Source organism: Salvia hispanica, chromosome 6 (genome assembly GCF_023119035.1).
Source record: "Salvia hispanica cultivar TCC Black 2014 chromosome 6, UniMelb_Shisp_WGS_1.0, whole genome shotgun sequence".
Lineage (NCBI taxonomy): Eukaryota > Viridiplantae > Streptophyta > Magnoliopsida > Lamiales > Lamiaceae > Salvia > Salvia hispanica.
The window spans coordinates 16,317,431-16,388,630 of record NC_062970.1 but is presented as its reverse complement, the minus strand read 5'-3'; the positions used below and the strand labels follow the sequence as shown (position 1 = coordinate 16,388,630).

The 71,200-nt window shown below is 35.7% G+C and overlaps 9 protein-coding genes and 1 long non-coding RNA gene across 10 annotated transcripts; 8 read left to right on the top strand and 2 right to left on the bottom strand.

Moving 5' to 3' along the window:
* The first annotated feature begins 4,206 nt into the window (after window positions 1–4,206).
* On the top strand, window positions 4,207–6,367 carry LOC125192170 (probable indole-3-acetic acid-amido synthetase GH3.1). Its single transcript, XM_048089674.1, has 2 exons — window positions 4,207–4,695; window positions 4,785–6,367. Exons 1-2 carry the CDS (start codon window positions 4,274–4,276, stop codon window positions 6,133–6,135), a joined length of 1,773 nt encoding a protein of 590 aa, XP_047945631.1. The 5' UTR covers window positions 4,207–4,273; the 3' UTR covers window positions 6,136–6,367.
* Window positions 6,368–9,188: 2,821 nt separating this feature from the next.
* On the top strand, window positions 9,189–12,252 carry LOC125194800 (uncharacterized protein At2g29880-like). The gene is made up of 4 exons (XM_048093022.1): window positions 9,189–9,233; window positions 11,250–11,421; window positions 11,515–11,591; window positions 11,677–12,252. The coding sequence occupies exons 2-4, from the start codon at window positions 11,250–11,252 to the stop codon at window positions 12,250–12,252; spliced, it is 825 nt and encodes a 274-aa protein (XP_047948979.1). The 5' UTR covers window positions 9,189–9,233.
* A 3,812-nt stretch (window positions 12,253–16,064) lies between these two features.
* LOC125196650 lies at window positions 16,065–17,728 on the bottom strand. The gene is made up of 2 exons (XR_007171915.1): window positions 17,618–17,728; window positions 16,065–16,897 (listed from the first exon to the last, which is right to left on the bottom strand). It is a non-coding gene; the product is annotated as an uncharacterized LOC125196650 (long non-coding RNA).
* A 655-nt stretch (window positions 17,729–18,383) lies between these two features.
* On the top strand, window positions 18,384–18,783 carry LOC125192536 (FCS-Like Zinc finger 3-like). The gene is made up of 2 exons (XM_048090140.1): window positions 18,384–18,526; window positions 18,603–18,783. The coding sequence occupies exons 1-2, from the start codon at window positions 18,399–18,401 to the stop codon at window positions 18,781–18,783; spliced, it is 309 nt and encodes a 102-aa protein (XP_047946097.1). The 5' UTR covers window positions 18,384–18,398.
* A 1,258-nt stretch (window positions 18,784–20,041) lies between these two features.
* Window positions 20,042–20,662, top strand: LOC125194799 (transcription factor TCP24-like). The gene is made up of 2 exons (XM_048093021.1): window positions 20,042–20,056; window positions 20,276–20,662. The coding sequence occupies exons 1-2, from the start codon at window positions 20,042–20,044 to the stop codon at window positions 20,660–20,662; spliced, it is 402 nt and encodes a 133-aa protein (XP_047948978.1).
* A 2,016-nt stretch (window positions 20,663–22,678) lies between these two features.
* LOC125196175 lies at window positions 22,679–27,796 on the top strand. The gene is made up of 6 exons (XM_048094582.1): window positions 22,679–22,973; window positions 23,272–23,477; window positions 23,923–24,199; window positions 26,197–26,304; window positions 26,880–27,127; window positions 27,434–27,796. Exons 1-6 carry the CDS (start codon window positions 22,755–22,757, stop codon window positions 27,537–27,539), a joined length of 1,164 nt encoding a protein of 387 aa, XP_047950539.1. The 5' UTR covers window positions 22,679–22,754; the 3' UTR covers window positions 27,540–27,796.
* A 753-nt stretch (window positions 27,797–28,549) lies between these two features.
* LOC125194798 (pentatricopeptide repeat-containing protein At3g12770-like) lies at window positions 28,550–30,706 on the top strand. The gene has a single exon (XM_048093020.1). The coding sequence runs from the start codon at window positions 28,550–28,552 to the stop codon at window positions 30,410–30,412; it is 1,863 nt and encodes a 620-aa protein (XP_047948977.1). The 3' UTR covers window positions 30,413–30,706.
* A 15,946-nt stretch (window positions 30,707–46,652) lies between these two features.
* On the top strand, window positions 46,653–50,090 carry LOC125194797 (pumilio homolog 12-like). The gene is made up of 5 exons (XM_048093018.1): window positions 46,653–47,515; window positions 47,606–47,768; window positions 49,240–49,403; window positions 49,488–49,755; window positions 49,835–50,090. The coding sequence occupies exons 1-5, from the start codon at window positions 46,653–46,655 to the stop codon at window positions 49,949–49,951; spliced, it is 1,575 nt and encodes a 524-aa protein (XP_047948975.1). The 3' UTR covers window positions 49,952–50,090.
* A 4,538-nt stretch (window positions 50,091–54,628) lies between these two features.
* On the bottom strand, window positions 54,629–58,587 carry LOC125192374 (WD repeat-containing protein 55-like). The gene is made up of 15 exons (XM_048089911.1): window positions 58,330–58,587; window positions 58,221–58,253; window positions 58,073–58,137; window positions 57,898–57,985; window positions 57,723–57,795; window positions 56,963–57,069; window positions 56,415–56,457; window positions 56,245–56,301; window positions 56,017–56,093; window positions 55,817–55,865; window positions 55,682–55,728; window positions 55,527–55,600; window positions 55,337–55,392; window positions 55,065–55,185; window positions 54,629–54,762 (listed from the first exon to the last, which is right to left on the bottom strand). Exons 1-15 carry the CDS (start codon window positions 58,422–58,424, stop codon window positions 54,692–54,694), a joined length of 1,056 nt encoding a protein of 351 aa, XP_047945868.1. The 5' UTR covers window positions 58,425–58,587; the 3' UTR covers window positions 54,629–54,691.
* A 7,752-nt stretch (window positions 58,588–66,339) lies between these two features.
* On the top strand, window positions 66,340–68,621 carry LOC125192147. Its single transcript, XM_048089621.1, has 3 exons — window positions 66,340–67,049; window positions 67,187–67,534; window positions 67,606–68,621. The coding sequence occupies exons 1-3, from the start codon at window positions 66,597–66,599 to the stop codon at window positions 68,215–68,217; spliced, it is 1,413 nt and encodes a 470-aa protein (XP_047945578.1). The 5' UTR covers window positions 66,340–66,596; the 3' UTR covers window positions 68,218–68,621.
* Window positions 68,622–71,200: the final 2,579 nt, after the last annotated feature.

Genomic DNA, 71,200 nt, shown 5'->3' with positions numbered 1-71,200 from the left:
AATTACAAAACCAACGTATTTTAACTTTTTTGTACGGTAAAAACTAATTACTGTAGAAGTATTTTATTGATCATTAAGACGAACACATTCTTTAATTTGTGTACTACGTAGTTTTTTGATCTACCCATAACGACTAAATTTTTTGAATTTCCCTCTACTTTTATGGACTAATAAGAATTATAAAATAATACTGGTTACTAATTCAGAGTTATTAAAATTTAAATTGAAGATTGGATTATCAATATTTAAAAAAAGTAGTAGTACTAAATTTATTTATTTTAATTACATATGATACATGAATTATCACTCAATAATAAAATTTGTACCCCGCAGTTTTTAAGCCCCATGAACTAAATTATAGCTCGTAAAAACTAAGATAGATTAGGATAGATAAATTAACAAAAACCAACTAATCAAAATGTACATATTCCCGAGCCCTAATCTTCCATCAATGTTCTTTTTCCCCCCCTTCCAAAACTACTTCCCCCTTTGAAAGAGTGTACTTTAATCGAATTTTATTTGAATTATGATTTTGTCAATGATCTTATCGAAGAGTCACCTATATTTCATTCTGGTATAGGTTTACGGCACAACTTCATTTGATATATCCCTTGTATACCATTTATGATTTTTACCTTTTTATTATTTATATAGTGATAAATAAAAATTAAAGACAAAAAGCTTGTAATTGAATCCCAATTTCTAAATGCATTAATTGAGTATATTTGGCTCTTTTTTCCCTTTTTAAATTTTTTACTACTATTTTTCATCTAGATTTAACAATCAGGGCATTAAAGCACAGCCCGGAAAAAGGGATATATATTTTTTGGCCAACCCAAAAGATTATGCTCAATTACATGTTGTTTTTTATTTTGTGCTTAGTCGGTTGCATTCAATTTTTTAAAAAATGGATCGGGGGCCTAAGACAAAGGGTTCGGTTAAACCCCGGTCCCCCGGGGTTCCCCCTAAGTTTTCCCTCAAATAAAAAATTTAAAAAGATCTTACAAAATATATTAAATTTAGTAGAAAATTTACAATTTATTAACAAAAACAAAAATATATATTAAACATTTTAAGTAAATTAAATATTAAAGTATTTAAAGTAAGTGAATGGTAAAATTTAAATATTTATTAAATATATAAAATTTTGATTAATGTAGCCAAAAAGTACATATTTTAAAATAATAAATAGATAAAATTCATATTATCTCAAAAAATTTATGGTGAAATAATATTATAGACAATATATAAAACAAATATATTTTTTTGTTAATTTGGGTAAATATATACTTAAAAGTATTATTTGTTATTTTTATAAAATTAAACTTGAATTATTAGTAAATATGGAGTAATAAACTATATTAATAATATATACTCCATATTACATCAATAAAAATAAAATTTAGTGGCTTAAAATTAAAATTAAACATATCATAACTAAAAATTTTTTTAAAAGTATAAACCTAAACACAAATTATTAAGGGGGGCAAAAAATTATCAGTTAAAAAAAAAATAATTAAGTAAATATTTATTCCCTGGGGATGGTGGGGTGTTGGTTTTTTTATTTTGGGCCTGGTTCAATTCCTCTGCCTCATTTCGTTTTAAGCCACTAAGGGTTTTTGGGGATCAACCCCGGAGGGACCACTGTTTCGGTCCGCCCGATTGAACCCTCCGGCCCCGGTTTAAAACCGGTTGCATTATTAGGGCGGTTATTAAATAATCTACACATAATTGCAGTTGTTAAATATTTATAATTAGTTTTTTCTATATAAGTTATTTTTAGAGAGTAGTTGTAAAATGACCCACTTTTTTTAATAATCATCGCCTTTTCACTTGTTTACCCTTTTTATTTCCATTTTTTTTTTTTTAATTATAAAGAAAAAATATATTAAGTCGTGTGATAAACTCGAATCTCTATTTATTCAAGCAACAATTACTCCTGAGATAGAGTAAAATAAATGAAATTTATTCGAACCAGGGATCTCTGCTAGAAATTCACCCCAAGTAGTTATTTTTTTAATTATTATTATTATTATTAAAAAATATTTATCTATATTTATATACTCCTACTACAGTATTTTCTAAACAGCACTATCGTCAATGGTTGTTTAAATTTTTATTTTGCAGGTTTCAAGATTTTGGATTATACAAGTGGTTTTAATTAGTTTGGGTTAAGACTGTATTAATTTTTAAGCTGGTTGATAGCGCCCCCTAATTAAAGGAACGCCAAATGATCCCCAATAGACGGCCACCTGCTTTTATAATCTATGTATGCATGAATGCATTTATCACGCTCTAATTTTTTATTTAATTTTTTTTTCCCCATCAGTATAAAGTTAGAGAAACTACTCGTAAAATTTATTTATTACCCCTTTTTCAGGAAAATAACCTATAGTTATTAACTAATCAAAATTTTCCCCTAGCTCGGTTCCTGCGCAATGGCATTCAATTAAAGGTTGGGAGCCAGATTGAAGTACTAACAATTTAGATAAGATAAAACTGCAAAAGGTTAACCAAAATACCCATAAAGAGAATTACTTTTAGAATTATACTCATTTTCACTAATAAATGTTTTTTTTTTTTCCCTTTTTTTGTAAACAAATTCCATTTGTTTTTAAAAATTTTTTTTAACAATTTTTATCACATTTCACTATAAAACTATACCCTATTTTTTTTACATTGCACAACCATGACGGCAAACTTGGCTTTCATTATGGGCAGGGGGATATAATTATATACCGCAAGAAAACAAAAGGGATAGCAAAAAAAACCTTTCCAATAAAAAAAAAAAAAAAAATTACATAAAATGGAACACAACAAAATTGTATAAAAAATCCAAATCACATGTATAACCAAAGTCAATAGCTATACACGAATAATCAAGAGAACATTAAAATAATCAAGCTCAATGTGATTGGATAACTAAAGGAAAAACTGAAACTACTAAAGTTTTTTAAACAAATGTTTGATAATTTTAAGGTGAAAATGATTTAGTCAATTTATAGGGCTATTCCATCCATTGGTTGCAGGATATATAGTTAATCCAACGAGTGATGACCGGGGCATAAAGCAATTTCGGTTGCTTAAGCTGTGGACTCTGTTAACAAACGCATTAGTTGTCACATCTCATCTGTCTAAGATATGCATTAATGCGTGACTCTAACTAGTTAGCTAGAGAGAGTAACATAAAATGTGATGAACATGACTCTGCCCCATTGATATTTCTGACCTTTACCTATACAAATGGGTAGATATAAGATATGTATCCCCACACTGCCATTTTAGGCTGTGCATCAATGTATTCTATTCCATACCAATAGCTGCACCAACTCTTAATGTAACCAAATAAAACATATTATAACCCACTCATTATTACTTTGTCTATTTCATATAAAAATATATAGATGTGTGACAAGTTGGTAACTCTGTTAACTAATCAACGCAGTATATAACAAATGTCAATATAAACTTAGTTGATAGAGTATATTTTAATACATGTGTTGACATTGATATTTAAAATGTCAACACAATATATTAAAATGTTAACACACATTTATATTAACATTTTAATGTGTCTGTGATATTTTTAATACAATGTGTTGATTAGTAAGTGAGTTAACTATTAAAGAAAAAGTAAGCATTACATATCTATCCATCTCCAGTCACATACATAATTATATGTGCAAATATTCAATTGTGCTAGTGAATCAATCACTTACTAACTGACTTTAGTAAGACAGGGGTAGTAGTTTAAATATGTAAGCAAGATAGGGGTAGTAGTTTAATGGGAGGCAATGTCGTGCCCTCTATGATGCAGTAAATAAACAAATGGATTAGCAATATATATAATTAGTTAATGTTAATATAAATTAGGTTGATTAATTAAAGAAACATGCATATGTGACGAAGGCTGTCTGCAACAGTGGGAGTTGCCGAGGCCGCCGGCAGACCGTCGCTGTCGCGGACCAACATCTTTACCGGAAAAGGGCCGCTTGGTTGGATGCCTGACGTGGCCCCCCTGGGCCCCACTGTCACCCCAGCATTGCAGCCGAGACTACGTGTCGGGCCCCCACCTTGTCCCCTCCCCGTTTTTTACATTTCAATCCGCCCGCGTCCTCTTTCAATGCACGTTTATTTGCTGCGCTGACGTGTCATCCTTGCTCCCCTATATATATCCGCAATCCTGGGTACACCACCACCACCACCACCATCTCTCCTTGACAAATTAAAGAAATAGCTCTCTCTCTAGAAATAAAGATTGTGTTAGTAAGTAATGGCGGTTGAGTCGATTTTGTCGTCTCCCTTGGGCCCTCCGGCATGCGAAAAGGACGCAAAGGCCCTTCAGTTCATCGAGGAGATGACACGCAACGCCGACTCCGTTCAGGAGAATGTGCTGGCGCAGATCCTTGCCCGCAATGCCGACACCGAGTATCTGAAGAGCTTCAATCTCGACGGAGCCACCGATCGTCACACCTTCAAATCCAAAATCCCCATGGTCACCTACGAAGATCTCCACCCCCTGATCCAGAGAATCGCGGACGGCGATCGCTCCCCCATTCTATCTTCTCACCCCGTCTCCGAATTCCTCACCAGCTCTGGAACTTCAGCTGGTGAGCGAAAACTCATGCCGACTATCAAAGAGGAATTGGACCGTCGCCAGCTTCTCTACAGCCTTCTCATGCCCGTTATGAACCTGTGAGTATTTTCCACAATTTCAACCATCTCCTATTTTTTCAAATATATTTTGGGTGATGAATAAGAAAATGCATGTGTTAATGAAACAGATACGTGAGCGGACTAGACAAAGGCAAGGGGCTCTACTTCTTGTTCATCAAGTCGGAGACAAAGACACCGAGCGGGCTGGTGGCCCGACCCGTCCTCACCAGCTACTACAAGAGCGACCACTTCAAAACCCGACCCCACGACCCCTACAACGTCTACACCAGCCCCAACGAGGCCATCCTCTGCCCCGACTCCTTCCAAAGCATGTACACCCAGATGCTCTGCGGCCTCTACGACCGCCACCACGTCCTCCGCGTCGGCGCCGTCTTCGCCTCCGGCCTCCTCCGCGCCATCCGCTTCCTCCAGCTCAACTGGAACCAGCTCGCCCAAGACATCCGGGCCGGGTCACTCAACCCCAAGGTCACCGACCCGTCCATCCGCCACTGCATGACCCGGATTCTCCGACCCGACCCGGAACTCGCCGATTTCATCGTCTCGGAGTGCTCCGAGGACAACTGGGAGCGGATCATCACGAGAATCTGGCCCAACACAAAATACCTGGATGTGATCGTGACCGGCGCCATGGCGCAGTACATTCCGACGCTGGATTACTACAGCGGCGGGCTGCCGAAGGCGTGCACGATGTACGCCTCGTCGGAGTGCTACTTCGGGCTGAACCTGAACCCGATGTGCAACCCGTCGGAGGTATCCTACACCATCATGCCAAACATGGCCTACTTCGAGTTCCTGCCCCACGACAACAACAAAAGCAAAAACAACTCGGCGGCGCGGCTGGTGGACCTGGCTGACGTGGAGGTGGGGAGGGAGTACGAGCTGGTGATCACGACGTACGCGGGGCTGTCGAGGTACCGCGTGGGCGACATCCTGCGGGTGACGGGGTTCCACAACGCGGCGCCGCAGTTCCAGTTCGTGCGGAGGAAGAACGTGCTGCTGAGCATCGACGCGGACAAGACGGACGAGGCGGAGCTGCAGGCCGCGGTGGAAAGGGCGTCGAGGCTGCTGAGCACGACGAGCGTGGTGGAGTACACGAGCTACGCAGACACGGCCACCATCCCGGGGCACTACGTGGTGTATTGGGAGCTGCTGGGTGGGGCCCCCGAAGGAGGCGTGCTGGAGAGGTGCTGTTTGGAGATGGAGGAGGCGATGAACTCGGTGTACCGCCAGTGCAGGGTGGCGGACGGGTCCATCGGGCCGCTGGAGATAAGAGTGGTGCGGAACGGCACGTTTGAGGAGCTCATGGACTACGCAATCTCGAGGGGCGCGTCGATCAACCAGTACAAGGTGCCGAGGTGCGTGAGCTTCACGCCCATCATGGAGCTTCTCGACTCGCGAGTCGTCTCCACGCACTTCAGCCCTTCCCTGCCGCACTGGGGACCACACCGACGCCGGTAGGGCGGCCATCACAAGTCAATTAATGCTCATTTTTCTCTTTGGGGATTTTTGTACTAATTGTGATTACGTTTGTAAAGTAGAAAGCGATGGTAGGTTCAGTTAACATGTGAAAGAGATGTAATCTGGGTTTCTTCAATGCACTCAACTGTTTCTTCCGTCCAAGCAACGATTATGGTGACACCCAGATACTCCTTTTTCAAAAGACGAATAATAATGTTCTTCATTTATCTTATCATTATTGTTACTCAAATCTTGATTAAAAATGGAACATGTTATTAACTAAATTGCGTTTCATGAATGAAATTGTATAGCTGGATTTCTTAGTTTTCCCCAAAATGGGGGTTTTATTTTCACTACGGAGTATATCATTATCATTTATCAAAAATCAAATGTTCAAATGCATTTTTATTGTGCATCACTATAGCCACTCACATGTTGTATCTATTTTCTTCTTCACTTGCATTTTATTTATATAACACCAACTTTGTGCATCGCTTAAAACATATTACTTTTCTCCAAATGAAATATTACTTTTCACTTAAGAACATATTAAAACAAAAAATTTATAATATAAATTTATATTTATAAAATAAAGAGCGCGATCGCTTCCGCAACAGGAACCACTGCACATCTCACGGCGTTCTCCCCGCCTGGAACGATCCTCTCGCCCATCTTGATTCCTAGTGCCCCCTCCCCACTGCTAGCAAATGACTACTCCCTCCGTCCCAATTCACTTTTTACCATTTTGGATAATGAACCTCATATTCCACTAACTCACATTTTATTATAAAACTAGGACCCACATTTCATTAACTTTTTTAACTCACTTTTCATTATATTTCTTAAAACTCGTGTCCGGTCAAAGTGATACTAAACTATCTAGGATGCAGGGAGTATTAAATTATAGCATATGCATTTTAAGGATGAAATGAAATAAATTTTTTGTGAGCTGATAAAATTGGCTTTGTGCATGCCATGCTTTAAACATAGTACCATATAAAGTTTTTCATTTACATTACATTTAAATCGTCGCATAACTTTACATATTTAAGCATGAAACTTCTGCAGAACAGACCCAAATTAAACCTTCTAATTGAACTTATAGTAGTATTAAATTTCCAACATATTTGCGAGTACTGCATACTAGGCTACTAGCATGAGTACTAGACTACTAGTGCACCCAACATGGGTTGTTATTGAAATTGAAATTGAAATTAAAAATTGATTTGTTAATAAAATTGAGTAGAACTCTACTAGTATTATTTCCTAGTCGTCTTTAGGTCACCTACTACTCCATAGTTTAGACTTTCACATCTAACTTTAAATTTTTTTTATTTCTCGACTTGACATGATGTTGGACATTCATAGTAATTAGTAGGAATTATGCCACTATAATAAGTCTCCTCATATGTAATGATATTCCAAAAACTATGGATAAATTTATGAAGTGCAAGGTAAAACATATCTCGTAAGTAAGCACATATAAAATGTGATTCACCTTGCCACTGACTTACCAATGAATTGCAGACAAAGCAAAATAAATTAAAGGTTTATGTCAATGACTGCTGGGTAAAATTAAAACTAATTACAGTTAAGAAATATTTAGTCGAAACAAATTAATTAATTGTTCTTGCCGACTTTTGATAAAAGACAATATTATTACTCCTTCCGTCCCATAAAATTTGTCACTTATTTTAATTTTCGTTCGTACTTAAAAATTTGTCACCTTTCATTTTTTCCATTTTTGATAGTAGATTCCACATTCCACTATTTCGTTCTCACTCACATTTTATTATAAATTTATATATATAATTAGGACTCACATATGCCACTAATTTTTTCAACCTCTTTCTATTACATTTCTTAAAATTTTGTCAAGTCAAATGGTGACAAATTATAATGGACGGAGGATGTACTAGGGTTCCATTTTCATCCCATTCAGTATTCAACCAAAATTTTCTCGTGTATTAATATTTTGGTGTATGTATATAAAAATAGAAACATTCAATAATTGTACACCATATGCAACTAGTTATATTAGTTTCATAGGCAATTGATTTGTACACTATATCAGTAATAGTAATATAAGATAATTGGTAAATGCATTTTTCCTCTTCAGCATGGATATATAATAAATTGAAATTATATACTTGTAGTGCCTTTGTTATTTATTCATTAAAGTATAAGCTTTCAAATGCATTAGATCTTGGCAGACAAGAGTATTAGAAAGAGCATGTGAATGCAATTAATACACATTTTCTGAAAGAACAAGCTGCTTCATGACTAGCTAGAAAATTAAAAGGCCCTTCGTTTCAGTGAAAAATCCGAGCAATATTAGTAATCATATCCAATAATGAAATTAATTTTGTTTTCTTTTTTATAACAGTTCTTCGGCATTTTCTGGATTATTGATATACGACCGTCTAAGCTGCCCATTATTGGAACAAAACAATCTGAACCCACAGATTGATAAATTATGTCCTCTTTCTCTCTCTCGTTATATTTTATTTCAAATTTGATTCAAACGTGGAGCAATATAATCTACCTTGTTGATGCTCAATAATTAATCGAGTAGTTTATTTGATTTAAAAACAGTAGTATCACATCCATGCGATGCATGCACAACCCATTTATACTAATAAAATAATTTTATGAAATAATAAATATATACTCCGTCCGTCCCATTAGAAATGAAACATTTGTTTTTCGGCACATGATTGTATGTAGTGATTAATTTGTGAATTAATGAGGAAAGAATAAAGTACTAAGGCCACGTTTGGTTGCCCGGATTCTGGCAGGGAAAGTAATTTGATTCCTCAATTTTTAAATTCCAATGTTTGTTTGATTTTTAAAGAAATTAGGAAAGTAATCAGAATCCTAAAAATGTGGAAAGTTGGGCAAAATACGCGGATTATGATTCCCTAGCCTAACCCAATTATTCTTTTTCCAAACCTGAGGATTTTAAAAGATAGCAAAAAATATACGCAAAAAAAATCCTCTCTTCTCTTCTATTTATTTGCGGTTCTTTTCTATTCTCCACACTTTCACTTTTGATTTGCAGTCAGTCAAATTTCTGCCCAAATTCTCTTCAATAACAAGTAAGATTTTTGCTTCTTATCAAGAAATTTATGATTTATATTCTAGGTTTCTACAATTTTTTGTGCACTGAGTCGTATATATGCATATGACTGCTTCTGTTTTGTATTTTCATATATACACGTATATTTGTATTGTACTATGTATATAAAATGTGTTATGTCCGTGAGATCTTATGGTGTATAGCTTTTAAATGTCACAAATTTTCAATTCAGATTATTTTTTGTGAATATGTGCAAGCTATTGTTGTAGTTCTAATTATTTATTCTTATCAGCTTTATATTAGGCTTGTTTAGAAATAATTTTGTTTTAGTTTTTAAAAATTGTTATGTCTAGTTTAATTTCTCAGGGTCTCTTGGGAAGGATGATGAAAGTAAAATCAAATTTGGGAAAACATCTTTTCCTTCTAATTAGTACGCATATGAAGAGAATGGATACATTGAAGCTAATGATGCTTATGATTAGAGCTATTGTTGCACATCACTATCGAAAATATTATTTAAAGACCCCATATTCCGTAAGTGAGATTGACCGATCACGTTACATTCACAGACTGATCTATGAGAGTGATACCACATGTCATGAACAATTACGTATGGATAGATATACATTTAGGCGCCTAGTTCACATGCTTGGAACTATTGGACGACTAAGACCTACGAATAACCTGACAGTTGATGAGCAAGTTGCTATATTTTTGTACATCCTAGCCCATCATCAAAAGAATCGTACAATGAAAACTAATTTCATGCGGTCAGGTGAAACAATTAGTAGGTATTTCAATAGGGTACTCAATGCGGTTCTTAGGCTTCAAGGTCATTTACTAAAAGCTCCCTCCTCTATACCTGAGGATTCAATTGATGCGAAATGGAAATGGTTTAAGGTATCCTAAAAACACCTTCTTTTTCATTATATAAACAAATATCTTTAATATTGATTGAGTTAAAATTGTAGAATTGCATAGGAGCTCTTGATGGTATCCACATTGAAGTGAAAGTATCCGAGGTTGATAAACCTAGATATCGCAATAGAAAAGGTCATACTTCTACAAATGTTTTAGGAGTATGTTCATAAGACATGCAATTTATATATGTACTTGCGGGTTGGGAAGGCTCAGCGGCAGATGGTAGAGTGCTTCGAGATGCTTTAAGTAGAAGAAATGGGTTACCAATACAAGATGGTACGTAGCTAGACACTTTTAAAATTTTAATTCAATATATATGAATAATCTAATCAATAAATTTTTAAAATTAGGTTACTACTATTTAGTGGATGCGGGTTACACAAATGGCAAAGGCTTTCTTGCTCCTTTTAGAGGGCAAAGATATCATCTTAGTGAATGGAGGAATGGGCGTCAACCAACAACTCCAGAAGAATTTTTTAATATGAAGCACGCATCAGCTAGAAATGTTATTGAGAGGTGCTTTGGTATGCTAAAGATGCGCTGGGGCATTATTAGGAATCCAAATTTTTATCCAATCAAGCAACAAGGAAGAATTATAATGGCATGTTGTCTTCTTCAAAATCACATTAGAGAACATATGCCAGTTGATCCTATTGAAAATGATTATGGTGACAATTTGCGAAATGAAGAAGAGGCTATTGGACTAGATGGAGAATCAATTACTTCTGTTGAACCAACTCAAGAGTGGACAAATTGGAGATATAATTTAGCTAATGAAATGTTTAGTCAGTGGATGGAAAGTAGACATGTTGCTTGATATTAGTATTTTATTTTTTTCTTTCATAATATCTGAATTTACAAGTGGCAATCTGACATTTTGTGTTGATTGAGGTTATTAATATCTTTTTGTTGATTTATCCGATAAATTCTTTTAGCTTTCAGTTTGATTTTTTTTTATCTTTTATATCATAACATGTATGTTAGTTTCTAGTATATTTGCTCATGTTTGATATCAAGAATCTCAGTATCTTGCTTCTTTGGTGTTTTTTTATTTATGTTTGAAGCTCATTCATATAAGAGAATTGTACAGTACTTGTTTCTATCAATTTTTCAGATGGCTCGCCGAGGAAAGAGTAATCATGTATGGACTATTGAAGAAGATGCAAAACTCGTAGAATCCATTGTTGAGTTGAAGAGGAGTAAGAATTGGGATGGTGAAAGTGGAAGTGGGTTGAGGAAAGGTTATCAAAAGGAGTTGGAAAAAATATTACAAGAAAAGCTTCCAGGTAATGGTCTTAAAGAAAAGCCACACATCGAATCTCGTTGTAAGTTACTGAAAAAACAATATCATGCTATCTATAATGTACGTGCTAATGGAGAATTGAGTGGCTTTGGCTGGGATGATGAAAGAAAATGTGTTACTGCAAGTGCGGATGTTTGGGATGATTATTTGAAGGTAAAAATTTGTATATTTCTTATTCCATTTTTATTTATTTGTTGCATGACGAAATATTATAATGAAATTGTGTTATTGTGTGTAGAGCCATCCAGATTGTACTTTCATGAAAAACAAGTCTTTCCCTTACTTTGATCAACTATCAATTGTATGGGGTAAAGATAGAGCTGCTGGATTACATGCTGAAGTTCTAGTAGATGTAGTCGAGGAATTAGATAGAGAAGAAAATGTAGATCAAGTAGATGGAGAATCTGGTGAAGATGGTGTACCTTCATTAACTACACCTCGCGACGAAGGAACTTCAAAAAGACTTGATCGTAAGAGGAGAAGAAGTTCAGATGGTTTCATATCAAGTTTGGAGCGAATGACTAATGTGTTTGCTGCGCATATGGATAAGTCGAATGATCAAATGAACAAGATTCTGGAAAGTGTTACCGGAGGTGACAAAGAGAAAAAAGACAACCGTCGTATGCTTTATGAGAAATTGCAAGAGATTGAAGCGTTAACTGATTCTCAGAGACAAAAAGCTGCAATGAAACTTGTTCGAGATCCTGATTTATTAGATTACTTTTTCACTCTTCACGATGAAGGGGCGAAAAAGATGTTTCTAATAGAACTATTAGGATGGAATTACTTTTATACGTTTTTGCTACAAGACTAGACTTCTTCAATTTCATGTTATTGACTATCTAAACATTATTTGCTTTTTTAATTATATTCAATCCGTGTTTTTTTTTTAAAGTAAGTTTTGTATTGTATTTTCTATATTTTCATAATTTATTAGATGCATGTAATGAGAATTATATTTAAGTAATTATATTTAATTAGCATTATTGATATTAGAAGGATGATATATATATATATATATAGGGTTTTGATCTATGAAGACCAGATTTAACTACAGAAACGTAGAACAAAGTCATACGTAGGGCATTTTTAGGTCATAGTTAGTTTATTTTTAGGTCATGCTAACAAAGCATGACCTAAAATGATCTTAATATGACATAAACCCAAATCTTATAATATGACCTAAAACTACTTAATTATGACCTTCCGTATTTTTGGTTAATTATTGACCATTAGATCATCTAATCTTAGGGTCAAGATTTGGGCTGCATTTTTGGATTTAAATGCATTCTTATTTTGATCATCTCCCTATATATATATATATATTTTGATTAATTGTTGTAGTTTTTAGTTTAGTATTTAAAGTTAATATAAAATTCAAAATCTTGACGTTTTCCAAACACTGGAAAGTAAAATTATTGGGAATCATATTACTAGGAATCACTTTCCTGGAAATCACTTTCCCTGCCAACTTTCCTTTCCTTTACTTTCCTGACAACCAAACATGCCCTAAGAGATAAGAAAAAGTAGAAATGAAGTTATTTCCATTTTATGAAACATTTCATTTTTAAATGAGAGTATATTTACACGTAAAATTTTGTATTAAAAATGGTATTACCATTTTATTGAATATTTTATCATATACTACTATCGTGTAATTTTAAGTAAATGAAACCAATTAAATACGTTAGTTAATTAATTAAATAGATTAAAATTAAATAATTGATAACGCAATTAATTACGTGAAGCCAATATCTATGAATTACAATCCTTATTACTAATTAAAATTTATTAAAATTATTGTTAATCTAGACAAATATACTATATTATCAGTTTTCTGAAAACACATGATAAATACAATTAATTCTCATTTATTAAATTCATTAAGCACATTTAAACATTATATAGAAATGCCCATATAATTCTGAAAGAATATTACTATTACCCAAGCCCATATAATTCGTTTAGTAATAGTATTAATTATGTTACTATTAACCTAGAATGCATCTTTATAATTACGCGCATCCTTTATCTTCTCATTCATCCTCCTCGTTCTTTCGACTTCTAGATGAAAAATATCGAACTCGTTTCTTTTTTATAATCAATCAATTTAAAAATGAACCTGATTTGTTTTGTTTTCTGCTTCACTTGACAATTACACTTCAATAAATGGGATTCTAGTTATCCCACGTGAAATGCTACACTAATTTGTAAAAATATTTATAGTTAAAATAAAAGAAATTGCATGTGGGTATAATTTGGAAGAGGTGTCCCCTACTTTTGGCCGTGGCCCGGACACGAGGAACCCAAACTTTACTAATGCCGGCCACCTTTGTCAACATTTTTCGAAAAATTATTTTGATCATACCATAAAAAGCATTCAAATCAATGTCTCTAGCTTTCTGTTGTTTGATGTTTCTCCACTCTATTTTCGTTCATGAATCTTGAATTATATGCTTATATCATCGGTGTGTATTGCAATGATTTTTCCCACTCTCCTAAAGATAGATGTCTCGTATATTAATTGCGTCAATTAATGGTTTATCATGACATCGGTGAATTAAAAACAAACTAGTATGATAATAATGTAGACATAAATTTGGAAACAGATGTTAATCAGCTTTGGTCCGTGAATGTAAACATATAAATTTCGAGTTGTTTTTCGCAAAAACTATATCTATAAGAACAATTATTTATAACGAGATGAATTAATATATGCGACTTTTATAAGGTTTCGTTTAGTAATTAGATTCACGCAATAGTGCGTATAGAAAACATAAATTGTACTCTCTCCGTTTAGCTATAGTTGAGGCGGAATTTTTGGACACGAAGTTTTAGAAATGAATGTTGAGTGTGTTAAATAAATAGATAAAAAAGTAAGAGAGAGGAAAATGTAGGGAAAATAAAGTATAAAGTGAATAAAGTAGAGAGAATAAAGTAAAGGAGAGTAAAGTAAGCAATAGAAAAAAGTTACCAAATATGGAAATAACTCAACTATGAAGAAACTTTTCGAAATGGTAAAATGACTCAATTATGACGAAACGGAGGGAGTACTCTGCTACTTAGATTATTTAAGAATTTTGTCCGCAAAATTCATTTCTCTCTAAGTTATTGCAGTCAATGAAATTGCTAACCCCGTAACAAATGTGGATAGTTCTTTCTCATCTTTTCCTCAATTACCCAAGTCGCTTCTTCGACTCCGTGATTTTTCCAAACAACTTTTACCATTGGAATATCTATTCTTCGCAATTGTTTTCGTTGGTGGTCCACTATATTGATAGGTTCTTCTATATAACTCAAATTTTCAGAAATCTGTATATCAGGATCTTTCAGAACATGTGAAGGATCAGATCGATAAAGCTGACTCCTACTAACGCAGAAAATATTATGAATCTGTGCCAACTCTGGAGGTAATGTTAACCTATACGCCAATGGTCTAACTCTTTCAACAATATCTCACGGTTCAATATAATTAGGACTCAACTTACCTTTTTGCTCGAATCACATGACTCCTTTCTGAGGTGAAACTCACAAAAAGAATTTATCAAGACTCAGATAGTAATTCGCGAATCTCTGTCAATATATAAGATACTAAAAAAATTAAAAAGCGTTTTAAACGGATGATGATCCCAAAATTTCTTAAACAAAATAATGCCCTTAATACGTTCGAGCAGAATAAAAAACCGTGCACTTAATGTTATTACGCCCCAATAAGCAATAAACTTTCCATGAAGTCAAAAAGAAAACCAAATCCTGTTTACCCATCATTTTTAAATAACATAATATCTTGTCCCTGTGATTAACATGCCCATCTGTTAATAGCAAGTCAATTGAAATAATCACTAACGGATCCTGGAATAGTTGAGAGAATTTGTTCATCAATGCCATAAATAATTGTAGATGCAATAGTTTATTCGAAAGGCATAACCAAAACTCATAATGGTCGTACTGAGTTCAAAATGGTGTCTCTGCAATATTCTCTTTAGCTATCTTCAACTGATGAGATCTTGATCGAAAATTAGTACTCGAAAATAGTTGCATACCTTGAAATTGATCAAATAAGTCTTCTATTCTCGGTAATAGATATTTATTCTTCATTGTCACTCGATTCGACTTCCAATAGTATATATAATGTCGCAGTGTATCATCTTTCTTCTTCAAAAATAATATTGGTGCTCTTCAAGGTAAAACATTAAGTAATACATATCTCTAAAAACTCTTGTAACTATTTCTTCAACTCTCGAAACTCTAATGAAGACGGTTGATAAATATAAATAAAAATAAATGCAGTGCCCAATAGAGAAATATGTCTCCCGATAAGGTGAAAATCCAGATAAATCTGCACTTCCAATAAATCAAAAAGCCGATATAGATAATATAAGAAAACCTGGAACAATATATTGATTACCGTAAAATATCACTTGATCCCGTCTCGATGATTATATTACCATTTCTTTTACTTGACAAGCTACCTTGGTTCGATGAAGTGAAAACCAATCTATACCCATAATAATATCAAAACTTGTGTATGAACAAGAGAATCAATATCCGCTGGCAGCTCAATTGAATTAACTCGCAACATATTCTCTAGAAAACCGTGTATATTGAAATAATGACAGCTCATAATCAACAAATATAGTTCCTTGATTAAAGACAAAACCTTCTTTGCTTCTTATCACAGTGCACTTCTTTGCTTTAACATTGGGTTCTCTAGAAAAATCGTCTGAACTGAATACCAAAGGTTGTATTATAGCTTGTGGGACTGTTTCCCACCAAGAGTAAGTATTGCTTCAAAGAAGAGATACCCTATAATCAAAACCTTCTTCTGACATACAACTCATCTGATTGAACACCGGTTCTATCACTTTTAACTATATCTCAGCCTCAGTCAGATTAGTCCCATAAAATCAATAACTTCTACTTTTTCGAGCTCTTTTAAATTTTCTACCTCTTTACCTCATCATTGGTCCATGTACTCTTTGTTCTAAAGTCTGGGAAATCCTCATATGATGCAACATGTATATGAAATGTTATAATTAATTGATGATGTAGGGCGGCTGACCCTTCTCTCCTCGGTGAGACATGTTCATGATAATTAAAATGCAAATGAAACTTATGATCAAAATATATCATACGATATGCACGAATGCTATGTCCCAGCGGGATTCTATCCCCTCTCTGATACCACCTAAACTGTCACTCCTCAACCCTTATGACGTATGCACTTACTATAAATAAATTCTATATATTAAATAAATTAACTCACGCTTCAAGTACATATTTCAAACATTCTAAATTGTAGTGGGGCCCTCTCACCACTCTATATACTATATATTTATCTACATGCAAAAAATGATGAGGAGGAGAATGTTTCCAAAAATGCGTCAGCCGCCGACCCTGATAACATGTGGAGTTCCTATGACTCACGTCAACCCAAAAAGTTCACTGCTATCTTATTCCTGAAAAATATTAGTGGTTTATATGAGCCACAACTCAGTGTATATAAATCTTACCTTTAATCCCACATCCCAGATATCAATATATTCTTTAACCAATATATATAACAATAACCAACAATTATTAGAAACAATTTCATGCACATATGCATATGCCACACTATTCAGTTTATTATTATGTGACAAATCAAGTCTGGTATCTGCCCGGAATTCCATTGTATATGACCCGAAGGTCCCATTGCCTTTGTACACACACATATATATATGACCCGAAGGTCCATTACCATTGTATAATATGACTCGGAGGTCCCATTGCCATTGTATACATATATATGACCCGAAGGTCCATTGCCATTGTATATATGACCCGTAGGTCCATTGCCATTGTATATGACCCGTAGGTCCATTGCTATTGATATCAGACCCAGAGCATGACTGTCACAGATCCTTTTTAATCCAATGATTCTAATAATTCCAACACCATACATCAAACATATCCATTGCATCAATTACATATCCATATATTCCATCAATTAGCTCCAATACTACAGTTAAACATATCCATTACACAAATAACATATCCACGTCATATTAAACCATCAATATCAAATAACGTATAACTATTTCAGGCTCACATCATATAATTCAAACATTCACTCTAATTTAACACATAACAATCAATCACATAAAATATGTAAAATTAAAAGTGTGATTTATACACACCTGATTACGACTGATAGTTCAATCATGCTCCTAATTTCATCTCCTGCTCTATAATTCTCAATCTTTGTTCTTTTTCTTTCTATGTGCTCTCGGCTCAATTTACTAATATAACTCATTCTTCTCTTTTATAGTCGGTCAGCCACGTTATATATATGCAGATCAAATGAGATAAGAAGAACACTTGTCATTTCTTTTATTTAAAATATTACACGTTGTTAGCCTAAATAGTTGACAGGTTTCCTTCATTTTATTTTCTTTTAATAATTGCATAATATATTTACATAATGACCGAAGTGGTGTAGTAATTAATAATAGGAATACTATTTATATTCCTATTCCATACGTAGACTTTAATATGTTATCATACTATATTTTTATTTTTCTTAAAGCTCAACTACAAATATTTCCATGCACACTTTTATATCTTTTTAATATTTATGAAACAAAGTCCCATTATCCACAAATCCTCTCTTAATGACCGAACTAGAGACCAAATTTGGACCCTTAGATGTAGTTTTTAATGGATGAGATTAGACCATGCTTTATTAATTTCACTCCTTCATTAGTTAAACAATTTACTTCAATCCAGGGGTATTTTGGCCAAAATACATTTAGAGTAAAAATTTTGCAGCAACCTTCATTCAATTCACGTGATTTTCTTCATTTTCAATTCTCTCTTTATCTTCTTCTCCAAAATCGACGAATTTCTTCTACAAATCGACGAATCTTCTGCAAATCAACGGATCTTATCATCAATTGAATTGAATCTCCTCCTCCTCCGATGAGCTCAGCTGCAGCAGCAGCATACTACTACACCGGATGCGAACACGACTACGAGCCGCACTTCCTCGATTCCTGCTCCCTCTGCGGCAGATCGCTCTGCCAAAACAACGACATCTTCATGTACAGGTAAAATGAGGTGAAAATCCAAGAGATTTGGAGCTGAATTGGTTAGCGGAGTTTCTAATTTGGTGGATTTTTGCAGAGGGAACACGCCGTTCTGTAGCCAGGAGTGCAGGCAGGAACAGATAGAGATGGATGAGGCGATGGAGAAGAAGAAATGGAAGAGGTCTTCTTCCTCCAAGAGATCGAGCGCTGCGAGACAGAGCTCCGACGAATCTGACATCAATAAAGCTGTACGCACTGGAGTAGTGGCTGTGGCCTGAGATTATATACTTGATTCCAAATAATTAAGTATACAGTATTTGAGAAGAGACTACTGATAAGTTCATCGGTGAATTCGCAACAACTGGATTCATTATAACAACAATTTAGTTCATTCAGTTGTGTTATTACTTCATTATAACAACAATTTAGTTCAATAAGAGTCGAATTGATGGCATACTTTAATGTGCAAACAACACATCAGTTAAAGATGTTACTTCATTATAATGTTTTATTACTTCATTTTTGTTGTGATTTACTTCATTATTTTGTTGTGATTTACTTCATTTTAGTAATAAAACCTACTGTATAAATAGATCATTTATATTACTTCATTATCATAACTTATTACTTCATTATATGAATTCAATACTTCATACTAACTAGATTATAGTTAATAGGAAAACAGATCATTTATATTACTTTATTATCATAATTTATTACTTCATCTTATCAATTTACTATTTTATCAAAAAGAATATGCAGTTCATTTTAATGTGTTATAACAACAATTTAGTTCAATAAGAGTCGAATTGATGGCATACTTTAATGTGCAAACAACACATCAGTTAAAGATGTTACTTCATTATAATGTTTTATTACTTCATTTTTGTTGTGATTTACTTCATTATTATGTATTATTACTTCATTTTAGTAATAAAACCTACTGTATAAATAGATCATTTATATTACTTCATTATCATAACTTATTACTTCATTATATGAATTCAATACTTCATACTAACTACATTATAGTTAATAGGAAAACAGATCATTTATATTACTTTATTATCATAATTTATTACTTCATCTTATCAATTTACTATTTTATCAAAAAGAATATGTAGTTCATTTTAATGTGTTATAACAACAATTTAGTTCAATAAGAGTCGAATTGATGGCATACTTTAATGTGCAAACAACACATCAGTTAAAGATGTTACTTCATTATAATGTTTTATTACTTCATTTTTGTTGTGATTTACTTCATTATTGTGTATTATTACTTCATTTTAGTAATAAAACCTACTGTATAAATAGATCATTTATATTACTTCATTATCATAACTTATTACTTAATTATATGAATCCAATACTTCATACTAACTAGATTATAGTTAATAGGAAAACAGATCATTTATATTACTTTATTATCATAATTTATTACTTCATCTTATCAATTTACTATTTTATCAAAAAGAATATGTAGTTCATTTTAATGTGTTGTAACAACAATTTAGTTCAATAAGAGTCGAATTGATGGCATACTTTAATGTGCAAACAACACATCAATTAAAGATGTTACTTCATTATAATATTTTATTACTTCATTTTTACTGTGATTTACTTCATTTTTATGTATTATTACTTTAAAGCGAATTGACGGCCACCGGCGGGAAGGACAGCCACAGCAAGGTCCTGACATCGCGAGGGCTAAGAGACCGCTGCGTTCGATTAGCGGTTAACACCGCGATCGAATTCTATGATTTGCAGGACCGATTAGGCTACGATCAGCCGAGCAAGGCGGTGGAGTGGCTGCTCGCGGCAGCAGCTAGCTCGATTGCAGAGCTGCCGCCGATCAATTCCCCCTTTCCGGCGGCGGTCGGTGGTAGCAGCAGCTTCGAGACCTCGATTTCCAGATCTGAGAAGACGGTTAAGGAAAATGAGAAAGAGAAATCTTCTTATGTTGCTTCCTTCACCGAGCTATTGAGCGGAGGCAAGGATGCATCCGATGAGAATTCCAATAGCGAAGCGGCCAGGCTGGCGGTGGCAAGCGGGCAGCGAAGTAGCGAGTTGGAGGGAGCGGTGGTCGTAGAAGCACTAATGAGGGAGAGAAAGAGAGCTAGAGAAGAGGATACGGTGGCGCCTTCTCTACGATGAGAGAGAATTGTAGAGAAAGAAGTTGGTTGGAATTGAGAAGTGAGGATGAGCTGCACATTACTAAACTACCCTTTACCAATTTAATTGAGTAAAAAATTCAGAAATTATTAATAACCATTAGATGTGATTAATGCATGGATGAGATTTAGTCTCTAGTTCGACCCTTAAGAATGGTTCGACATTGATCACAACTCTTATGAAACATATGTAAATGTATAAACATCAAATATATAATATTTATTATACAACTAATAATATAAATAGGCAAAAATAAATAAAAAATATGTCAATATGCAAAAAAATGATACATGTTTCAGATTAGGGATGTCACATATTATGGTTATATGTGAGATATGCAAATGAGTCTTTTGGGGTAACATGCAAGTCAAATTGCTTATGCCCCGCTCATCATTACAATAATTTGGTGTTTTTTGACCTTAATTCGTAGTCACATTTATAGTAGCCTTTATTGATAATGTCAATTTCGATAGTTGAGTTGGACTTTAGCTTTTGTTAGTGATTTAATTTGACAACGAAAAATGGTCATAATTAGCAATCACAAAAACATCTGCATTTAACAACTTTTAGGAAATGGATTTATACATCTACGTCTCTTAAAGTGACAGCGTGACACCACATATCCAGCAATATTATAAACGCTACACAACAATATTATAAACGCTACACAATAATTTATAGATTGTTGTATAGCGTGTTGGATATTGCTGGCCGAGAAAAAATTGTTGTATACAGTGTTGTATATTGCATGCCGAGATTTTTACAATTGTGAATTGCTGTCAAGTGTATTGCATATTGCTGTATAGTGTATTGCATATTGCTGGCCGAGAAAATTTACCCTTTGAGCATTTTTTTTATTGTCACATGACAGCTTATTATTCGTCCATATATACAAATGATTGGCTATAAATAATAGTATGACGTTATTTTAAGAGGTGTTGTCATTTTAAAACTTAGATTAAATGGCTGGCTAGACATTACTGAAACATTAGACCACTTCTGGAGTGCAAAATGAACATTGAAAATTTTGAATGTATTTTCAAATTCCATATATGATCGGTTGCAGTGAAGTTTTGATGAGGTGAAAACTCGGTTTATAATTTTACTCCGTCCGTGATTAGGAGTTATTGTTTATTTTTACAATAAATAGAGTACTAAGTAGGTCTCATATTCTATTAACATATTTTACTTGTATTTTTATTATTAATGAAACCACATTCAACTATCTTTTTCTATCTATTTATTTTTTATTTTTTTTAAACTCGTAGACTCATCATAACTACTAATCGCTGTCGGAGATAGTATATAAATGGGTTGTTCAGTTTGCATTTTGCAAGTTTACATCTCATGATACGTAGTAAGTATTATGTTTGATAGTACATAAACTTGAATCTCACAACTTAATACTTACGTAGTAAGTATTATGTTTGATAGTACATAAACATGATACGTAGTGATAATTAGTCATAGTCACTCTATCTAACTAAAATAATCTCACAATTTAATCTTAGATGGATAATAATATACTCCATATGTTCATGATTAAATGTCTCATATTTGATTGACACGTGTCTTAAGAAATGAGATGTGTAACCTACTTTTATACTACATTATACTGGTTTTATACTATAAAATATGAGCGAAATGAATTAGTTCATTGTAGGTCCACTTATTATATATAGTAAAAGTGAAATGAAACATTTAATGGTGGATATATAAAAAAAGAATAATGAGATATTTAATGACGAATGGAGGGAGTAATAATAACTCAGACATGGTATACATTATTTTAAGTTTGAGTATGAGTTGTTAGTCGGCCCATTGGGCCCGACAGGAGCACGATCACGCCGTGGCTGAATATTTGCGGTAAGACACGAACGGGCCCAAATATTGCACACGTGTGGCTGAGTCCCGCCGTTGCGCCACCGCACATGTCCTGCCCGCCACTTTCGTATTGAGGCCCACAACCTGTTCGACGTTTTGACTCTATCGGAGATTTATATAAAAACTGTGGCTTGCAGCCCAGAGGGCCCGGGGAAAGAGCAGAAGAGAGAGAAACGTGGATCGGTTGTTCATGGCAACCTTAGCCTCTTTTCTCTCCTGTTCTCCTTCCCCTCATCCTTCCTCCCTTTCATTCCGCCGCCGTATTCTACCGCCTTCCCTGTCTCTTCTAGGTTTTACCCCTACCGCAAAATTTGGTAATCTCCGTCGATCGGGAATCCAGGTGTTTGCATCTTCAGCTCCTTCTTCGTCTGATTGGTTATACGCCGGTGACGAGAGTTCGGGTTCGAAGGTAACCAAAACTCTCAATTTCACCTCTTTTATGCTTAGTTTTTTGTCAATTCGGAATATCTTAGTCGTAATTTTATACGAAAAATAACTCTGAGCTCTTTACTTGCGAAGTTGTGTGTTAGTCGTCTGGGATCTCGGGAAACTTGTATTTTAGCAATAGGCTTTCTCCTTGATGTAGAAGCTGCAAAATTGAAGATAGTTTTCATGTTGTTGTTATATACCCAAATTTTAAGTATGGTAGAGATTTCCTTGCAATGGGAAAAACTTGGAAGCGAACTAAATGATGGTGTGCCTTTCAGAAATCAGTCCTTTTTAATTTAATACGAGATATAGAGCCCTTGGACGTGAGCCTTATTCAGAAGGATGTTTCAAATACCACTATAGATGCTATGAAGAGGACGATATCGGGCATGTTGGGTTTACTGCCATCAGAACAATTTCAAGTGATGATTGATGCTTTGTGGGAATCCCTTTCCAAGCTGTTGATATCCTCAATGATGACAGGGTATACTTACTCTTAGACCTTAGTTGATGTTATATTGATCAACTTACTGTCTACAAAATTGAAAGCCTTGAACATGTGGAATTCTGTTAAAATGCTTTAAAATGCAGTTTGCATACTTAACACTGATGATACAATGAGGAATGATGAACCTAGTATCCTGTTCCTTAACTTTGTGGCATATTTTAATAAAAACATGAAGCAGGCAAGCTATGTGTTTGAGCAACTAAACAGTAAACATTCAAATCGAATACATTGCAGAACATTTTTTTTTATAAAAAATGGCTTTATCTAGTATCTAAAACATCATGTATGGACTGGCTTATGTTTCATTTTAAGAGAACGTGTAGATTGATTGCTGAAACCTTCCTTGCTAAGGTAGCTGCCGTTGCATGTATAAATATGTGATGCTTCTAGTTGTTACCTATTTATCTCTTGATTCATGCAGGTACACTCTTCGAAATGCTGAATATAGGCTCAGCCTTGAGAGGAATCTTGAGATATATGAAGGAAATACCTATAACTTGAAAAATGAAGATTTGCAACTTGAAGCTGAGGAGGCACTGAACGAAGAGGGTAAGTGTGGAAATAACACCCAAGAGAGATTGTCACCATCTGATGCTTTTGAAGAGTGGACATGTAACATACCGAGTTTTGGTGAGATGACTCCTGAAGCTCGAAGATACATTTTGACGATGCATTCTCGTTTGTCTTCAGTTAAAAAGGTATGTTTCTAGAAGTTTGTGATGGATATAGTTTATATTCCCTGATTGACCTACCTTCTAGTTGATACTTGCTGTCATCTTGGAAACATTGACAGCTGGTCTTTTAGGATTAACTGGAGAATATAGTGGAGCATTTGCACCAAAAGTTTTATGAACATTATGAAACAACGAAGTATATTTTCCAATTTCCAGAAGACGTCTTACCATTATATCACAGCTTTTTTTTTACCATTACATCACAGATTGATTACGCTGGCAATGTTTAGGGATAAGTTTGTAGCATGTTTCTATTATTTAAGCTTTATTTGGAAACCTGTTGTCTAATTTTCTTGATGCGGCGGGGGAGCATAGTTATTAAAGGTGCAAGGTACACCTGTGGCACAAAGGCTCCTGGAGCCTTAAACACAAGTGTCCTGTTTGAACAAAAGGCACATATATAAGGGGTGGTACGAAACTAAACACTCCATCCATCCCATCTCAAGTTATCAATTTCTTTTTGGCATGAGATTTAAGAAATTATATTTATTGAGTTAATTGGAGAGAAAATAAAGTAGTGAGGTAAAGAGAGAATAAAGTGAGAGAGTAAGTGGGTTGTTTTTTACCTCACCATCGAAACAACCTTGCCCTCGATTTGTTAACCTCCATCCTCAAGTGTACATTTCACCGCAGTCGTTTTCCACTGCCACTCAGTTCCACCACAGTCTGCATCAGATGAAACCCTAGTTTCACGCACAACCTTGATTTCCTCCAACCCTGCTATTCTGCACCCCGTTTCCTGTATTGTTTCCATGCCATCACATGCTCCACCACTGCCCACTGCAGAAGAAACCCTAGTTTCACTGACCACTCGTACCCCGACCCGTGCTCCCCGTCACAAGTCACGACCTCATGTGCTCAATCTCACCTGGTCCGCTTCCACTCTGCTCCTGTGCGTGTGTATCCAATCTGACCCTACTGCACAACGTGGCTCTGCCCAACAGAGTTTGATGCCAACTGCCAAGTTTCACTTTCCTTAGGATGTGGTTGTAATTGCTTTGCACCTTGCTAGTGTTTACTTGTGGGTGCAATACTTTTCCCACTTGATGACAAAATTTGGGAGCTTACTGACAGTTGAGATATGTCAGTTGGAACAGTTTCAGACCTTATTATGCTGTTTAGATGGCAAGGCAATTGATTGCTGCACTCTAGTAATTGTTAGTTTTGTTAATTAGGTATCTCTTCATTTATTGTTGAGTCATATTTTATTAGTTGGGTCTCTAATTATTTTGTTTATTTTCAAATGTTAAGTTGTTAGTTTATACTATTATTGTTGCGTCAAGCCCATAAGTATATGGATCTTGGTTTAGGGTTTAGGCTGTAAATTTAGTTACTTCACTTTCTCATCTACAGCTATTGTTTCCTACATTTCATCATTTATTATGATTTGGAGTTTAGTAAATAGGTTGTGACAGTTTTTTTAGTTTTTTTCTTCTGTCCTTCGTTTGTTTTATCATCTCAACCGTCTTTACTCTACCATTGAACCTTTTGTTTTGTTCATATTAAACCCTTTGAATGTCCATGACAGGAACATCGAATATTTCAGATTGTAATTATTCATTTCGCCTCTTTTTTCCTTCTTTGAGTAAAGAATTAGAGGTAGAATACCATGCCACGTCCAGCCTCTGACATGAATACATTGTGGTATACTAGGATCTAATTACTAATATAATAATATATTCATATCTTTGTCTATTGTTTATGTGATAACTTGATAGATAGATCGAATCATGTTGTCCTTGATCTGGTATTCGAAAGCTATCTCCTGCATTATTCATTAATTTAAGAGACAATGACTTATGTATTTCAATTATTTTAGTCTTATCATTGTTTCCATTGTGTTTGTGGGTTATAAAATTGATAGTTTTGGTTTGCTTTATGTCTTTTGATGCCTTTTGTTTGAGATTTTAAGGCCTATTCTTGTTTTCTGAAATTTATATTTGATATTTCACCATTCTCAGGAGCTCCATGAAGTCAAGAGGAAAAGTGCAGCTCTTCAGATGCAGCAGTTTGTTGGGGAAGAAAAAAATGATTTGTTGGATTATTTAAGATCATTGCAGCCTGAGAAGGTGAGGCTTCCATTATTCCATATACTCACTAACAACTGTTAACTATGAACTAGTGCATGTTTTGCTTCGATTACTTTGGAAGGATAGTGAACTAAATTAGCTTTCTATTTAGTCATATATTACATGTCAATGGTTGTCACAGCTTTAAATCTCCAGCAAGCAACTAATTCCACCTCATTGAAGGCTTTATAGTTTCTCTCACTTTTCAACCTTTTTTTGTTTGCTAGGAGTTTATTTATGCTTCCAATGCATGTATTTTCTTTTATGTGTCAAAATCAAGTGTATGTTGGTCTATCTTTGAGTTTAATGTATTTATACCCTCCAACTTGATCATTAGTATCATTTTAGAGAGAGAAATAATCTTGGGAGAGATAAGTACATTTTAGAGATCTTCTAATGTAAATTTCTTGTTTGCTTACATAACATTGTCAAAAAGCTATATATCCCCCACTTTTTAAATAGAAGAAAGACAGGCTTCATAAAGTAGGATCATGGTTGCTTTCAGTCGACTTATTCTTCATTCCTTTTCCTTTTCTTTCTTATCTTGATGTTACCCCCATCTTGGTAATGAACAGGTAGCAGAGCTGTCAGAACCAACGTCGCCTGAACTAAAAGATACAATGCATTCAGTAGTACATGGTCTATTGGCTACACTTTCTCCAAAGATGCACTCAAAAGGCCCTGATCTGGCTAACAACAGCACTATAGGAACCGTAGATAGTGTAATCGAAGGAGATTGCATTGACCTTGTCGAGAACACCTCTCTTCAGTTTCAGCCTCTTATCTCATTGCCACGTGATTACCTCGCTCGTTTACTATTCTGGTAAGTCCATATTTTCTACCTGTTTCTACTTCCACGTCAAGACCTTAAAATCTAAAGCCATATAGTTTGCACTTAGTTTGTTTTCATTTATTTACATGAATGGATTCTTTGTTATATACAACCCCTGTACTGTTTCAAGTTGAATATTGGGAGAGCTTTTCGACCATGATTTCACTCCTATCCATTTCTCAAATCAAAAGTCGACAAGTTTATGAATCTTAGTAATTGGAAATATGATAGACCTGAACAAGAGATGGTGTTTGTTTATGGGAAGTAACAATAGGAATGTAATGTGTGTGTTTTTAGGTGCATGCTGCTGGGACATTACTTGAGGGGCTTAGAATACCGACTCCAACTTATGGAGCTCCTTTCATTACCAAACGACACTTCCAGTGGCCAACACTTTGTTTAAAGAGATATCAATAGTACTTGTCAGCAATCCCATCTTTCAAGATGCCTACAAATCAGCAAGTGATTTCTGGTGGAAACCTCGTCGATCAAAAAAAGATATCAACAATTGTCTTTAACATTTTCTTCATATGTCTCTGTATATGTCATTATGTAAATCATCTTCTTCTGTACCTAAACCTTGGATGGATTCAACATCTCAATTCTCAAGTGTAAAAGACTGATAATAATATCAAAGTTGGGGTTTTGTTTACTTATAAATTTGAGCTATTTGTAACCTCTAGTTCTAGCTGCAGAATCTCACCCCTTAATTTCGCAAGTTAAAAAACGTCATTTTGTAACTAATGAAACTATGAAGCGCTTATAATGCATTGCTTCCGAACCAGTAAAATAAAATCTCTATGAATCCGCTTGTCATCCGTGTAAATTGAAAATTTGAAAATTTCCCCTTATGAAATCTATGAATTTGCTTATCATACATGGGAATTTAAAATTTGTATGCTTCAAGACCGAAATCACGAATTCATTCAATAAAATAATGAATCAGTCCATGAGAGAGTTTTGAAAAAAAAAACACTAGCAAATTCTTATATCAAAATTTTTTTATTGAACGCGACAGATCTTTACAAAAAAAAATTATACAGTAAGGCTAAATTAAAGAATAAATTTTTGATAGCGATGGAATATTCGATGATGTTGTAATTGCATTTTTATAATGGATGCAATGTTGTAGATTTATTGTACACTAGTAATAATGTTGATCTTATTATTTCTTAACATTGTTTCAATTACTTTATCAGTTTATCTATCTATTTAGTTTTTCCTACTTAACAAATTTTTGCTTTAAAACTATCCAACATCTATGTAACATATAGGAGTATCTCTACTCATTTTTAAAATGGCAGAACAAATCATAATTTGTTCGAATTGCCTCATTATTGTTATGAATGTTTTTCACCATTGTTTAAACTTAAAATCAACAATGAAAGATTATTATCCGATACTCGCCCGACTATGCATTGCCTCAAGCGACGTCGTTCACTCTGTCTCCATCATCCTCGACTCAGTCACTCCGCCTCTTCAAATAACCCCACAAGCGACCTCTCCCGCCTGCTGCAGGGCCCCATCCCACGCGCTCAGCTTCTCCAAGTTCACGCTCGCGTCTTCCTCCTCCACGCACACCAGAACGACCTCATCGCCACTCGTCTCATCGGCCGCTACCCCTCCAATTCCGCTCTCAAAGTCTTCAATCATCTGCGAAACCCTAATGTCTTCCCCTTCAACGCGATCATCAGAGTGCTAGCCGAGGAGGGTTTTTCCTCCAACGCTTTTGTTATTTATAAACAGCTGAAATTCCGCCAAATTTCGCCCAATGATTTGACATTTTCATTTCTATTCAAGGCGTGTTCTAGAGGCGCTATCGGTGGGGATACTGTTAAGCTAGTGCATTCTGATCTCTTCAAATATGGATTCATCTGTGACCCTTTAGTTTGCAATGGATTGCTGATGGTTTACGCCAAGGCGGTGAAGGATTTGAGCTCTGCTCGCAAACTGTTCGATGAAATGCCTGACAGAAATTTGGTTTCTTGTTGGACTTCTTTGATTTCTGGGTATGCTAAGATTGGGTTGGCTAGTGATGCCTTGGAGCTTTTTGTGATAATGCTCAAGGAGAATTTGTGCCCTGAAAGCGATACTATGGTTAGTGTATTATCTGCGTGTTCAAGCCTCACTGCTCATCAAGTTGAGAAATGGGTGAATTCATTGACACAGTTAGTAAAGAGTGCAGCTTGCAGTGATTTAGCTCGCGATTATGTGAATACTGCACTCGTTTATTTGTATGGTAAATGTGGACATGTGGAAAATAGTAGAAATTCGTTTGATGAGATATCTGATGATGGAAAAAAGAGTGTTCTTTGCTGGAATTCTATCGTAGGTGCTTATGTTCAAAATGGTTGTGTATTGGAGGCTTTGGACGTTTTCAAATCAATGATGGAGGACTATAACTGTCGTCCAAACCACGTAACCATGGTTAACGTGCTCTCTGCCTGTGCTGAGGTCGGTGATTTGGATCTTGGCTCGTGGGTTCATGAATACTTGAGGAGTGGAGGGCAGAAGGGTTTGCTATCATCAAATGTCAATCTTGCTACTGCATTGATTGATATGTATTCAAAATGTGGGGATTTGGACGGGGCGAGAGGGGTGTTTGAGCAGATGAGCAAGAAGGACGTGGTCTCGTTCAACGCCATGATCATTGGCCTTGCTGTCAATGGCAAGGGTGATGAAGCTCTAAGGCTTTACTCCAAGATGCAAGAGCTTTGTCTTCATCCTGATTCTGGAACTCTACTTGGAGTGTTGTGTGCGTGTAGCCACTCTGGTCTGTTAGATACAGGGCGTGAAATTTTTGAAGGGATGCTCCAGAGCAATTTAGTTGTCCCTAAATTGGAGCACTATGCTTGCTATGTGGATCTCTTGGCCCGGTCTGGTCTAATTGATGAAGCACTTGGTGTGGTCGCCTCCATGCCTTTCGAACCTAATAACTTTGTGTGGGGCGCGCTGCTTGCTGGCTGTGTGCTCCACAATAGGTTGGAGCTGGTTCAGGCTCTCTCCACCGATCTTGTCAAGGTTGATCCCATGAATTCTGCTGGTTACATCATGCTGTCCAACTCGTTTGCCTCAGATTGTCAATGGCGTCGTGTCATGAACACTAGAGGGGTTATGAGGGAGAAGGGGGTCGCCAAGCAGCCGGGGTGTAGTTGGATCAAGATTGGTGGCATCGTGCACGAGTTTGTTGCTGGATCTGCGTCATGTCGTGAGTTTGAAAGTGTTCATCAAGTGTTGGAATCATTATCGAAAGAAATGAGAATAGTTGGTTCCTAGTCTATATCTTTTTCCTAGTATTTGGTGAAGCTCGTCGATGCAGAAAGAGGAGAGCCTCGTGTCAGATTGTCTGGAGATCGGAGCATCTGGTGATTTGAGATACCTTTAGCTCTCACATTATGTCAATAGGCTAATGTGTACATAGGCTGCCTCAGAAATAGTATAAAATTCAAACAAAAAAAAAAAAACATCATGCAGCAAGTTTGATTGCTGCATTGTTTGCCCGTTTGGAATACTACTGAATAAGCTCTGCTATGGAAATTTCACACCCCCATTATTATTTTGACACGAACAGATTTATTATTGATCACAGTCAGATTTAAGAGATTTGCAAATTACATACCGGACAGTGGCGGAGCCAGGAATTTTGGGGTGGGGGCCCAAGAAGAAGAAAATTTTGGCTCTACCACTGTTAATAGTTGTAGGTATCTGACTATTTGTCGATGACTTTTCCATCAAAATTAGTCAGAGGAAGACTCTTATGTTTTGCTTTTTTTCAATTATTTAAATTTTAGAAATAAATGCATATCAAGTAAATTTAATCGAATCAAGAATAATAGATATAAGTACTTTGTAATGCCCTTAAAAAGAATTTTACCTATAACCATTAAAAGTTATGAACTAGAAATATAGCATTGGGTAAAAATAAATTTTAAAAGTCATTCGATATATATGGCTCATATGTAAAATGATTTTGACATGAAATGAACATTGGGCAAGAAATATTTGGCATTGGGTAAAAATAAATTTTAAAAGTCATTGGATATATATAGCTCATATGTAAAATGATTTGACATGAAATGAACATTGAGCAAGAAATATTTGGTAAAAAGTGAAATTAGTAACATTGTGCAATTTAAAAAAAAGAAGGTGCGTGTCCCCAACCATATATATGATCTAATAGCCGAAATCGCTTGCCAATTGTGCTATCGAACTTTATTATTATCGATTATGAATATATATATTATAGTAAAAGTTCAAATGGCTTGGGGGCCCAAGGGCCCTCATGCCCCACCGTAGCTCCGCCTCTGATACCGGAATGAAGAAATAAACATGCTAGAACGAAGTAAAATAGTTTTGTAATGTAGGCCAAAATAATTTACATATCAACAAATCTTATAAAAAAACTAGATCTAATAGCCATAATTTGGTCTTTAGTTCGTTCTTTAAAAATAGTTCGACATTGATCACAATCCATCTAGCTATTATGTAAAATTATCTAGAACTATCGATATTAGAATTAGCTAGAGATAGAATTCTCCAGATATATAGAAAATTTTAAAATAGAAAGTGGATGATATAAATATGGGAGAGATATAGCATTTTATACCAGAGAAATTTGAGAATAAAGATTTGTTAGTTTCCCCTGTTGGAATTAGTAGTTTATACGTTCCAAGACATTGGAAGGATACTTTTATCTTCTCTAGGAATATGTCATTAGTAGAGTATGTTTCCAAGTATCTATTTCCTAGGTACATTTAAGTAGTCTTCTCCTATATATAGGAGTGTATTTTGTACTCTAAAATAATTAATACAAAACAATGAAATACAATTCCTAGTTCAACATGGTATCAAGAGCAGCTTTTCGATCCAAACAATCCAAAATTTTCTTTTGAACTCAGATTTTTGAAATCATCATCGTTCTACCCTTCTCAAACCTTTCAACCAAAATCCGGCAAAAGTCCGATCAAATTCAGCCTCTCCTACAGCCAAAAACAGTCAGCCAAAATCAAGTGAGCATCAAAAAATGTCCAAAACAATCGAAACAGTAAACATAGGGATCAAACTCGATGGGAGAAACTTCCCAGTTTGGTCTCGGCTTATGAAAGCAGCCATAGGAAGCCGGGAGAAGCTGGAACACATCGAGGGGGACTCACAGCCGCCTCCCGACGACCTGAAATTCAAGCAATGGCAGACCGACGATTACACAGTATACTCTTGGCTTATTCAAAATATGGAGCCAAAATTAGTGATGCAATTCGCCCAACATCAAACAGCGAAAGGAGTATGGAAAAGCCTCACAACAACGTTCGAGGTCAGAGCAGATCCGCTCCAAGTATACGACCTCGACACCAAAGTAAGCAGATTTTCTCAGAACGATCAAACATTGGAAGACTACTGGAGTGAGATGCAAAGCTTATGGGTAAACATTGAAACAAGAAAGCCATGTCCATACACATGCTGCGATAAGGGAGTCGCAACTTACCAACGGGAGAACGAGAAGAGAAAGCTATACCAGTTTCTATCTGGCTTGAATGACAAACATGATAGGCTACGACGGGAATTACTCAAGGAATCCCCGGAGCCAACCGCAGAAACAGCGTTCGCCGCCATCAAACAAGAGGAGAATCGCACTCAGATCTGGAAACCGGCGACTCAGGAGTCGGGTTTCTCCGATATAGGGTCGGGATTCGGCGCTAGGAACAGCGGAACACCGCAATTTTCCCGACCGAACAGGGGACCTCCACCACCGCCGCACAAAGCAACACCACCATCAAATCGGACCGGAGCAAAAATCGACAAGTCAAGACTCGTCTGCTCTCACTGTGGCATGACAAAGCACACACGGGAGACATGCTTCCACCTCATTGGCTTCCCGGAGTGGTGGGAAGATGGCCACAAAGAGAATCGGAACTCAAAAGCGAAAGGAAAGATGGTAATCGTAGGACAGGAGGCACCTCAAGACTCAAAATCTCCGGCGGCCAACCAGGAGGTTGCCTACGCCGGAGGAATCAACGGGAGAACAGAGGCGGCTCCGAGGTGGTGGGCCGCTCAAGTACAGACGGAAGGAGGAGAAGGAGGAGAGAAAATGAAGGAGGCGGCGGATGAAGAAGGTAAAGGGTTTAGGTTTTTTAACCTAAACCCTTCTCTTTTTCCTATATATCAAAACGACCCCCAAGATATTAAAATTGCTCCTATCATCCCCGAAAATTGTGATTTCTTAAAAATTACCCTCCTCGAAAAAAGGCATACTGATATTCTCTGCAAAAATCATTTTTCTGTACTTGAAAATGACCCTACCATTGCGATTTCGTGTCAAGTAAGAGAAATCAGTAGACATAAAGATAGGAGATGGATTTTTGATTGTGGAGCTACTGACACTATGACATTTGACAAGTCCGATTTTGAGTCTTTTCATAAATCCCGAAGGACACATGTTGAAACAGCTAATGGAGAAATCTCACCAGTCGAAGGAGCTGGCACGGTCCAAATATCCCCAAATTTGAAAATCTCAAATTGCTTATATGTTCCATCTTTGACTCAAAAACTAATGTCTGTCAGTAAAGTTACGAAAGAACTAAACTGTGCTCTCCTAATCCAGTCTAAATTTTGTGTTCTTCAGGATATTCGGACCGGGACGATTATTGGGCGTGGCACTGAACGTCACGGGTTGTACTACGTGGACGAGGAAGCTCAAACTGGCAGGGTGATGTTGACTCACGGAGCTACAGAACGGGATGCATGGCTGTGGCATAGGCGGTTAGGACACCCGTCATTTAGCTATCTGCACACTTTATTTCCCTCATTTTCTAAACTTGAGCATCTTAATTGTGAAACATGTGTGTTGGCAAAAAGTCATAGACATTCTTTTCAATCCAGAAATACGAGGGTTGACTCTGTTTTTTCCTTGATTCACTCTGATGTTTGGGGACCTTCACCTGTTATTGGGGGAAATGGGTTAAAATACTTTGTCTTATTTATTGATGATTGCACAAGGATGACATGGGTTTATTTCCTGAAAAAGAAGTCTGATGTTTTCTCAAAATTCACAGAATTTTACAAAATGATCCAAACTCAGTTTCAAAAGAACATTAAGATTCTTAGATCTGACAATGGGGGGGAATTTGTCAACACTCAAATGAAACAGTTTTTTGCCGAAAAAGGTCTCATTCACCAAACTTCATGTGCATATACCCCAGAACAAAATGGTGTCGCTGAAAGGAAAAATAGGATCATTCTAGAAATGACGCGATCAATTATGCTTGATTCTAAAGTACCAAAGTTTTTTTGGCCAGAAGCTGTTGCCACTTCAGTCTATCTTCTTAATAGACTTCCCACAAAAATCCTGAAGCTCCAAACCCCGATCTTTGAGTTATCCAAACTTACCACTGTGTCCGCACCCTTATCCCTTCCACCTCGTATTTTTGGGAGCTCTGTCTTTGTCCACATTCCAAAACATGAACGATCCAAACTTTCTCCTTGTGCAGTTAAATGTGTCTTCATAGGATATGGGATAAATCAAAAAGGCTATAGATGCTTCGATCCAAAGAAAAGACAGATTTTTACTACAATGAATTGTGATTTTTTGGAATCCGAATTATTTTACCATACCCAACTTACCAGTCAGGGGGAGAAATCTAGTGACCCGCTAAGTTGGTTGCCTATGCCAAATGTCAACATTCCTACTGCAGCTCCACCCGAGTCAACTGTTCCTGCTGCCGAGCAGGCCTCGCACACTCCAATGCAAACCGTGGGGCTCAGTGACACACCCACTATCCCTCCGAAATCTGAGGTAAACATTCCTAGTAATCAAGAAAGTTCTTCTTCTTCTAACAATGATGATACAGAGACGAACGCTATAGATGGGGATACCGGGAGGTACATCTTGCCGGATCGGATCAACAGGGGAGTACCACCAAAACGATACTCCCCCGAGAAGGACAGGTCCAGGGCAAGATATGCAATTGGAAATTTTGCCAAGGCCAATCTTTCCAAAATGGCCCGGGCATTTGAAGACGCTCTATACGAAGAAGAAGAGATTCCCCAAACAATTGAGGAAGCATGGAAAAGCAAGAACTGGAGAGAAGCCATGAAGCTGGAAATGGGTGCACTTGCACGAAATAATACATGGGAAAAGTGTACGCTTCCTGAAGGAAAAAGGCCCGTGGGATGTAGATGGGTGTTTACAATCAAAAGGAGACCGGATGGGACGATTGAACGATATAAAGCTCGCCTGGTGGCCAAGGGGTACACACAGACCTACGGTGTTGATTATTCAGAAACTTTCTCACCAGTAGCCAAGATGAACACTGTTCGGGTGTTACTGTCAATCGCAGCAAACAAAGACTGGCCTCTGCATCAACTGGATGTAACCAATGCCTTCCTCCATGGAGAACTGACGAAGGAAGTATATATGGAAGTCCCTCCTGGATTTGGCGAAGAATTTGAAAATGGAGAAGTATGCAAACTGAAAAGAACTCTATATGGGTTGAAGCAATCCCCGAAAGCCTGGTTTGGGAGGTTCACTGAAGCAATGAAGAAATATGACTATTCTCAGAGTAATGCGGATCATACTCTGTTCATCAAAAGAAAAGGAGAAAAGATCACATGCTTGTTGATTTATGTGGATGATATGATCATCACCGGAAATGATTCAGAAGAGATAGAGGTGTTGAAGAAAAACTTGGGATCTGAATTTGAAATGAAAGATTTGGGGTATCTAAAGTATTTCTTGGGAGTTGAAGTAATGAGGTCACCGCAAGGGATTTTCATTAACCAGAAGAAGTACATTTTGGATCTCTTGGCAGAAACTGGAATGGTGGACTGCAAGCCGGCCGAAACACCTATGGCTACAAATCACAACTTGAAAATAAATGAAGAATCAGCATTGGCAGATCGTGGGAGGTATCAACGACTGGTAGGGAAGCTAATCTACTTATCTCATACAAGGCCAGATATAGCCTATGCAGTGAGTGTTGTTAGCCAATTTATGCACCACCCTCAGATCGATCACATGGAAGCAGCGGTTAGAATTGTTAGGTATCTAAAGGGTACCTTTGATCATGGAGTCCTATTCAAAAGAAACGACCACTTGGAGATCCATGGTTACACAGATGCAGATTGGGCAGGGAATCCAGTCGACAGAAGATCAACTGCAGGATATTTCACGTTTGTTGGAGGAAACCTTGTATCTTGGAGGAGTAAGAAACAGAAAGTCGTAGCATTGTCAAGTGCAGAAGCGGAGTTCAGGGGAATCAGAAGTGGTCTCATGGAAATATTGTGGCTAAGGATTGTTATGAACGAATTAGGCTTGTTATCCCCTAAAACTTGCCAACTTTTTTGTGACAACAAGGCTGCAATTAGCATTTCTGAGAATCCAGTCCAACATGACAGGACCAAGCATGTCGAAGTCGACCGACATTTCATCAAAGAAAACATTGAAGCTGGGATTATTGCTTTTCCCTTCGTCCGATCTGGAGATCAACTTGCAGATATTCTTACCAAGGCAGTTGGAGCGAAGAATTTTGCGAATGTGCTCCGCAAGTTAAGTATCGGGAATCCCGTCACTTAACTTGAGAGGGAGTGTTGGAATTAGTAGTTTATACGTTCCAAGACATTGGAAGGATACTTTTATCTTCTCTAGGGAATATGTCATTAGTAGAGTATGTTTCCAAGTATCTATTTCCTAGGTACATTTAAGTAGTCTTCTCCTATATATAGGAGTGTATTTTGTACTCTAAAATAATTAATACAAAACAATGAAATACAATTCCTAGTTCAACAAGTATTTCCTCCAAACTAAAATACTTCTCCAACATATAGTATCTTATATTCCAACATAAATAACTTTTAGTATCTTGAATAGTATTTCCTCCAAACTAAAATACTTCTCCAACATATAGTATCTTATATTCCAACTAAAATAACTTTTAGTATCTTGAATAGTATTTCCTCCAAACTAAAATACTTCTCCAACATATAGTATTTTATATTCCAACATAAATAACTTTTAGTAACTTTTAGAATAGATACTAGTCACAAATTTTAGCTTCATGGAGATTTAAAAAAATGAGAATTCATACCAATATATGTTGAGAGGTCACAAATTTTAGCTTCATGCAGATTTAAAAAAATGAGAATTCATACTAATATATGTTGAGAGGTCACAAATTTTAGCTTCATGCAAATTTAGAAAATGAGAATTCATACCAATATATGTTAAGAGGTCACAAATTTTAGCTTCATGCAGATTTAAAAAATGAGAATTCATACCAATATATGTTGAGAGTTAAAAAATGAGAATTCATACCGATATAGCTATAAAAATAAAGTCATTAATAAATCACAAATGATTTAGAAATGAGAGATTATATTGCAATTCTCACCACTTTATTCCAACTTACTAAGTTTTACTTTTATTATTGATGTTACTAATGGACCTCATACTCTATTAGCTTGTTCACTCACGTACTTAATCTCACTCATGTTACAAGTCAAAATGATGAAACTAAGTGGAGTTTCAACTCACATACTTATTCTAGACATTACACATTCATTAAAGCAAGTGAAAAGTAGGAATGGGTATTGAATACATAGAAGATGTGTGAATTAATATACTATATGATTAATTGAACACATTCGTGCAGCATATATTGAACGTGGTAGCCGATCAATGGAGATAGCACAAGAACGGTTGATGCGTTCTCCACCTCGTGGAGCACTCTGCTGGCGACACACGCGACCGCCTAATTAGTGAAATCAACAATAACGCCATCATACTCTCTGAACATCTCTACGGTTAGTTCATGTTAATCTCAACCTTAATCTCACTCATTAACTTCTATCTTATCTCTCTCTAACTATAACTAATTAATTAAATAATTCCATGCAGCAACTACGTGGTTCAGTACATACTGGGGCTGAAAATACTGCAGGCGACAACGGACATCATCGCACAGCTTCGTAGGAGCTTTGTGCCTTTGTCGATGAGCAAAAACGGGTCGAATGTGGTAGAGAGAAGCTTGGGAATAAAGATTTGTTGGTTTCCATGTTAGCATTTCCCGTATATTCCATTCATTGTCCTCTTCAATAGTATTTTCTCCAAACTAAAATACTTCTTCAACATATAGTATCTTATATTCCAACAGAAATAACTTTTAGTAACTTTTTTTAGAATAGACACTAGTTACCAATTTTAGTTTCATGAAAATTTTAAAAATGAGAATTCATACCGATATATGTTGAGAGTTAAAAATGAGAATTCAGAGTTTTGATCTATGTAAAACCCATTCTTAATACAAAAATACAGAACCAAGCATACAGAGGTCATTTTTAGGTCATCGTAAGCTTATTTTTACGTCATTTTAATAAGGATGACATAAAATGATCTTAACATGACCTAAAACCCGAATTTTATAATATGACCTAAAGCTTCTTTATGATGACCCACCGTGTTTTTCTTTAATTATTGACCATTAGATTGAAAAATCTCATGGTCAGGATTTGGTCTGGATTTTATATTGAGATGCATTTTTGTATTGATCATTTTCACGAGAATTCATACCGATATATGTTCTACTGATATATGTTGAGCGTCAGAGAGTTTAGCTATAAAAATAAGGTCATTAATAAATCGCAAATGATTGTGAAATGATAAAGTATGTGATACAAAGAATGAGCTCATATATATTTTTGTTGAACGTCCTCAATACCATTAATTATAAATTAAATCAAGAATAAATGACTTACAATTTTTAAAACTTTCAAATCATATTGCTAAATAACAATAATAAACTGTAACGGTTAATTAATCAAAAATAATTTTAACTAATAAATAGTAGTAATTTTTTAATTAAAATAACATTCATGTAAACATATATAGATAGATATAGATAAATACATCTGTCTAAAGTTGTTGTTCATATGGTATCCTTCCACATTTCTAGTCATAAAAAACGATAACAAATGCCGCGTTTTCAGCGCTGCACAGGGACGGACCTAGGCATGGGCCAAGCCGTCGCTCCAATAAGGGCTTGGCCGGTGCCGGACCCAATACTCACCATGGCAGCTCCGGCGCTCCCGGCCTGTTTCGTCGTGAAAAACTCAAAAGCCAAATGTGATTTTATGTTTTTTTACATAGGAGTAGAAGAGAATAGAGGGTAAGGAGAGGGCCGAGGTTATCTATCTATCTATCTATACATATATAGAATGGGAGTTTTGAAGATTTTTACAAAAATGCCATTTTTAATAAAAAATTATTTATTAATAAAAATCATTGTTGTAAATGACCTGATTTAATAGACCATAATTTGAACGGTCACAGAATTACTGTGCATAACGTTTATTATTTATTTAAATATCTCTAAAACTGTTTTTCATTAATAGACCCTAATCTGAAAGGTTGAAGATTTACTCCACAAAATATTTACTATTCATTTAATTTATAAAAATGATATTGTATTCAAAGAGTCATTCCAACCGAGAAGAATGCCAAAGAACTACTAAATTTCTATAAAAATGACCATCTGGAACAATGAAATTCACTCACTCACCATGTCTCACATAGGTTTGTATGAATAGAAACTCTCCATTTCGTAGGAACTATATATATTGATATTTGGTATCCAAAAATTCATTCACTCACTACTTTATTTTTCATGGATAGGCGTCTGATGTTCCAGTTGCTCGAGTTCTTGCAAGAGAGGGGGTCAGTGGCAGATCTAGGGGGGGGTCGCCCCCTCCGCGCAACTATTTTTCCTTTATCGGGACGTAAAATTACCATGTTCGCCCCCTCCGTTTGCCTCCGCCGTCACCCCGAACAACGAAAAAAATAGCCATGTCCGCACTAAATCAAGCTAATACTATATATTCCGCCCCCTCCGTTTCCGGATCCTGGATCCGCCATTGGAGAGGGTCGTATCTTAAGAAAGATCTTTCGAACGCGAAGAGTGAGCTTCTTAACCACACAAATCCTCTACCGAACGGAAGATATTCCTAAGGGTTTGTGTTTGTGTAATATATCGGGCGGACAAACTAGAAAGAGAGTCAAAGATTTTCACTAACAAAGAATAATAAAGAGAAATAAGAGAAGGGCTGCTTATATAATGTTGTAGGTGGTTCCGACTTCCGAGAGCTAAATTATAGGGATATTTTTCTTTTTGAAAATAAAATTTTACTATATATGTAATGTATAGGACGGTTTTTGTTGTGAGGTGGATTAATATTCAGCTTAGGCTTGCAAATGGAGTTAGTTGGAAAGTTAGAAAGTTGTTAGAAACTAGCCATTGGAATAGTAAGGGTTTGAGTTAGTTTCTTTTGGATTAGGCGGAGAAGTTTCTTGCTTCTTGTTTTGTGCTCATTCATATAAGAGCATTGCTTGTATCTAGAGTTGTAATTGAGTTCAATAATAGAGTCTCACTTTCTGTCAAACATCTCTTCTTCTCCCTCAAGTTTACACTCCTTCTTCAACACACAAATTCAGCTCCATTCTCTAACAATTGGCACCGTCCGGTGGGAATCGAATCCACGATCAAGAGTTGAAGACGGCGACGCGACTTGATGCGGAGAAATTTACTGGAAAGAATGACTACGGTCTATGGAAAATTAAGATGCGTGCCATTCTTATCCAGCAAGGGCTCGCGGCGGCTTTAGCTCCGATAGATTCCGAAGAAAAAGCAAAAGCAGCTCAAGGCGCACAGCACTGTGATTTTGTGTCTTGGTGATAAGGTACCAAGGGAAGTCCAGTCAGAGAAGACGACGGCTGCAATCTTGGCCAAGCTTGATGAAGTTTATTTGGCTAAATCTCTGGCCAATCGACTTTATATGAAGAGAAGGCTTTACTCATACAGTTTTATAGAAGAGAAGTCCATTATTGAACAATTGGAGGACTTCACCAAATCGATCAATGATCTTGAAGCCGTGGATGTCAAAATTAGTGACGAAGATAAAGCAATTATTGTCCTCAACGCTCTACCAAATTCCTATGATCAAATGAGGGATGCTATCCTATATGGAAGGGACAAACCGATCACGCTATCAGAGGTTCATGCGGCTCTCATGGCCAAAGAATTTCAGAAAGGAGCAACAAGGCGATCAGAACCTCAAGCAGAGTCTCTCAACATCAAGAAGTTCAGTAAGAAGAAATTCAAGAAGAAGTTTGAGGAGCCGAAATCTAAGACCAATGGAGCCAAGGAAACTCGTTCATGCCATTGATGTAAAAAGCCTGGCCATCTTAAGAAAGATTGCTATGCTTGGAAAAGCAAGCAAGCCACTAAAAATCAAGGGAATAGCAATGTGGTGAGTAGTGATGGGGTGACACGGCTAAGGTTATGAATGTGATAGAGATAAATGATAAGAGTTCATGGATTATGGACTCGGGCTGTTCTTTTCACATGAGTGCTAATCTGGAGTGGTTTCAAGATTTGGTGGAGACCTCTGGATCTGTTCTTCTTGGAAATGACCAAGTCTGCCAAATAAGAGGTATTGGCAGAATAAAGATGAGGATGCATGATGGATCTGTCAAAATCCTCAGTGATGTGAGGTTAATTCCTCAAGTCAAGAGAAATCTCATTTCACTTGGGACATTGGAGCTTAAGGGATACTCATTTACTTCTTCAAATGGAAAGATGGTAGTTCTCAAGGGCTCTGAAGAGAAGATGATTGCTAAGAGGGTCAGAAGCCTTTATTATCTTGATGCTACTGTCATTGTTGGGGAAGCAAATGTGGTGAATTTGCCACAATTGAGCCTATGGCATCTAAGACTTGGACACCCTGCACAGGGGAGCCTGAAGCAGCTCATCAAGAGGGGCCCGATTGGTGGTGATGTTGGGTAGAAGTGTTAGGTTTGGTATACTGAAAAGCATGTTTCGAGCAAGTTTCGCGCGAATAGAATCTTGTTTGTATACGTAAAACTCTACAATCCACTATTAACCCGATTCAGTATTATTCGAGCAGTCTCGCACGAATAGAATCACTATTATTATTACATTGTGTTTGCTTGTGCATTTATAAGATATTTTACAAACATTTAAATGCATAAGAAGTAAACAAAGTCTAAGTCTTTTGCTTAGTAGACCGGTTGTGGGCGTCGTCCACTTTAAGGTAACACGGTCAGATCTATGCAATGCTTTGCAAAAGAAAAAGAAGAATTTCACAACCTAGATAGGCTTTGGCTACCTATCGTGAAAGGTTGCAATGTCAGTCCGCATATTTCTAAGCCTTACTGAAATAAGATGACATTGGTGTGGTATAGCACTGAACGGATCTAACAGCAAGACGTGTCTTTATGCTATCTACCGAAAGACTAGGTCTTGATAAAATACTATTTCTTAATCTACATATGTTAGCATTGAGCATACGGTATTGATTATGCACTACTTTGACTTGTCAAATGGTGCGGGTTTTTCGCAACCCAATAATCCTGATATATTAGGTAGTGGTGCTTAATATCTAGCGGTGCTAGGATTGCTATTATGTTGAAACGTGCACGAGGTGAGTCTCGTTTAATAATGTCCTCAAGAGGAGCTCGAACAAGGTTTTATTATTCGGAAAACTGGCCAGTTGGAGTATTATTACTCTATGAATAATAAATAAATGTTTCTTGCTAAGTCCACTCTTGGAATTAATAAGATGTTAATTAATTAAGTCCATAGCAGGCATTAATTAATTAATGGTCATTTATATCTTAAGCGCGGGAAATAAATAATAAACAACGGAAACCCGGATTACTTGTAATTTCGGATTTGGATGGGGAGAGTTCAATATTACTTCTGTAGTGGCTGCTCGTAATATTCCAATATAAGCTTGTATTAAATTGTGGGTTCAATTTAATTAGTAAAAAGCTAATTGGGGGAGCCCATATCCAAAACCTTCCATAGATCCCTGTCTGGGCCCATAAGGAACTTAATATAAATAGGAGAATAAAGGAGACAGAATCATCACAATTTTATTTCTCAAAATTTTCGAAAATTTCGAAACTCTCCAGCTGAAGGAGATTTCGAATTCTACTCCTATTCCCAAAAGGATTTCTTCTGTCTTCTTTATTCGAGTCCTAGTATTTTGATAAGATCAGCCCACCCTGATATCGAGATACAGTTCGGGAACCGAGAGAGAAGATCCGTGGTCTAGTATCGAAGATCATCACGTGGAGAAGGCGCGAGCAATCGTCGATTCTTTGGAGAATCAAATCGGTAACTCTAAACCGTAGAATTCATGTTTTAGGATTTACTTTTCATGAGCATGAATTATTTGCGTTCTAGCATGCAATTATCTGTTTAACATGTGAATTGATTAATCGCATAATCGGTCAAATAGATCCGTGTCTGATTTATTTGTTTTGTACAAGTCTTCCGCTGTGCAAGGGGTACCAAACCCCATCAAGAAGATGGATCCATGTGAATATTGCTTGTTGGGAAAGACCAAGAAAAAGTCATTTCCAGCAGGTAAGCATGTTTCTGCCTCTTCTCTTGACTATGCACACTCTGATCTGTGGGGACTTGCTCCTGTGAATTCTATGGGAGGGGGCAGGTACTATATGTCAATAATAGATGACTACTCTAGGAAGGCATGGGTCTATATTTTGAAAGAAAAAACTAAGGCCTTTACTGTGTTCAAGAATTGGTGCAGTGAGGTTGAGCTTGAGAAAGGCTCTTCATTGAAATGTCTTAGAACAGATAATGACTTAGAGTACTTATCTAAAGATTTTGATGTTTTCTGTAAAAGCAAAGGAATGAAAAGACATAAAACTGTACCTGGAAATCCACAACAAAATAGTGTTGTTGAGAGGTTAAATGGGACACTATTGTAGAGGGTGAGGTGCATGTTGTTTTCTTCTGGTTGAAAGGGATAACAACAGACTTTGGCATAGTACAACAAGCTGTGACAATCCATTGTGATAATAATGGAGCTATTTGTCTTGCAAAGCACCAGGTGTTTCATGAGAGGTGCAAGCACATAGATGTGAGGCTTCAATTCATCAGAGATGAGGTGGAGAATGGTCAGATAAGGGTGGTGAAGATTAATACTGCACATAATCCATCTGATGTGCTAACTAAGTCTTTGAGCAAAGAAAAATTTGATTACTGCTTGAAGTTGATGAATATGAGTCCAGTTGATGTCTGAGGCTGAATACTTAGTCCAAGGTGGAGATTGTTGTGAGGTGGATTAATATTCAGCTTAGGCTTGCAAATGGAGTTAGTTGGAAAGTTAGAAAGTTTTTAGAAACTAGCCGTTGGAATAGTAAGGGTTTGAGTTAGTTTCTTTTCGGTTAGGCAGAGAAGTTTCTTGCTTCTTGTTTTGTGCTCATCCATATAAGAGCATTGCTTGTATCTAGAGTTGTAATTGAATTCAATAATAGAGTCTTACTTTCTGTCAAACCTCTCTTCTTCTCCCTCAAGTTTACACTCCTTCTTCAACACACAAATTCAGCTCCATTCTCTGACAGTTTTAGAGCTAGATTATAGATTTATAGGGATATTTTCTTTTAAAATAACTAATTGTATACACATATAATATTGGAAACGGTTTTTTATGACAAGATATTTTTATTTATTTACTTATTTATTTATAAATATTTCTTATTTCACATACATTTCTTATTGGAAGTAATATAATATGTAATATTTTAGGGAATAGAAACATTTTCGGCCAAACCTAGGAATTAATGCATATATAGTGTTCCCATGATTGTTGGAACAAATTTATTTATCTACTATATATACATTTTTCAATCAAGGCATAGCATATGAAGCCGTGTAATCTTATTGAAATTAATAGACTATTTTTCGTAAGATCATAGAGTTCAATTGACTCTATTATTATTTTATTTTTGAATTAAAGGTAATTTCCATAACTAAGTTGTTTAAATCCGGAAAAGATCCATGCCCTTCAATTTATCATGTCACACTAATAATATTGCCATTTTGTAATTTATTCTTAAAACATAATATTATTATACACCCAAACTTTGGATGAATCAATCTCAATAATTAATAACTAATCCGAAATTTTAAAAATAATGGTTTATAATAAAACAAATGCAAATGAGACACCAAATGACATAAAATACTAATTAAAATTTTACAAAATAAATAACAAAAATATTTGAAAAAAAAAGAAAAGAAAATGTAGTTTGAACCTAGCCAAAGAATCCCACTTTGGAATTTTTCCTCTATTTGTTGAGCTATTGAATGATAATTTTGGTGGGATATGGCAGGTAGTTAAAAAGAATGAAATACATACAGTTATGTACTTATGTTAATTCAGTTAAATATTTGTGTAAAGTAAAATCATAATCTTAATAAGTTGAGATTCTTGTTGCTTTTAAATTTTTGGCCTTTCAAATCACGATCTATAAATAAAAAAATTAAATAAAGAGAAGAGTTTAGTCATAATCGGATTCGGAAAAAAATATCCATATAAATATTGTGATTTTGTCTTTGATTCAATATTATGCCTTTTTTATACTGATTATGTATTTATATTTTAGGTGAATTGCTAGTTTATTCAAATATAATATACTTTGAATATCTTTGATTTTTGTTGTATTTCTCTATTAGTAATATAAAAAGTATTAATAGTAATTTAAATTATAAAATTTAATTAAATTTTAGTCAATCTATTAGGTCTAAAATTAAAATATTTAATTATATGTATATTTTTAAATTTTTTCACTTTTAAATATTGTTTAAAATTAAAATATTAAATTATGATTTTTTAAGTTCTTTCACTTATCTTATACGTGTACAAAATGCTCCATCGACTTAGGATGCTATTTAAAATGATGCATTTTATTAAAATAAATATTTTTCTTCTCTTACTTTAATGAAACAACGTTGTTTCAAATATACCAAAAGACAGAAAATTAAAATTTCGTAATTTAACATTTTGATTTCAAATGTTACGTGATTATTTGACTAAACTTTGTGAAATAAGTAGGAAATGTACGATTTATGAAAATATCATTTATATGGAGTATTATTACGTTTACCATTTTTTAGAATTTTAGCTCCGGCTTATATAAATTTCTAGTTCCGTCCTGGCATGCACAAAGGAACAAAATCCAAAATTTTAAATTTATAAACTCGTCCAAAATGTATATACTACTAATAAAGAAATTGTCAAGTTTGAATCTTGTTTGAATAGGAGCTTAATTTAACTATATATCTATGTAAATAATAATTTAAGCACTCTTGTGTTGGTGAAAAAAGATACATGGTGGTGTTCACAATAAGGAACGACGCATTTGGAAAAAAATGATCTATTTGTTGAAAAGATTTCATAAAGATAAGGAGATAATTATGAGAGAAATTAAATTAAATACATATAATGTGTGTATGCATGCAGACGATTAAAATCTCAAGTAAAACCCTAATAACGATCGGTTCCTTATTTTGTGGTAGAATCAAATCTTCTCCGATTCGGCTTCCCATATATATAGCCGCCTTCCTCTAAAGTCTAAACTTTTTAAATTTCACCATTAACTCTTAATCAAGAAATTGCCTTTGCTGCTCCATCGGTTACCATGGAACGTCATGATGATGTTGATTGGTTTCCCTCTCATGAATTCAACACCATGCCCGGAAACCTTCTGCCGGCCCCGGATGCCTTTTTCGCTAACCCCTATCTTCAATCGGACACCGGAAGCCATTCCAATTCCACTTTTTTGCCCTTCGGAAACCACAATTCTTCCCCTTTCCTCTCCCTCGGCACCAACTCCGATTTCCACATCAGGGAAGCTCTACTCGAATCCCAAATCGCCAACCTCACCCTCGGCCCGCCCGCCGCCCAGTCTAATTATCTTCCCCTTTCACAGCTGCCGCTGCCTAATTACAACGACAACCGCCTGCCTAATTACAACGACAACCGCCGTAGCTACGAGAGAAATGGCTACGTGAGAAACGGCTACGAGATGAGGCAGATGAGGGTCCAATCGGCAGCGAGAGGATTGCAAATCAACTCCGATTTGGAGGAGATGGGGATGCACTCGCCCTATGATTACAACATTAACATGGGGTATAATCATCATCATTATCAAGCGGCGAATTCGATGGGGATGGAGAGGTACTTCGGGCGGACGTGGCGGCCGCGGCAGACTCGCAGCCTGACGTCGCTGGAGGATCTGAGGGGGAGGATATTTGCGGTGGCGAGGGATCAGCAGGGGTGCAGATTCTTGCAGAGTAAGTTCGAGGAGGGGAAGGTGGAGGATATTCAGATGATATTCATGGAGGTAAAAGATCATATTTGTGAGTTAATGGTCGATCAGTTTGGAAATTATCTTGTACAGAAGTTTCTGGCAATCTGCAATCACGAGCAAATGACGCAGTTGCTCATGAATGTCGTTAGTGACGAACACAGATTCATGAATATCTGCGTTAATACTCATGGGTATAGTACCTATTTCTCCTTTTACATATTTTTGTTTATTGATTAATTAGGGTTTGTTGTTGAATGAAGAATGATTTTGTACACGTGCAGAAGTAGATCTGTGCAGAAATTGTTGGAGTATCTAACGACGGCGGACCAAAGACGTCTTGTTATATCTGTTCTAAAGCGTATAACGCTTCTTCTTACAAAAGACCCCAATGGCCATCATGTCATTCAGTATTGCTTGAAGCTATTTACTTTTGAAGAAAAGAAGGTACTTTCATGAGATCATCTTATACATTATACATTATATACTACGTTTCATAATGCACCCATTAAAAAAATGACAAGTTTATATACTCCTATATTTCATAATACACCATTTAAAAAACTGACAAGTGGTCCAACATATTTGATCCACTTATATCCTCATAACTGTCGTTGTATCAATTTAAAAGTATACTAATATTTTTTGTATTGTATCTTGAAAAACATTGCAAACATCTCTCATCTCTCATTCTAAAAACACACAACATATATTCCAAAACGGAATAATTCATGAACTCAATGAAAAGTTAATTTTTTCTTTATTCATATCTTATTAAAATCATACTTTTTATATTATTAAATACAGAATAAGTGTAATTGAAACTTTTAATACACACTATCTTCAATAATCCCACTTAGAACTAGCTAAATGACTAGTTATTCTTATAGTATTTATAATTGGAATTTATACTATTACTACTATACTATTATTAGTATCTAAATGAATATAAAGGTATACAAAATCTTCTACAATACTCTACAATACTATATATATGATTCAATTATAAATCAGTAACTCTAAAAGTAAATTTGCACACTAATTCAGGATGAAAACATCAATTATAAAAATATGTAAGAACATAGTTACTAAAGTTGAAATATACAACTATATAAAATACTTTAATATGCAAACGTATATTTTACAGTTTTATTGAATGGAAAGTATTTAAAAGACCTAAGCAAGTTAATCAAGGTTTTGGGGTGATTATATAAACCTTCCCCAGAGCATGATTAATTGAAATAGGTTTTGGGGTGATTATATAAACCTTCCCCAGAGCATGATTAATTGAAATAGTTTTGGGGTGATTATATAAACTTTTCCCATTTTTAAAAAAAAAAACTGAGCATAATTAAGTGAAATAGTATTAGAAAAAAAAATAGTAAATTTGACATTATTTATTTTGTTTTATTAAAATTTGAGCATATGAACTGAAATTGATTTGAGTAAAGTACGATTTTAATATTTGGTATAAAGTTTAAATACCTCACGGAGATTTTGTTGGAAATATTAGTAACTTTTTTTTTATAAAATGAGATCCACTTGTCACTTTTTTAACTATGTATTATGAAATGTAGTATATAATGCATGAGGTGATCCCTTCTCATCATTCGCTACTAGTACTATATTTGTTTAGTTCATCTATATTTGTTTAGTTCATCACTAAATATTTTCACTCAAGCATTTACAAGTGCCTTAGTTTTTTCTCAAAAATAAAATTCTGATTGTTTAACCGCGACCTAATTTAGAGTTACTAGTAGCATTTTGTTATGGCACATGTACCTAGCAAAAATTTCTTGGTGAAGTTCTATAGATACTAATTTACAAATCTCAATTGACCATTTTGGTTTCTTCCAACGTAAAAGTCTTAGTATTATTAATGGTAGCTTACTATGATTAATTGAACACGTTTTTGCAGCATATACTGAACGTGGTAGCTGATCACTGTATGGAGATAGCCACGGACAAGAACGGTTGCTGCGTTCTCCAACTCTGCGTGGAGCACGCTACAGGCGACACACGCGACCGCCTCATTTCTGAAATCAACAACAACTCAATCATGCTTTCTGAACATCTCTACGGGTTGGTTTATCTTAATCTCACTCATTCATTAGCTTCTACTATCTCTTTCTCTATAATTCTAATTAATTAATTAATTTTATGCAGCAACTATGTGGTTCAGTACATAATAGGGCTGAAAATACAGCAGGCGACGGCAGACATAATCACCCAGCTTCGTGGGAGCTTTGTGCCTTTGTCGATGAGCAAATATGGGTCGAATGTGGTGGAGAAGTTTTTGAAAGAGAAAGATATATTACAAGAGAGCCAAAGAGTGTCAATCATTGAGGAAATCATCTTCAGCCCTCATTTCTTGAGGGTTCTTCAAGATCCCTACGGAAACTACGTTGCTCAGACTTCATTTACAGCAACCAAGGTAACTTAACAATTCCAGCATCTCTGTCCCTTTTTTTGTTTTGTTTTAAAGTTGTGACTAGCTAAGATGGTTGTTGTAGGGAGCTCTGCGGAGTGCAATGATAAGTCTGATTCAGGCGCATCATCCAAACTTGCATAGCCATCCACATGGAAAGCGTGTGCTTCAGTGTATCAAAGGAAACAAGCCTCGTGTATGATTCCTTTACAGCTTGCTTCTTGTCTGTCTGTTTCTCTCCCAACCTCCCATTTTTCTACCTAATTTCGTCTTGTTGGACTGCTTTCTTCTCTCCTCTATCTCTCTCTGTGTGTTTGTTGTGGTTTTGTTAGAACAACGTTTTGTCTGGTTGGGAGGCGTTTGTTATTAAGTATGCACTGTGCGATTGAGGCAGTTAATGGACAACTAGTTTTTGCACCTTGCCTAATGATTACCCTAATATAATCTTAGTAATATAAATTTCAATAGCAAATAATTCAAAGAATAAAAAAAGAAAAGACAAGTCGACATTTTTGAATTGGTAGTACGAAGTTTACAGGGTTAATTGGTTTGGAATTCCATCTCTATTTTGATTTTCGTGAAAAATCAGATATCCTATCTTCCATTGCATTTTGATTAAACAAGCTCTTTCTCAAAACACGATCACAGCGTTCTTTCAACGATAATAATGACATAAAGAGTCAAATTAAAATACACGGACCGCATTTTACCTAGTGTTGACTATAAGATCACATTATTAAAAAGTTTGACATTTTACTCAAATTTATAACATACATTTAACTACAAATTCTTAGTATAATAATTACTCTTTCGTCCATGAGATAATGTCGCAATCTAATTTATTTATAGTTTTATACATATATAAAAGACGAGTTTTGGGAGGTTTTAAATAACTATTTTGTGTAATGGATGTAAATGCAATAATTAAAATTAAATTTTGATTAAATAAATTTAATTTTGAAAAATTTTAATGCAGTAGTTACAATTATTATTCTCATTGATTACTTTTAATTCATTTCATTTGGTAGTAATAATATTCTTTTGGAATTTGACCAAATGATGTAACCGCCATTAGAGTGTGGCATTAAATTACTTTAATTTTGCATCTAATAATTTAATTATGCATCATTTTCAAATACATTGTCAAAAATAATTTCAATTATTTACTCACAATTTAGTGAATGTAATAATCAGTATGAATTGAATATGACTATACCAATGATTTCTAACGTTGTTTTTATTTATATCATAAATTAATATTTGTCTTAATTATACTTTTTTTTTTTTTTGGTTTGACCACAGGTGTTCCGAATCCACCTTTGGCGGAATCGTATTAATCCTGTCCGACCGGGCTTGCGGATTAAGGCCGAAAGTCTCCCAGCGGGTGGTGGGGTTTGAACCCGTGACCTCAAGGTCACCACAGCTCTGCGCTGCCAACTGCACTACAACTTGTTGATTAATTATACTATTTTATTAGCTAGACAAATGTTCTTTCATCTTTGCGATGTATAGTTGCATTTGAAAGGTTTTAGAAATTGTTGGTGATCTTTGTCTATAAATACATGTTCTATCATTGTAGAAACCGTAAATGAGGTGGAGCAGGTGTCATGTGAGAGAGTGAAAGATGAAGTGCCGAAGATGTGAGTCGGAGGTAGGGGAGAGAGTTGTGCAAAAGATGGTAAAAGACAAATAGCACTTTAAATCCTATTTTGAAGATCATTCTATTTTACTAATATTAGTTCATATCTAAGTATTTTCTTCACGTTAATTTGTTTTATTTTACCATCTAGGTTACAATATTTTACTTTTTACAAATAAAGGAATCACATAAGTTGTTGGCTATCTAAAATATTTTGAACCTACAGGGTTATACATTCGTCGTCAACTTCGTCACTTTCATAATTTTCATGCAAAGAAAAACGCCTAAAAAGGCAACGAAATGGCGAAGGAAGCAAAGAAGACAAAAACCATACAATATCACATTTGTATTTGCGCATATGCATACAACATAAGTCATCAATTTAGAGATTAAGGAGAAAAATAAGTTGAAGAAGAGTTTAGCAGTAGATGTGGTTTGTGTTTTACTATATCTCTTTTCTCTATTTTTCATGACTTACTAACTTTTATTTTATTGTTCTAATGTTTATATATGTGTATTTTTTATTTGTTTTGTTGTTTATTATTTTATCTTTTTATAGCGATAATATTGTCCTACTTATATGTTTTAGCTATATATTAAATAATTAAATCAACTGAACATTGATAGTATTATAATATTAAAGTGTGTATGTGTTAAGGATGGTTATTTTCTTTATTGTAAAGACCAATATAAGTGTTGTAATAACAAATATTTTCATGTTGATTTAATTTATATTTATAATTATCTAACATATTGCGACTATTACGTATTAAGTATATTTTATTTTTTAATCTTATGTAATGATGTTATTTTTTTTTTTTATTTGAATTATTCACAATGTCTAATTAATAAAACAAAAATATTTTATGCCGTGCATAGTGCGTGGGCTAACACTAGTTTACTATAAAAATACAGACATTTGGAATGACACGTGATGTAATGCATAAAATAATGTCCCAATTTATTATAAAAACAAAGACATTTGGAGTGATACGTGATATAATGCATAATTAGTAAAGTAAAATATATTAAGAGAGGTAGAAGAAACAGTTATTTAAGTATATTAGTAGAGAATAAGGTTCACCTCATTATGGTGAAAGAAGATACCAAAAATATGAGTGAATTATTTTTATGGGACAAATCAAAATGGAAATAGTCTATTTTTAATGGGAGTGGATGGAGTATAAAAAAATAGGACCTACGTTTTACTAACTTTTACTATCACTTTTTTCACAATTCTTACAACTACGTGCCGAGTCAAAGTGAAATTATAAATTGTGAACGGAGGGAGTATAACTATAACTTTAATATCAATAATCTCTATGTACATCGGTTTTGATTCATACACAACAAATATACTCATGTTAAATACCCCTCTATCCCCTATAAGTGAAGCGTTCTTTAGGGTACAAAATTAAATGAAATACAACTAATATTTAAAGACTTGATGGAAAGAAAATGAAATAGGAGAGAAAATAAAGTAGAGGAGCTTAACGATGATAAAGTAAGAAAGAGTAATTGTGTTATATTTTGCCAAAAAAAATGACTCAATTTGGATGTAAGGTCAAAAAAAAGATTAAGAGTCCGCTTATAATAATGAGTCTGGGGAGTATAAAAAAAAATAATAATAAGATAAGAAACATATGCATATTTAAAGTAGAGTAAAAGCCAAAATCGGTCCTGAACATATGGTCATTTTACGTTTTTGGTCCTAAACATTATCTTTTGGATTTTTTGGTCCTGAACAGATGGAAATTTGATCATTTTGGTCCTGGACTAACTGTTCCGTTAAAAACTAAAGGTCAACCCCCGATTTTGACCAAATTAAATTTTTTATTATATTTTCTACTCCCTAATTATAAAATAATTCTAATTGAATGTGCAGTTATCTGGATTTGTTTGGTGAAGGAAGGAGAAGATCAAAGAGGGGATTTCAATTGAGAAATTTGAATACTAATTCCAACAAAAATGACGAGACAATTTAGGCTGCCCGCGGCGTCGTCGCGGCAGCCGCTGCTTGACAGCGACTTCTCATCGTGCGGCGGAATGAGGCGGGGGAGGGTGGAGATGGCCGGGTGGAGCAACGGCGGATTGCGCGGCGGTGGACTGCTGCTGCCCATGCGGGGTTCTGGAGAGATATTGGGAGGGTTTGGAGAGGCATTTTTTGATTGATAAAGATTGGTATCGATCAATTGGGTTGTTGAATCTCCTAACTGCACAAGTGTTGATTTTTCGATTCCGGATAACCATCTCAAATCTGCAGATCTCTAGATTGGGAGAAATTGACAAGAACAAATAATTCACCGCTGTTTACTGAGGATTCGACGATTTAAATGAGCATAATTTAGAAGATGACGACGACGGTGACTACTTCTTCCAGCTTGGCAGCTCCGAAAGCAGCAGGAGCGTCTCCACCGCCTTCGATTCGTCGCCGTACGAGAACGCAGAGGTGATTGAGCTTGAGAAAGAGATGCTGAATAAATTCTTCGGCGCCGGTTTCTGGCGTACTTAGTCAGAAAAGGGAAACCTCCGACCTCTAATTTTAAAAGAATATTTATAAAAATAATTAGAAAATTAATTAGGGAGTAAAAAATCAAAATTAAAAGTTTAATTTGGTCAAAATCGAGATTAAATCCGTTGACCGTTAGTTTTTAACGGAAATGTTGACGGATGACCAAAATGATCAAATTTCCATATGTTCAGAATCAAAAAATCCAAAAGATAATATTCAGGACCAATTTTGGCCTTTCCTCTTTAAAGTATTAGTCTTTTCAAGTCCACCGGTAATTTGAATGGACTAAATGCAAATTTAGGCCCCTAGAATTAAGGCAAACAACAATGTTTTTTTATACATAACAATATTGTAAATAAGATAATTACCAAAAAAAATACATTATAAATAGGGTACTTTTTATAAGTACAAAACTTAAAATCATATCCCGATCTAGGAGTGTGATCAATTGCTAACTTTCTTAAGTTGCTAACTTGCAAACTCATCAATGCAATGCATTAAAAATGTAAACACGATGACATTAAAATGTCAACGCATAATTTTGTTGAACTTCATATAATGTGTTGACATTTTGATATCACCATGTTGACATTTTGATATCACCATGTTGACATTTTTAATGCCCTGTATTGATGAGTTTGCAGAGTTAGCAACTTAAATAGTTAGCAATATAACGCACCCCTCCCGAGCTATTTCAAACCTCAACACACATCATATCCTCTAAGATAGATCCATAAAAGAAAATGAAACTAAAAAACTGTCGAAATAGATTGTCACAAAATCCAGCAATTCTACATTTCTGCAAAGAAATTGGTTGAATTGTCAAGTTTGCTTCCCTTGCTTACATTTTTCCTCTTGGTCCCTGCAAACATTACCAAAAGCACACTAGTTCATAAGATATTTGTAGTAATTATTTTCAACAAGATTAGCTATTCTCAATCCAAATAAATCTAAGCTAATAAACCTCACAAGATAACTCAAACATAAATAAAATGATGCAGTTAATTATAAGATGCATCAACAACACACACAGAGTAGCGTGGCTCCAAGAACACTAACTACGATCAAATAAAATGAATTCTACCAGAGATGAAAATTTCAAGAACTTTACCTTGCACTCTATAAATTGAAAAATGAAATGCGAATAAACAATATTGGGCTTACCTTTAGAAGGTTTTGGGATACTTGCATCAACTTCCATCCCATCGCTATCACTATCTGAAGCAGCAGAACGATTTGCCATGGTAGTTTCAGATCCTTGCAGCAATTCATCCAGATCCCAAAGCTATATTTATTCACATGACATAGTAGGTTAAGAACATAGATTATGTAATCCAACATTTAAAACAAGCAATATACAGATAAAAATAGATAGATAAACCAAACGTAGATTTTCATATATGAATATAGCAGTTGTGATGTAGATAGACCCTGACCTTAAGTGTTTGATCATGTGATATGCTACCAAGAAACTTTTTATCATGAGAAAAAGCTGCAGTGCAAGACAACTAATTAGCAGTGAGAGATAACCAAAAAACGCAAAAGAATTATCGAATTGGTTTGCTTCTGACCAAAAGAACTAAAAACTTCAAATTATCAGTTTGGGAAAAGGAAATGAAGTCATACCAAGACGTTCCACAGGGTATTCGGAATGCTCAGCAATTGGCTGAATTATTCTATTGGGCAGTATACCCACCAGGCTATCAAGACAATAAGAGAAACTGTAAGTTAACCTTAAAACTGAAAAATGTGAATTGTTTGGTTTTATACAAAACCCTCACCTGATTATTCCATTCTCTGAACCAGTTATCAATCTCTCTTCATCAAGCTTCAGATTTAGAATTATTTCATTAGACAAAATGAGGAAGCAGAAGAGAACTTGCAAAAAGGAAAAAGATCATCATGAAAGTACTTACCTTTAGCATGGTATCAACAGAGTTGGGAGAGAGATCAACAAAACGATCGCTAATAAAAAAAAAACTATTATCAATATCAGCCTAAAATAATTAATGCAAACCAAAGTAAAAAAGGATCGTGCAGGGTCCTCTATTCCATACAAATATGATTAAGACTTGAACATGTAAACATAAAATAGACATCTAGGAAAAGAATATACCTGCAATCCTTGAAAAATCCCCATGAGTACAACAACAATGTTCCACTTTGTGTTCCACATACAACCTTTCTACCGTTCTAGTCCAAAGAGGGGAAAGTGAAATGCAACAGTTAGGCATATAAAAAATTAATTAATCTGGAAAGATATAAAAAATACGTTTCATCGCTCACTGAAATAATAATAAAAGCAAAATCAGTGAGTGTCTTCCTACAGGAAGTTAAGACCAACCTTCATAATCACAACAGAAAGCAGCTCGTCCTCAGAGAACTCGGATCGAGTTTGAACCTGATGTACAATAATAACCCATATTCATTTGTTGACAAAAGGTAATTGATGAAGGCACTGACAACACGATACAATCAAAATGACCAAATACTAAAAGAAGTTAAAGAACATACCTTATTGCTCCTTAAATTGCAAACAGATAAAGTGCCATCCCCACTGTTTTAAGAGATTTCATAAAAGAAAAAGAATATATAAGAGAAGTGGAAATGCCATTAAGTGGTCGGCATCCTATGCATTGGATGTAGAAAAAATGTTATCATGTGATGAATTTGCATCAATGCAACAAACTTACAAAAGATTTAAACTATGAACCAAATAGAAGATAGATAGTATGTTCTCTCTTCACATGAAAATAGGGCTGTCTACACCCAGCATATGAAATTTGGTTTCAGAGCTGAATGTTGAAATGAAGGAAAATGGCAACAAAATTTCAGAAAATCAATAGATTCTACTTCCCTGCCTCCCAAAACACAAAAGCAAAGGAAATAAAGGACAAAAAGTGTGGAGGACCCTGCCCTATATCACAATAAGTTCAACTAGAACACACTTGATAAACACGAGGGCCTATATTTTAGAGAAAAAAAAATAACATTTTGCAGGACTTCAACAGACAAAAGTTTGTGAGAACACACACATGCACACATACAGAGGACAAGACTACCTTGTCCCAATCAACTTCATGGAGTCCGATGCAAATGTCATATCTGAAATGTATTCTTCATGAACATGTAAAGTGTTGCAGCAAGTACGTTGCCTGGTATCCCATACCTGCGATAGCAGTGCGAAGAAGAATGAAAATATCTTCATTACTCATGAGACAGTTAAAAGAGAATGTCTAAGCAGCTGGCTACTTGGAAAAAATGACACTCTCCCTACCAATAAATAGAGACTCAGCATTCTATCACTGAAACAGAAAGTGAATCTATTAATAACATATCAATGGCTATTGGCTAAACTCTCTTTACTTGAACAAAGAAGAACTAGGAGCAGAATTCTTGATTTTGATGTAAAAGTTGGTGCCGGGGGATAGATTGCATTTTAAATAACAATGCACAGTCCATACAAATATTCCAGGTTGAAGCTAGAAGGTGGACTCAGAGTCTCAGACTGATCAAAAAGTGATTTTACTAGGAATTTCATTGGACTCAGACAAGAATAAATAGGATAATAAATTCCGATGCATTTAAGTATGTTCAATCTGAGGGAGCTACACAGTAGCATTGATGTTTGAAAATATTTGATAACTTTGATAACTTAAAACCACCAAAATACATCACTCAATTGCTGCTCCTAGAGTTTTACAGAGTTTAGTATAAGTTAAAACAAGCACAATTGATTCATTTAGCAGCGTCAAACACCCTACAAAAATAGCACACAACTACAGTACACACTTTTGAGTCATAAGGTGTATGGAACTTCACCTTGATACAACCTTCATCATCACCGGAAGCAATGGTAGATTCTGTCAAGTTAACTATTCGATTTACAGCAGCCCTACACATATGACAAGTGATCATTCTAGTTTCAGAAAAAGTGACTCTACATCTATGATAGATGTTAATATAATGAAAAAAAAATATTTGTATAAAAACATACTCATGAGAATTATCAAGGCGTGAAATCGGCGCACCAGTTTCGACATCTGTTGCAAGAATGGAAAAATCTGGAGAGCCGGTGACTATAGCTGAGCACGAAATTCAATTTCAGTAGATGAAACTAAACGAAAAAAAAAGTGAGACATCAATAATCAGTACTAGAGAACAAAAATTACCACGCCCTTCGTTGACGAAACGGAGAGCTCTACATGATTCGGTATGAGCATTCACTTCCAGGAGCCTGATAATCAATAGAAGCATAAAAGTTTAACTAAATCAACACATGAAATTGAGAATATTGATTCGCCAATTATAAAATTGTACCTTTGAGGCGTAGCTTCTGCATCATAACGGTACCTAATGCATAGAGACAAAGGATTCATCAGTAACATGATTCATATGATAGAGAATTGGATAGTGCAACTGAACTCACAGTAGGAGGTGGCCGGTGATGAGACCGGCGGCAACGAGATTAGTTGATGGATGAAAATCGAGATCAAATGGAAGCTTTTCCAAATCAATCTCCATTTTTCAATAATAAAAAAAAGAGAATGCAAAAGATACGCTACAGCCTACAACTGAATATTGTGATTTACAGAGGAAGTAATAAACCTTAAAACCCCAAATTATAATCTCTAAAACCTGAACACAGAAATCACATAAACCCTAAATCCCCAAAATATAATCTCTAAACAAAATACGACGGATTCTACTCGGAAAACGGATGGGTCTAATTGAATTTTATTTATTTTGGGCCTAGGCCCAAAAATTATAGCACTACTATATTGTATACTACTTCCTCCGTCCCACTTTAGAAGTCCCGGTTTACCATTTTTGGGTATCCCACTTTAGGAGTCCCGGTTGGAATATTCCATAAATGGTATTAGGCCCCACATTCACTAATATTTTTCTACTCACATTTTATTATAAAACTAATATAAAAAGGTAGAACCCACATTCCACTATCTTTTTTCACCAACTTTTCTTTACATTTCTTAATACTCGTGTCGAACTCATCCGGGACTCCTAAAGTGGAACAGAGAGAGTAGTATTTAAAGAGCAGTAATATAGCGCAACCATCCCTTAATAAATCTCAGCCACACGATCAAGAAAATTAAGGGCTGATATTCAACATATGCTTTTGAAATTGTCCCAGATTTTACTTCATTACAAGAATGAATTAGTACACTATAATAAGGCGGGGGCAAAATAGTCATTTACAAAAGTTAGGGTTAAAATCAATTACACTCATTTTGAAAAATATATCGTTTCGCCATAACCCACTGCGCTTCTTCTTCTCCACTCTCTTCTCTCAATGGAAACCTAGGGTTCTGCCGTTTCCTCTATCTCTGTTGCTCATTTCAGCCGCTTCTCTTACTTCCCGATAAGTTTCAACATCTAGTCATCGTTTACGCCAGCGTTGGGGTAGGGCTGGGCTATGGGATGTTTGCGGCGAAGGGTCTCGCCGGAGTGGCGTCGGGATAGAGATCGGTGGTGGTGTAGCCATTGTTGTTTTTGGTTGGGATCGTATAACCATTAGTAGTGACTGTCATCTCTCTCTCTCTATATATATATATATACTTACTACTCTAATTGGATAAAAGTATATATGTTTATGTCTCTATTGCAACTGTGCTTCAAACTATAATTGTGCATTACGGGAGTGAAAAAAATACACATTTACACACACTAATCTTATTCTTATGCATAGTCTTTCTAGAGAGAGAGAGATCTGCAGGGATGAAAAGAATCACGATTGGAACTTGATGAAGTATATTATGCTTACGGTGAAGTATACTATGTTTACAGTGAATTAGTATTGTGTTTATAGTGAACTAGTATATTGACATGTGAGTTGACATCTGAGTTATGTATATTGTGTTTATAGTGAAATATATTGACATATGAGTATACTATTTTGACATTTGAGTGATGTAAATTGTGCTTGTATTGAAGTATGTTGTTTTTATAGTGAACTATATTGGCATATGAGTGTACTATTTTGCATTTAAGTGATGTATATTTTGCTTATAGTGCAGTATATTTTGTTTATAGTAAACTAGTATAATAACATGTGAGTGTACTGTTTTGCCATTTGAGTGAAGTATATTATGATCACAGTGAAGTATATACTGATTACAGTGAATTATTTTGGCTTTATATTGAATGTTGATATTAATCTTTTTTTACTTTCTTTAAATGATAGGACTTTCTGTTAATCTTTCGAAAGCTACAGATATACATAAAGAAAGATGAAGAGAATGATATAGAGCAACTGAATCAGAGACTAAGATCAAAGTATTGCAGCGCATTAATGTTATTGAAGATGAACCATGAGTCATTGACTAACTTATGGCAACATCAAGACAGTATGAAGATTGTAGCAAACACATGGACATAGATGTGAAAAAATGGTTGCAAATTTTATAGAATATGATATAGTTAATAACATGTGTCATTTAGTTCACCGTAAACATATTCGATTCATTCAAATTCAATAGTCAATTCATAACTTACATTAATATTCTGTTAAATTCTTTTTTATTTATTTAGTTCATAGCTATGTAGTTTCAGATGATTTTTACAAGCTATTTTTTTTAATAATTGAATACTTGTACTGTGAATATGCTTTATAGTGATGTTTCAATACCTTATAGTGATGTTTGAATGCCTTATAGCGTACATACATGTTGATCACAAACACTTCACTCTAATCATGGAATACTGCACTCTAAGAACCTTTTATTTCATTAAAATGAAAAAATAGTGCACTATAAGCATGGATCATAAACACTCACTCTAACCATGGAATACTTCACTTTAAGCACGTTTTACTTCACTGAACTGAAAAAACAGTGCACTATAAGCAAGGATCACAAACACTTCACTCTAACCATGAAATACTTCACTTTAAGCACGTTTTTACTTCACTGAAATGAAAATATAGTGCACTATAAGCATGGATCACAAACACTTCACTCTAAGCATGAAATACTTCATTTTAAGCACGTTTTACTTCACTGAACTGAAAAAACAGCACTATAAACAAGGATCACAAACACTTCACTCTAAGCACATTTTACTTCATTAAGATGAAAAAACAGATCACTATAAGCATGCATTACAAACAATTGACTCTAACCATAAAATACTTCACTCTATGCACATTTTACTTCACTGAGATGAAAAAATAGTGCACTATAAGCACGGATCACAAACACTTCACTCTAACCATGAAATACTTCACTCTAAGCACGTTTTACTTCACTGAAATGAAAAAATAATGCACTATAAGCATGGATCACAAACACTTCACTCTAAGCATGAAATACTTCACTTTAAGCACATTTTACTTCACTGAACTAAAAAAAAACAGTGCACAATAAGCAAGGATCATAACACTTCATTCTAAGCATGAAATACTTCAATTTAAACACGTTTTACTTCATTCAGATGAAAAAATAGTGCACTATAAGCACGGATCACAAACACTTCACTCTAACCATGAAATACTTCCCTTTAAGCACATTTTACTTCACTGAACTGAAAAAACAGTGCACTATATGCATGGATCACAATCACTTCACTCTAAGCATGAAATACTTCACTCTAAGCACGTTTTACTTCACTGAAATGAAAAAAATAGCGCACGATCACAAACACTTCACTCCAAGCATGAAATACTTCATTTTAAGCACATTTTACTTCATTGAACTGAAAAAACAATGCACTATAAGCAAGGATCACAAACACTTCACTCTAAGCCGGAGAGGAGATTGAATCGTGTTCCTCCACTTCCTTCATGTAGATAGACAGAGAGAGAGTATGTATGAATGTGATGTGTATGTCAGAATCTGGAACAAAGTTGATTTCCCAAACTACCGCCATACAATTTTTATTAATAGAAAATGAATACTTAATTTAGTCATTAGATTAAGATAATGAGTGGCTGAGATTTATTCTCTAGTTATACACTTAAAATTAGTTAGACCTTGATCACTCCTCGGTATTTATATATTGAAAAATTAATCAAATTAGTAATTTGTAAATTGGATATTTGAATGTTCAATGAGCTAGATCATCTAATTTATAACCTAGATGTTTGGTTTTCTTGTTCAGCGATTTTATGCTATCTTACGTAAGTAAAAAAAATAACAAGTTCATTTAGTAGTGTGAAGGTGTGACCGTTGCAACTTGATGATTCTATTTTGAGCTGGGAGCATCTAGGCTCAAAAAAGAGAGGCAGAGGGTGAGCTCGGTTGTTGGAGCTCAACTAGCCGTTGGAGAAAGCGGTTATAACAGTTTTTCCTTGAAGAGTAGTTAGAAAATCTTGATTTTAATCTCTAGTATATAGCTCATTGAATCAGAGAGAAACACACGACGCACACACATTCTCATCTTCTAGTTGCAGTTTGATAGTTACCTCTTCTTGTGATTAGCTTGAGCGTTTCAAATTGTAGAGAGGAACTCATCTCATCCTTTACACTTAGATCAATAAACCCCATCATTTCTTCTCTGTGGATGTAGGCAAGAGATTGCGAACCACGTAATTCATAGTGTGCTCTTATTTCTTGTTTCTGTTGTTCTCGGTATTAGTTTGTGGTTCTTGGTAGTTTTGGAGCCCGAATCCTTACAAGTAGATCGAACAACACAAATATTCGTCTCCAACATTAATTTTATTGTTGAAGTCATATCTGAAATATTTATAACATTAGACACACCAGAATCTCAATAATATAAAATTATTCATGTGTAATGGCACACGATTTTCATATATTAACATTAAGAGCATCCACAATGGGGCGGAGGATGCGTCGGACGATGCATCTTCCGTCCCTTCGTCCGCCACTGTGGCATCGTGGATGATGGCTTCTCCATCATCCGCGGACGATGCGCGTTGCCCGTCGCATCGTTCACCACTGTGGGCGACGCGTTTTCGTTTATTTTTTTTTATTATTCAATTTTCACACACTATATATATATCTCATTTTTCACTCCATTTCCACTCCTTTCAATATTTCAAATAAAATGAATCCCGGAGATTACCCAAGTACGAATAATCCTATGTTTGGTGGTGTTGCACGGTGGCCGGGTATAGAACCCGATGAATACTGGCCCTTCGACATCAACACCCAATATGATCCCAATTTCTGCACGAACTCGTACGGACTGTCAGACATGGAGCCTTCTCCCACCCGCACACCCGCCCCACCTCGCCGGCCGCGACCAAGAAGAGGCGGCCCAAGGCAAAGAAGTTGTCGTTTCCGGCGGTGAATGAAGAGTTCACCCCGGGGAGGACGAACTACCAGCCAGAAGAATCCATCGTCTTGACGAGGTGTTGGATTGACATTTCAGAGGATCCGGTGTTCGCCAACAACCAGAAGATTACTGCGTATTGAGAGCGCATCGCTGAAAAATACAACGAAGCCAAGCCGCCGAATGCCTACAAGCGCCAAAGAGAGCCGTTCCGCAAGCACTGGGAACAAATAAAGAAGCAAGTCAATTTGTTCTTAGGGAGTACAAGAAGTGCGCGAGGGAGCAGGGCAGCGGCGAGAGTCTCGCGGATGTGCGCGAAAAAGCGGTGAAGTCGTGCATGTCATTGTACGGCGATTTCAAGCACTACCAGTCCTGGGCGCTCTTGAAGGAGAAGCAGAAGTTCGTTGGAGGTGTGCTGCCCCAATCGACAGCGGCGAAGAAGAGGGCGAAGCGCACCTTCGCCGGTGATTATACGAGCAGCGACAGCGGCGCAACCCAATGGACCTCAACCATCCGGTGTACGAGGATGAGACTTCTGCCACACTGATGTCCTCCCGGCGCCCCGCTGGCATCAAGGCTGCCATGGGCAAAGGCAAGGCGACATCCTCACAAGCCGCGCCGCCTGACCAGGCCCCGAGCCCGACCCTGAGCGCGACCACAGCCCCGACTTCGGCTGCAGCACATGCCTACACGGAGTTAGTGGCCTCCTCCGACTATAGGACGTTGTTGGAGACGCACAACGCCCTCATGCAGACGAACAACCCGGCTCAAATCGCGTACCTCCAGGATATGATCGATGGCCTCCGCCGCAAGTTGAGAATGCTTTAGACTAGCCTCTTTTTATATGTAGTGCACTTTTTTTTTTCCTAATTTTGTAACTTTTTTTTAATTAAGTAAATGTAGGATTTGCCTTAATTGTGTTGCTTTTTTTTTATATTTATGTTGCTTGATATATTTGTATACATAAATTAAATACAAAATAGAAGTAAAAACTATAGGGCGGGCTATAGTCCGCCCATTACAGATGAAAGTGACGAAGGATAGAATGCTGATGTGGTGGAGCATAGGGCGGGGATTAGGGCGTCGCATCTTCCCCTCCATTATAGATGCCCTAAATAGTCCATTTGTGAACTCGGAGTCGTCGCAATTGGAAAGATTATATTTATAGCCCGCCCATTACAGATGAAAGTGACGAAGGATAGAATGCTGATGTGGTGGAGCATAGGGCGGGGATTAGGGCGTCGCATCCTCCCCTCCATTATAGATGCCCTAAATAGTCCATTTGTGAACTCGGAGTCGTCGCAATTGGAAAGATTATATTTTTGTTGAATATTACTATAAATTTTGGATCATAGCGTAATATGCTTCATATGTAGGCTGTTGGAGTCAAGTTGTGTCTTTAATTTGATCGGAGACTTTTCTCATTATGGATGAGAGTTGTGACTTGAGCATTTTCCCTTTTATAGAAAAATAAACTAAAATACTTAATTTCTAATATGCATTATTTTATGGGATAAATCAAAATATATTATACTAGTAGATAATATCGTCTCGAAATAAATTCTTGTGTAACGTGTGTTGAAGGACTTTATTCGGACATATCATGGTACCATTCGTGTAGACACTTTTGCTTTTCACATGTAATAACAAAATAAAACAATCTAATTGAGGATCCTTCATTTGGAAGCAACTTATAATTTATAGAACCTCTTGTCCATGCTCTTTCTTAATACATTTTTAACTATATGAACAAACAACACACGCACTTGACTTGACCCATGTGCAAACATATAATTGTGCATAGTAGATTAATACTCTCTCCGTCCTTAATATATAAAATGGATAAAATTGTAAATAATATGGTTTTTAATGTATAAATATATTGTGCATAATAATAGATAATTCTCTCTCTCATTTTACATTCTCTCTTCTTAAACTATTTTATACATATCATTTTTCCAAAATAAGTATAAAAAAAAAGTTTCATGAAACGGAGAGGATACTAATTAATACTCCGTATTCATCACTAAAAGTTAATGCTTGAACAAACTATTTATTCCAATTTAAAATAGTCAATCGTAATAATTCATTACTGAATAAAATCCCGTTTGAATGTAAAAAAGGTAATCATAAATCCTAATTGGATCCAAATGACAATTGTAAATATACATAAGACAATAGAGAATGAAAATTTGGAGTACTTTTATATAGTCAAATAAATAAAGCACAATTTTAGGATAGTGTACGTTAAAATCCATTTTATATGCAATTGCATAAATGTGTATATAAATCTAACTCAGGTGGGAATGAGTGGACAACAACAAAAATACAAACGGCGGAACATGTTAATCAATGCATACGTTGTCCTCCACCCCATAATTATTCCCACTAAAATCCACAGTGCAAGATAACAACTTGCCAAATTTATTTCTCTATCAAATTTGATTTAGATTTTTTTGAGCTACCTCAACCTTAGTTTAAAATGATAGTATATTCATAAAATGAAATTGATCTGATGAACAAATGATCGGCAATACATGATTTCCTGAACAAAGATACGCTAACAAGCTTCGCATATTTATTTTGAAACAATATATACGTGAAAATACACCCCGTGTTAATAGTTTTCCGTTTAATGATATTTAAACTTTAACAAACAATCATTTAAATATAAAATTTAGTAAAATTATGTTGAATTTGAAATAAAATATTTATAAAATTTCAATTATCTAAATTTTTTGGAATATTGATGACATGCCAAAATATATATGAGCCGAAAGGCAAAAAAAATTCATGACATGTAGTAGTAGTAAATGTTTATTGTGGTACATATCTATGATTTTCTATATTCTATGCACACGTGTATAATATTCAAAACTTATTTATTATTTTGAGTGGGGTTAATGGAATAATCTAAATACAACATGGCAAAATCACGATGGAGGATCAAACATATTTTTGTGTATACATAAATATAGCATCAAACAACAAGTATTAAATCCGACCTAAAAAATTCTTAAATAAGATATACTCCGTATTTAGGTTAAGAGGCACATGCAATTTTGTGAAGAAGAATAAGATATTTGAATTAAAGTCCTGGAATGTTAGTAAATTTACATTTGAGGCCGCCTCACCTTTCACACTCATAATTCACCAGTGTGTGTGAAAAAGCAGCAGCACTCCTTCCGCAAGTCGCTTTCTCACTACTTTCTCTCTCTAAATAACCCTCACACTTCTCTACTCATTACTCATTCAATCACTCCCCACTTCTTCTCTAACTAAAAAGTAAAACACACACACACACATCACTCTCTCTCTCTCTCTCACTGCCGCCGATATTCCATCTTCTGCTAACAGAAAAAAACATCTCACGCCGAAATGGCAGTCGTAGTCTGATTTCGTTACATACACTATTCATTTACATATTTGATTTACGGCGAGGAGATGGAGAGGAAGCGGAGCCAGGGATTCTTCTCGGCATTAGAGGACGTGGTGCGCGGCCTATCTCCGGCGAGGTCGCGGGGGAAGAGTCCTGGCCGGAGCAGATCGCCGATGTCTGGCCTCCTCCGCCGGAAAGTCGGCGCCAGCAACTCCGACTCCTTGATTGCGAGATCGGGCAGCCTGAGGCCCGTCGGGGAGACGCTCACGCCTCTAATGGAGGGTCCGGATCCGGACGGAGACGAAATCGGCGACTCCAAACGCCTCGGCTCCGGACTAGGCCAGTGGATGCGCGGCCAGCTCACTCGGAACCCGTCCGTAGCCGTCGATGAGAGCACCGGCGTCACCAGGAGGTCCGATTTGCGGCTGCTGTTAGGAGTAATGGGGGCGCCGCTCGCTCCGGTCCACGTTTTCGCCATGGACGCTTTGCCTCATCTCAGCATCAAGGATACCCCCATTGTACGCGTTCTCCTTCATCAATTTCTGTGAATTTATGATTTATCTTCTCTGGTGATGAAACAATTGGCACATTGTTGAGATTTAGTTAAGAATTTGGTGTGCTGAAATTTTCTAATGAGGTTTTGACAATGTGGTAGGAAACTTCATCGGCGCAGTATATAGTGCAGCAGTATACTGCCGCTTCGGGCGGGCAGAAGGTGCAGAACGCGGTGAGGAATGCCTACGCGATGGGGAAGGTGAAGATGGTGGCTTCTGAGTTCGAAACAGCGACTAAAGTAGTGAAGAACAGAAATGTGAGTAGAGCTGCTGAATCAGGCGGATTCGTGCTATGGCAGATGAGCCCCGATATGTGGTATGTTGAGCTTGCTGTGGGAGGGAGCAAGGTTCATGCTGGCTGCAATGGGAAGCTGGTTTGGAGGCACACGCCCTGGCTCGGCGCTCACACGGCCAAGGGGCCGGTTAGGCCCCTTCGCCGCTCCCTTCAGGTGAAAACAGTGGCATCAGATCGTCTTCGCACAGAGTGTTTCTTTACTCATCTTGATGTTTGAATATGCAGGGGCTTGATCCAAGAACGACTGCTAGTATGTTCGCTGATTCGATTTGCATTGGGGAGAAGAACATCAATGGGGAAGACTGCTTCATTCTGAAGCTTGCTGCTGATCCTCGGACGCTCAAGGCGAGGAGCGAGGGGCCTGCTGAGGTCATAAGGCATGTCCTGTTCGGCTACTTCAGCCAGAAGACAGGGTTGCTGATTCACATGGAGGATTCCCATCTCACCCGCATCCAATCCAGCGGCGGCGATGCGGTTTACTGGGAGACCACCATCAACTCGTTCCTGGATGACTATCGGCCCGTTGAAGGGATCATGATAGCTCACTCGGGGCGATCTGTGGTGACTCTCTTCCGGTTTGGGGAGATGGCGATGAGCCACACCAAAACCAGGATGGAGGAAGCCTGGACGATTGAGGAGGTCGCCTTCAACGTCCCAGGTCTGTCGATGGACTGCTTCATTCCGCCTGCTGACTTGGGGTCGGCCTCAATCAGCGAAACGTGTGAGCTCCCGGTAGAGGAGAGGGGGAAGCTGGGTAACCGTGCGAAAGTTGCAGCGCTGGAGAAGGCTCAGCCTACCACCACCATTGATAACCTAATGTGGAAGGTAGAGATATGAGGGAGTAGTGTGGTAAATGTTGATATATGGGTAGTGCAGTTTGTAATTTTTATTACTAACACAGCAGGAAATAACAAACTAGATTTGTAGTAGGTTGTGGGTTGTTCCTCCATTAAATCTCTGTTTGTAACAGAATCCAACTAGAGGGGTTGGTTGGAGGCTAATTTTTTGGTTAGTTTATCTCAAATGGTGAAAAGCTTTAATATTAGTATTGGCAAATCCATTGGGATTTTGTTCTTATTCACCAATTTGTTTTTGTGCCTAGTATAAACGGCAGTGGCAGTCGGAAAAGGGTAATACTGCTGCTGCTAATTAGTTCTTCAAGATTTGTGTTTGTTGATTAGTTGAAGGAATTTCAACATGATGTAATACAGCAGGAAAGCCAACACAGCTGTTTTGCATGAGGTATATGAGTATTATTTTGGTTAGTTTGAGATATAGTGGAGAGCATCATCTTCATCTTGCTTTAATAATGTGGGTTGCTTTTCCCGATTCTCATTGCTACCTTTTGGTTTGACTTGGACCCGAATTGATGTGGGATTATAGATTTGAACCCAATTTCTTATGATTCCCCCAAAACCCATGTGATTTTTCATCATCATATCCCCTTTTGCTACTTTTCTCTATCACATCCTATATTTTTCCGAATTAGAAAACATTTCATAAACAAAAATATGATACTAAAAAACTTGTTTTCTTTGGATAAATTTGTTTGTCATAAACATTGTTGTCACAAATGTTCGCCAAACGTGTAATGTTTTAGTCGACGATTTTGCGTGATGACAGCAGGAAAATTTTCCCAAGTTATGAAATTTTATGCAAAACTAATGTTTAAGATTTGTGCTGATAATGGACTTGTCATAGTACTTTTTAGTATAGTTTTTTACACGAATTTGACAGTTACTAAATAAATTTACGATTGAGATATTTTTGCTAAATGGGTACTTAAAGTGAGATATACCTTTTCCATGGGTATGTATTTTACGTAATTTTATTGTCACCAAACATTTGCTACTATTAATTGGACAAAGTTTGTAGGGAGTAGGCACGGAAGGTTCCACAATATGATGATGAGTGGTCTTCATGAAAAGGTGAATAATTCCCCATTTGCAGGGTAAAGACATCAATTATTAACATTTGTATAATTTGCAATGCATATTAATCATAAATTATTAATCTGACAAATGCATTTATTGGCGAGTAAATGAGAAAATGTTAGTACTATCATTCTCAAAACTATATACCATTTGTGTGGTACATATTGTATTTTGGCTTTAGCCAATAAATTTGGATGCAATGTGAAAACTCAGTGCCCCAAACTAGAAAATTTGGCAAATCTTTTCACTTGCTATTCGATTTATTTTTTCATGTCAATTTTTCTGTATACATGTAAAACAAAATATGTAAATTACAAGCTTTATTGCAATAGTAATTGTTATATGTCAGTATTATATACTACAACAATGCATATTACACAATGCACAAAACGATATGAATCTTATCTAGCTATGAAAAGAAAAAGGATTCATAGGCTTATCCTGTACAAACTCCACACCCTTCATTTGCCTTTTATCAACTTTTTCTACCCTTTTTAAACTCGCTTTATTCTGATTATGACCGCACGGATATATTTTCCTCTACTTTAATTAATTCACTAATAATATTATCATGTTTTCTGTTTTTCCTTTTTTTTTTTTTACTATTAGGGACAATCGGTTACTTGTCAAGTTGTCATTAAACTGATACGAGATTAACTGAGATTGATTTAATTGAGATTAATTTTACCATAAAAATATCAAATGCTCATAAGTCATAGCCAATCATACGTGTATTTATCCCAATAACATATTATAACAAGTGAAAAGATTTGTCAAATTTACAATAGAACTTGTAATTTACATATTTTGTACATGTATACAGAAAAATCGACATATTTATATAAATTAATCATGTCTAATTCAGCTTTGATAGTATGAAGCAAAACATAAAAAAAGGAGAAATTGGTATCATGTGAACTCGTTGTATACTCTTTTTATTCCCCAACAAAAAGTCCTAAATGTCAATAGTCATATACTAAAAAAAGGAGAAATTAAGTTGTTGAAGTATGAATGTCTTGTTGAAAAAAAAGTACTCCTAGTCCTTAAGTAAGTGTTTTAGCTGTCTAAATCCATGAACTAATTAATAAAGAGGAGACATCCAATGCTATGTATTAATATTTCAATAGTATTATTTAAATGCCTTGTTTCGTTGAAAAGGGAATGCCTTGTAAAATAAGTAGGATGAGAGAAAGAAGAGGCGCCATTCTCTCTTAATGACAAATATCACATCAGATAATGCATAGAATCTCACTCACTTCTTGCATCTCAAAAATTATATCAAAACAAATAAGATGCACATTAAATGCGTGTGTATGTGATTCAGAAATCAGAACATCGAATCACATTAATGCTGGAAATCTTTGGTAAAATGAAGTGTCAATACCCCTCTTTGCAAGACTGTAAATAGTTTTATTTCAATTAAATAGAGTATAATACAACGAAGTCACCGACGAACATATATTCATCTAGTATAAAGTATAAAATATTTATATACTAGAATATGCATAATCTACAAATTTATCCTAGCGACATAATTATATACTAAATTTTATTTATATTGTTGTTATAAAAAATACAAATTATAAAAGTCACTAACATATTTTCATAACTAACACATATATACTGCTACACAAATATAGTACCACCACCAATTCTCTTAATTATTTACTAATAATTTGGAAACAGATGGTATCTCATTCCATACTAGTATAACAATAATCCCATCTTCATCTTCATTTCCAATGATATGACAGTGTTTAGATTCTAATATTGACTTCTTGCTGTAATTTCAACTGCCTCGTACTTATAACATATTAATTATTAATAAATCTCAATATTGATTTCAAACATTTTATACATGGAAAATAAAGCTCAGCACAAAGTGG

Bases quoted from the DNA above. Each gene is read 5' to 3' on its own strand.
- LOC125192147 (XM_048089621.1), top strand. From the start codon at position 66,597: ATGGAGAGGAAGCGGAGCCAGGGATTCTTCTCGGCATTAGAGGACGTG. The intron at 67,050-67,186 runs GTACGCGTTCTC...ACAATGTGGTAG, and splicing joins GCATCAAGGATACCCCCATT to GAAACTTCATCGGCGCAGTA. The intron at 67,535-67,605 runs GTGAAAACAGTG...TTGAATATGCAG, and splicing joins CCCTTCGCCGCTCCCTTCAG to GGGCTTGATCCAAGAACGAC.
- LOC125194800 (XM_048093022.1), top strand. From the start codon at position 11,250: ATGGCTCGCCGAGGAAAGAGTAATCATGTATGGACTATTGAAGAAGAT. The intron at 11,422-11,514 runs GTAATGGTCTTA...GTGCTAATGGAG, and splicing joins ATTACAAGAAAAGCTTCCAG to AATTGAGTGGCTTTGGCTGG. The intron at 11,592-11,676 runs GTAAAAATTTGT...TATTGTGTGTAG, and splicing joins TTTGGGATGATTATTTGAAG to AGCCATCCAGATTGTACTTT.
- LOC125194798 (XM_048093020.1), top strand. From the start codon at position 28,550: ATGCATTGCCTCAAGCGACGTCGTTCACTCTGTCTCCATCATCCTCGA.
- LOC125196175 (XM_048094582.1), top strand. From the start codon at position 22,755: ATGGCAACCTTAGCCTCTTTTCTCTCCTGTTCTCCTTCCCCTCATCCT. The intron at 22,974-23,271 runs GTAACCAAAACT...TGTGCCTTTCAG, and splicing joins ACGAGAGTTCGGGTTCGAAG to AAATCAGTCCTTTTTAATTT. The intron at 23,478-23,922 runs GTATACTTACTC...TGATTCATGCAG, and splicing joins ATATCCTCAATGATGACAGG to GTACACTCTTCGAAATGCTG.
- LOC125192170 (XM_048089674.1), top strand. From the start codon at position 4,274: ATGGCGGTTGAGTCGATTTTGTCGTCTCCCTTGGGCCCTCCGGCATGC. The intron at 4,696-4,784 runs GTGAGTATTTTC...TTAATGAAACAG, and splicing joins CTCATGCCCGTTATGAACCT to ATACGTGAGCGGACTAGACA.
- LOC125194797 (XM_048093018.1), top strand. From the start codon at position 46,653: ATGGAACGTCATGATGATGTTGATTGGTTTCCCTCTCATGAATTCAAC. The intron at 49,404-49,487 runs GTTGGTTTATCT...AATTTTATGCAG, and splicing joins CTTTCTGAACATCTCTACGG to CAACTATGTGGTTCAGTACA. The intron at 49,756-49,834 runs GTAACTTAACAA...TGGTTGTTGTAG, and splicing joins CTTCATTTACAGCAACCAAG to GGAGCTCTGCGGAGTGCAAT.
- LOC125192374 (XM_048089911.1), bottom strand. From the start codon at position 58,424: ATGGAGATTGATTTGGAAAAGCTTCCATTTGATCTCGATTTTCATCCA. The intron at 58,254-58,329 runs GTGAGTTCAGTT...TCTATGCATTAG, and splicing joins ATCACCGGCCACCTCCTACT to GTACCGTTATGATGCAGAAG. The intron at 55,186-55,336 runs GTCAGGGTCTAT...GAATAAATATAG, and splicing joins CACATGATCAAACACTTAAG to CTTTGGGATCTGGATGAATT.
- LOC125192536 (XM_048090140.1), top strand. From the start codon at position 18,399: ATGAGCTCAGCTGCAGCAGCAGCATACTACTACACCGGATGCGAACAC. The intron at 18,527-18,602 runs GTAAAATGAGGT...GGATTTTTGCAG, and splicing joins AACGACATCTTCATGTACAG to AGGGAACACGCCGTTCTGTA.